General features: G+C 33.1%; 2 protein-coding genes across 2 annotated transcripts; both read right to left on the bottom strand.

Annotated features, from left to right (window-relative positions):
* Window positions 1–926: 926 nt before the first annotated feature.
* LOC134717944 (fibropellin-1-like) lies at window positions 927–17651 on the bottom strand. The gene is made up of 13 exons (XM_063580444.1): window positions 17477–17651; window positions 14867–14974; window positions 13898–14005; window positions 13149–13256; window positions 12768–12881; window positions 10530–10637; window positions 9890–10003; window positions 8996–9112; window positions 6813–6908; window positions 4720–4821; window positions 4406–4507; window positions 1394–1506; window positions 927–932 (listed from the first exon to the last, which is right to left on the bottom strand). The coding sequence occupies exons 1-13, from the start codon at window positions 17649–17651 to the stop codon at window positions 927–929; spliced, it is 1371 nt and encodes a 456-aa protein (XP_063436514.1).
* Window positions 17652–19198: 1547 nt separating this feature from the next.
* On the bottom strand, window positions 19199–33992 carry LOC134717945 (delta and Notch-like epidermal growth factor-related receptor). Its single transcript, XM_063580446.1, has 10 exons — window positions 33932–33992; window positions 31566–31694; window positions 30793–30873; window positions 26754–26870; window positions 25782–25895; window positions 23100–23207; window positions 21842–21949; window positions 20675–20782; window positions 19585–19692; window positions 19199–19338 (listed from the first exon to the last, which is right to left on the bottom strand). Exons 1-10 carry the CDS (start codon window positions 33990–33992, stop codon window positions 19199–19201), a joined length of 1074 nt encoding a protein of 357 aa, XP_063436516.1.
* Window positions 33993–72089: the final 38097 nt, after the last annotated feature.

The raw sequence follows: 72089 nt of genomic DNA on the forward strand, positions 1-72089 counted from the left end.
CTTTCGTTCCATACACAGAAATACAAGTATTGAGATGCTCAAAATGACTAGTTTTGCAATCTCTGTGTCAGTATCTATCTTCACATATTTTCAGTGACATACGAACTTCAATTCTACTTAAAAAAACACAAACATTTTTTGGGAGTGATTTTATTTTAAAAGTAGATCCATGGTTGCTATGGTTACCGAATGGTTCATTAATTTAACTCAAATTCACTTATCAATAAATTTAGTTTACTTCAGTTACATTTTGATAATTTAAAGACTGAAAAAGAAAAAAAACCCCACACACAACGATATGTCAATTTGAAAGGAGAACTAAATTAGATAAACCTCAGAAATATTGCAAAATGGTACTATTTTAAAAAAAAAAGTGCATCTCACAAAAATTACCATAATTCTTTTAATCTTGATAATTCGACCAAAAAAACTCTTTCTAGTTGTTTTGTATCTATGTGTACTTCATAAAAATGCAAAAAACTCATTTTGGTTCTAATACCTCCATAAGCCTGAAAATCTCATGGCTGGTCACATATTTGTAACTCCTTTTTGCGTTGATGTTTTGTACATACCTGGCTTTCAACCTGTTTGGTCTAAGGCGTTCTTGATGACGGTAAATCAAGAAAAGCGCTTCAAAAGCACACCATAAATAATGTGTTATTCTTCAGCAGTTTTTGAGGAATTGTTATCGCTATAAACAATCAAACATCAGAAGTAATTACCACGTGATGTTGTTGTAAAGTATTAATATTTCATTGAAAAAATATATCATTAAAAGAGAAACTTTCAATTTACGTTGGCTATTTTGAAATAAAAGTAATTATATTTGATATTTGAAATCTTTATTTGTTATATACATTGTACTGTATACTATTGTCAACTCTTCTGATATCACTCCAGAATGTAACTTTTTCACATACGTGTCTTTAACCCTAAAAAGGAAACAAATCAATAATTTATTAACAATGCATCTAAACATTTCAACCAACAATATTTCCCCGTTCACTTCGTCTGATTTTGTTTGAGCTTTGATACTATATAATGAATGATTAAACATCGATTTCCGATACAGTTGTATTTTTCTGATGAGTGTTTTGTGGACAAAAACTCGCGTTTAGACAACAAAATTGTAATTCTTCTATCTTTCATAAGTTTATTTCTTATAAATATGGCTTTAAGTCGTAGTGTAGTATATCTTTTTATATTAACAGGTCTTTTAGTTAAGTGTACATGCATTTCGGTTACATTATTGATAAATTAGATACATCGATTATTGGAATTTCTGGTTGATGTAAAAATCTGAAGAAAATCCTTATAATTCAGATAATAGTTTTCGTTGCATGTGCATCGGGTAATATATGTAATTTTATATATTGCAGATCATTTTACTTACGGTATTTACGCAATTTACTCCACCAGTCGCAGGAGGACATTGACACATCCAACCCCCTCCAAAACTCTGGCAGGTACCACCATTCATACATGGCATTGAAGCACAAGGAGTCGCTAAAACAACATGAATACAAATGATACATGTTCTGACGGTAAATTAATTGTAAACTATTATGATTCTGAAATAAAAGATCCTCAACGTAACACATGACTTAAGATTGTGTTCATTTATATGGTTCTTGTTTTAGGATAAAACAACGTTTCGTCTTCAGAGATAAACAATTGCATTTAGAAGACATAATTTAAATTGTAAACTGACACATGATACAAAATGGTTGATTTTATATCTATTGCAACTTGTAAGTGGACTAATTCAATGTAAATATTGAATGTTGTTATCATGAGCAAAATTGCCTTGACAAACACGATATAAAAATAATAATACATACGAGAGTACAAGTAGATAGTAAATAATAAAAAAAAAGAAACAATGTTCATGCAATCAAATGTAAACTAATGTGTTTTTCTGTATACCTTTGTCCAACTTAAAATAAAATGATATATAGCAACTCGTTAAAGGATATCGAGATATTTTTAAAAAAATGTTCAAGAAAAGGATAGTTTGTGCACATATTGACCCTATTGTAACTTTTAAACACAATGACGTAACAGTTATAGCCTGTGAACAATACTAATTAAAAGCTGTTTTTCCAACAGCCTTAATTTCTAATTAATTATTTGTGTAATTAACAAGAAGAACAAAAAGGATATGATTTAGGTTTATAAAAAGGAAATTTAAAACAATATGATATGAACATACAGAAACAAACACTTGATTGAAACAATTTATGAACATATATCTGGTTGGTATAAATAAACGAAGAATCGAAAGAAAAAAGAACAATCACAAAAATACTTAACTCTGAGGGAAATCAAGTGATAAAATACATCAAACGAATGAACAACAACTGTCATATTTCTGACTTTGAACAGATATTTTCAAAGGTATAAAATGGCGGATAAAATATGGTTTTATTGCGCTGAACCTCTCACTTGTACGACAGTCGCATCAAAATCCAGTATACTGACAACGATGTGTGAAAAAACAAGTAAAAATGTCACAAACAGAGGAACGACAACAACACGAACCCTACCAAAACTGTGGGTTAATTTCAGGTTCTCCGGAAAGGTAATAAAATAAACATACTTTGCTACTCTTTAATGTAAGGAAAAGCATTGAGTGCTTCTCATTTTGTACTGTAGAAATAAAACAAGTTTTTTTCGGTATTGATCCCTCCTTTGTATATCATTGCTTTTGTTATATTTTTCTCAAACCAGCCTGCACTAGCAGAAAGTGTATGTATTACCGATTCCTATATTTAGACTGTAGTAGATAACTTTATACAGAATACACAAGACACATGAGTGTCTAGTAGTTTAATTTTGAGAAACTAAGTACTGATTTAAAAGCATGGTGTTATTATAATGATTATAAATAATTATTTGATGAAGCCAACCAAGGTGGTCGAGTGGTCTAGCGCGTCGGATACAGTGCAGGCGATATATATAAACGAGTCTAAATTGAAAACTACGTTCAAATCTATGATTGCGTTTGATAAAACCGCAATTTTTATACGTGTGCATGTAAAACAAATTTCGTTGTAATATATATAGATATACTGTTTTTACGAAATGATTTCAAACTTTTGATTCGAAGAAAAAGGTGTAAGGTTTTTGTGACGCACCAACTCTTAAAATAGTATTAACCACAGCTCTATCCCATTTGCGCATGTGACAAAATTCGATGATCTTAGATTCGGAACATACTATTTTATTCATGACGGTGACAATATTTGCTTTGTATCAGGAAACAATCTTACACCAAATTCAAGTATAATCATTGTTCTCAATTAGTTTGCAATATGTTTAACCTGCAATGCATGAAATCGTTAAAAACTTCTAAATTTGGAGGGATGTTTCAATTTTATGGAAAGTCCAAGACGATTATTTTTTAAAATTCCTCATTCTAAACCTAAATAAAAATAGTTTGTTTTGTTAAGAACATTCTGTTTCGTAATTTAATAAAAGCGGACGTTAACATGTCTCAAATGTCACTTAGATTACGTTTTCTGTTCGACAACATGTAGATGTATTCTTCCGATTCCGTCTAAATAACGAAACATGGCAAAACGCGCTTACAGGTAATTTTACAAACCTTATGTAAATTGAATGTGTTTTATTGATTCAGTTGAAATATAGTTTTGAATTCATATTTTTGTTAAAATTGAATGTATGTCACAAATCAATATTTTAAGGTAGATTTCATGTAAGAAATAATTCAGTTGATACAGACACATGTATTTTATCAATCGATGTTTTTAGGTAATTTATATATACAAGTATGAATAGTTGAGACAGTTGTGCTATATTTTCTCAACATAACACGGACTTTCAAGTTTTTCATTGAAATTATATGTAAAATAGGCCCTGATTACATAAACACCGTTTGACATGCTCGAGACTACAAACACTCGATGGAAAACGCATGCAAATATTTAAGAGAAGAGCGATTACCTAATGAAATATCATGCTGTCATTCTACTCCCGTTTATTATTTATAGAGATCTGTATTGCATAAAATTATCCTTTTTTTTTATATGTATTACAAAAAATCTGTTAATTTATTTGATGTGTATGAAATTAGTCTTAATAGTGTTTTGATAATCAGAATATATGCTTAAAAATTGGAGAATGGAAATGGGTAATGTGCCAAATAAACTCATCATAGATACCAGGACTAAATTTAGTATATACGCCAGACGCGCGTTTCGTCTACAAAAGACTCATCAGTGACGCTCGAAGGCCAAATAAAGTTCTGAGTTGAAGAGCATTGAGGACCAAAATTCCTAAAAGTTTTGCCAAAAACAGCTAAGGTAATCTATGCCTGAGGTAGAAAAGAGACAACAACCCGACCATAGAGCAGACAACAGCCGAAGGCTTTATGTATACCTACTTTCACACAAAGTTCCTGTAAAACCATCAGCACAGTTACATGATCCCATGATACATGTTCCTTCATTTTGACAAGTTACACCAGTACACAAATCAACTGGATCTGTATGCAAAATTTATGTATATCATATGGATTGAATAGTAACAGTTATGTCATACATTTTTGTCATAGTAATCTGGGAATAAAAGTTGCTAAGAAATATGATAATTTTAAAAAGTATCTGATCGTAGCATTTTATATCAATTCCTAATATTTTTTGTATTTTATTTCAAATTAAAGGCGTTTAATTACTATATATGCTTATGTATACCTACTTTCGCACATTTCTCCAGTAAAACCATCTAAACAGACACACATCCCTTCGACACATGTCCCGTTTGCACAAGTTACAGTTTCACACGGGTCAATAACATGATCTGTATGCAAAATATATCTATATATATTGATACTCATAATACTTGAGGAATACTGGTTTGTCATTGTAATAAAAGAACAAATTGCTACCATATAATATAATTAAAAAATGTATTTACTGTGCATCAGGTAGAACAATCTATGACAAAACCAGACAAATTGAATCAACTTTATATTAATGTACATAATCGTTCAATAGAAAGAACATATTATTTTAATATTTTACTTAATCTAATTCAAAGTTATTTCCATTTTGTTGTTATTTTAGTGTGGTCTTGTGTTTATATTAAGATTAGATACTTATTAAATGTTAAGTGGAGTTATCATAAAATAAGAAACTGATACTCAAAATCAGTACTCAGTAATTCGAGCCAGGATGGAAACTATGATTTCCAATTGGTACGATACAGCCAGACATTGTTTGAATAGAAATTTACAAATATGGTGTATATGCAATATAACCACAAAGACTATATAAGTTTGATTAACTTGTGTCTCATCCCTTTTGCACATTTACGCAAATATAATATGTTTAAACTAAACTATAACCACAAACGATAGCTAAATCCATCTAAGTTCAAACTTGCCAAAGGGAGATACAAGCTTAGTTTCTAACAGTTTCAAAATTTATCAAAACAGACCAGTTTTAGAAAGGTATGCTATGAATAAGGTCAGTACCAAAGTACTTATTACTGTGATGATTATACCCTCGGCTACTGATAGTCCACCAGCTGATGTATTGAATCGGTGATGTAAAAAGGAAAACAACACATTAATAATTGAAAACATTGAAATGATTTTCTAGATTTACCAACAACAAATGGAAGTTTTTCATGACCTTGACTGGCTAAACAGTCCTTTGATGATCGGCTGGATTTATACCTTCATTAGCCTGCATGTAAAATACTACATTAATCGCAAAGAAGAGTTGAGCACAAGGAAAATCCATAGCGCATGTCGTATCATTCCGATATACTAATATCAGCCTGAGGGATGATATTGGTCGAGGGCGACGTCACATGCTATACAATGACGTCATTTATCGGTCATTCAATAAACGATTTCACGCCACAATGACATTTTAATTTGCGACTCATTGAACAAAAATACTTCATTAATATATCGTCGAGATTTTATTTTAATTATATACAGAAAACATGGACATCCAAGTAAGGGTATGATAAAAGTTAGACGTGTGATACAGGGATGTGGTAAAGAGACGTGATAAGGATCTGCGTCAAACTTGAGTGATTCGGATTAAACAGCAATCTTTTATCAAGTATTCAAAACTATTGTGTTTACTTCTAAATATATGATACCTCGTTATAAGTACAGTGTAACGTGCTTAATCCGACACCTGACCATTCCAACGTCATTCTGTAACCGACACATTTACATGGTCCCAATGTGTGTCTATCCTTGCAGAAAAAAAAACTTGAGTATTCCGACACACTGATTACATTACTTTCTGGTGTGTCGGATAACACAGGTTACACTGTATATATATGTACAAGTTGTAATGTTGTACACATTATAATTTGTACATATTTTTTGTACAAGTTATCAGTGTTTTATGACCTGCTAAACAAATATGGACGATGCAAGCACACAGTCTTTTGCGTCGCATATTTCTGTCATAATTTCACAACTTCATGATTCAGTCTAATTCTGTGCATTGATACAAAAACATCATAAGACCACACAAAGATTTTGTATGGATATGAATATGGTATAAGGACAATAATAAAATTAGAATTTTAACCATTCAGGTATCCTCGTTTCCAGATTGAAGACAAGGAGAATAGCACTAAATGTTAGGTTGAAGTATATTTTTTTTAATTTAAAACATTACACTGGTACTTTTTATAAGATACACCTGTATCACCTGTTGCAAGAAGGTAGGTGTCAAACAACTTATTACTTGTACAAAAACCCTGTACAAATTATAATTTGTAAAAACTTACATCTTGTAAACAACATATATACTACTTACCCTCACACGTAGATCCGGTAACATTTGGTGGACATACACACGTTCCGTTTTCACATGTTCCATTCATACAATCAATGAGATTGCATGGATCCTCAACTATTGAAATATAATAAAACAAGATGTTCATATGTGTATATACAGAGGTGTATTACATTTGTATTGTACCAGGTGTACATCGTGTACTATATCACATAGGTAATGATATAAAAGAATAAGACAAACGTATCATGACTATCTCAGTTTACTTTTTTTTCAAAACATTTATGTTTTATGTATAAAATTGAGAGTGGCAATGGGGAATGTGTCAAAGAGACAACAACCCGACCACAGAAAAAAAACAACCCTAGGTGTCCTTCAGCTGGCCCCTAAACAAATATATACTAGTTTAGTGATAATGAACGCCATACTAATCATCATGTATATAAAAACTGATATAGCAAAAAGATATTTTAAAGGCATTTCCGGCATTTTTAGATAAACAACGTAAACGTGACACTGCATATGCATGATGTTCAAAATGACTATCGTTACCATTATCACACCAAATGCACTGTTTACAATTACTTCCATGTAATGCACACCTAGACAATGAAATTGTTAGCATCAGAAAACAACATGATCACGTTATGGGCAGGTTTCTTTCGTAGCAATAATTAAGATATCTCTGTTATATCAATTAGGGCGAAAAGTACCAAACTCATAGATCGAAAGTAAACTGATAAACAAGAGTACACAACACATAACATAGAAAGCTATCAATGGTATCAATTAGGCGTAGACCAGTACATATTATTTTTTATTTTCTATTTCTTTTTCTTTTTTTGTTGGTGTTGACGGTAAGGGGTATGTACTATGGCTAAATTTAATTATGAACAGAGACAAATATAAATGTGATCCAGAAGGTAAATCAAATATTTTATTTCTTGAAAGTAGTTCCGAATTTTATCGAACTAAAAATGTGTTTATAATGTAATTAGAGACAATGATTTTTACAACTATCATGAATGGATCTCCATGAATTGATTTGGGGAAGTTTGATAGTTCTTAAAAGATGTCATAATTACGTTTGCTAAAAAAAAACTGTAGCCTTTGGCAAATGATTGTTTGATTGGTTTTTTGTTGATAAATAGTCAGCTGCAATTAAACTCATATTATTAAGAAAGTACACATTCACAATTAAGTAAAATTGGTGGGTCCTATAATTAATGCCGTGTAATATGAAGAAGTATATGGCTAAATATTTGACCATCCAGCACATCCAAACTGTCGGCTTCTTTGGCAAGGGTTTAAAAGACGATCGGACGAATACTTGATTAGATTATATCTATCTAATCTTATCGTGGAGTGATTTCGGAAATGAATAGTCTAGACAGGTACCAACTGTAAACATATTGTCTATGACATGATTGTAGAGAGCCGTGGTGTAGTGGTAAGTGCATCGGTCTTATAACACAAAGGTTCCTGGTTCGATTCCCGTTTGGGATGAAAATTTCAGGAACTCAATTTTCGGCTCTCCCTTGACACCATTTGCGAGTATGGTCTTGAGGAAACGATGATAGTCCGTCGGACGGGCACGATAAATGGCTGGCCCGTGTTAAGAGAGAGCCATATCTCTTGCACTTTAAAGACACCCTTGTATATTTCGAAAAAGAGTAGGCTAATGCCGCTACAAGGCAGCACTCGCACCCGCAAAGTGGAAAGGGATTAATATAAGTTGTAAAACTTGTTTCCAAATCCACTATAAATAAATATGTTTAAACTATGACATGATGAAATCAATACCTGTTTTCAACTACATTTAAACATTTGATTTTTATCAATGGGATCACAGGTGATTTAAGCTTAGAGTACACTACACCATATCGAGTTTATCTCAAGTGAACACGACATTCAAATACTAAAAAAACAACTACTGGATTTTTTTTAGGAATAGTCGATCATAAGAAGTTAAGACAGCAGTATTAGTTAGTCTACAATTGTAATCTACTATCATAATATGTGGGTTTTGAATTACATGATCGGGATTTTATATTTTGTGATACTTGTGGTCATTACACGTCAGTTTAATCAGCAGAATACAAGTATTGCCATTTCTACACTGAATTATGTTTCGCTTTATATTAACCTGTTTCGGAACATTTATTTGATATACTGTTTGCGTGAAACGTCTTAAGATAACTTACTTTGGCATTCATTCCCAGTGAAATTGTCAGGGCACCAGCAAACTTTGTTCCACTTTCCATCATGAAAACATGTTCCATTGTTAAGACATGGATTTGGATCACATGGATTCAACAAGACTAATTATAGAATATTACATATATATCAAGCCTATATATAAAAAGTCTTATGCCAACATGCATATTCGTTTTTCAAGATAAAGCGTCAAATTACTTCCTTGTAAATTTGACAGTTTGATCAACAACCAACTCTCGCAAACATGTTTAACCTCGTCAAATTATAAAGATGCATGCCAAAAAAAGACAGCAAGTAACATTTGTATGGTTGCTGTATATAATATATATTTATCGTTTATTGTTTTGTACATACATCTAGCGGTTAGTTTCTTGTTTTAATTATTATACAGTTGTCTTGGTCGTCTTTCATAGATTGTTTTGTGGTGTACTAGGTCATTGATGAAGGCCATTTATATACATACATCGTTTGTTCTGTTGAATACACCAGATAGGTAGATTTCTGTATAATTAGCTATGTAGTATATATTCGGTCGAAGGATTCTATATATCTTGATATAACATTACACAACTTTAGTTTTAGTTTTTACCAACTACATGCCTGTATATCTATGTCTCCGTCAAAGATTAAGACTACATTTTTAATTTTCAATTATGATTTGTTTTGTTTGTTTATGTGTTTGTCCAGAATTAAGGCTAAAAACTTGACCTCCTTTCATTTGTATTGTTTATATCCGTAACGTAAAACAAAAACAAAACAATATTCTATCGTAAATATTCTACAAAAGAACGAACATATACTCAATAAAAAACATATCAATATTGTAGGAAACTGTAATATGAGTAGAACAAGGCCTTCCTGTTGAACAGTTTAAAACTTACTTTCACAGAATTCACCTGCATACGGATGAACACAGACGCACTTTATTTCCCATAGGTTACGGTAACAGGCTCCTCCATTTTGACAAGGGTTTGAATCACAGGGGTCGATAGCCGCTAAAAATATCATTGTGTAATTAATAAAAACAGAAACGTATACACAATCGTCATTTCCATGTTGAAATGATAATATGTGTTTCTGCTATCCTGTATATAAATGCTTAGGACAATAAAAACTTTTACTAACTACAGTTCAAACCTAAAAGGGACAAGAGGCACTGATACATCTGGCGCATCGGGAAAAGATGTTTAAAGAAATATAACGAGTCTCGTTTCTTCAGAAGCTTTCAATAAAAACACACGTTCTTCAAAGCAATGATAATTAAAAGATTACAAAAAATAAAGAAAACAACTGTGATTACCTACGAAACAACAATCTGATAAAAGAGAAAAATGGAATTAAAAACATTTACTTTATAATCTTAACGTTGAGTGTAGAATACACAAGTAGGTAAACCATTTTTTAGATGATATATTCAGTGTTTGAGAATCTCTTGTTATTTTATTATAATTCGTACTATTTTTTAATATAATACGCCTTATGTTTTTCTCTTATGCTCTAATAACATTAAAAGGAACTTACTTTGACATCTTGGACCAGCGTAGCCTTTTGGACATTGACATTGAGCTTTTTCCCATAAGTCGAGTGTACATGTGCCGCCATTTTCGCATGGATTAGGATCACATCCGTCTAAAAAAAAATAACAGTGATCAAATTATTGGAAAATACTGAACTAAAAGTATCTAGCAATATTGTTTTGTATATTCCTGAAAAAAACAAAATTAAATGTTTCGAGTTTCTGTCGATTTTATCAAAATATATGTAATGTTCTGCTAAATATATAGGATAGAGATTAAGAAAACATTAATAGGCGTCTCATTTGTGGTTTCTGATCTCGGATCCCGCTTACTGTTTTGTCTGAAACCCGTGTACCGAGTACACTATGTACGTTAATAATTCTCATGTTTTGGTAATTTGCTGTGTCCCGCTAGATTTCACGTTTTGACGGCGCAATCATTTGACTTTCACATGTCAGGCTTACAAAAAAGTGGCAATCCCGCGTCGCGGTTAGACCCCAATGTGACCCCCATTGATGACTGCGATTGTTGTGTAATACTCTTCTTTGTCCTCAGGTTAATAATACGATGTACGTGTAGTTCAAAATGACCAATACGTCCATAGTAAAGTTCGCTTTAACTTCCTATCATATTGAAACAAATGACATACAACGTTCAACCCGTTACGCGTATCTGTAATTTAATTTCAAAACCCATAAACAAATTAAATGATAGTACTACTGACTGTTGCTCCGTATATTCGCAATACAACATACAACATTTGTATGTGAAATGCTTACGATACTGTTATGCTTGGTGGGACAATTGTGATGTACTATTACAACTGTATTGATCAGTTTCAGTGGTATGTGTTACAATTCATTTAATGAATGGCTATTATCTATTTTGAATTTATTGAACCATAAAACTAATTTTTGACTCTTCACATTGAATAATCCGCGAAGCGGATTATGTAAAATGTGAAGAGTCAAAAATTAGTTTTATGGTTCAATAAAATCAAAAAAAATTATTGCCTTTCATTATAAATAAATTTCTATCAAAAATAAGGCTCAAAGAACTTTTTATATTATTTATATTAACAATAACAACGTACACACATGTTGGCGTATGAATACACAATGTCAGAGTGGGCGTGTCGCCATCAAAATTGACAACATTGAAAATAAAACTAATAATTTTAACCAATCAGAAGACAGTAAAAACACCAAATTTATTTATATCTGCATATAATTTCGACACCATTTAGTTTGCTACATAGATACTAACCCTCACTAATGACCTGTTGTTTTGGTTTATTGCCAAATTGTAGTTTTATTTTTTTTTTTCTTACATGTTAAATATCTCTAATTTGCATTTTAATCGAACAAGACAAAACTCAAGCTTACTTGAAGAATTATTATTTACACGTTGATTTTCGACCTATTGACTACGAAATTAATTAGCCTGTTAACCTGTGTAGATCTTTCGTGTGCAAAGTGTATTAACAAGTTTCGTTTCGACATAATGATATAAAACTGGATTGACAAATGTTTCCTTGAAGGGGAAATGATATATATTTTTTTAAATCATTATATATCAACGTTAGTCAATAACGATCATACAATATTGTAATATTCACTATTGAATATTTCTACTTTTATTTCCAATCAAACGGTGTGTGCTTATTTCAAATTTACATATTGAGGTTTAGTTTTGATTAATTACTGCACTAACTATTTTGCTTGAACCTGTCATATTCTGTAAATTTTAAAACCGCCTCGGTGGTCTCGTGATGCGTGTTTGCCTCGAGTGCGAGAGGTCGTGGGTTTGAACCTCGGCCAGGTCCAACTAAAGACTTTAAAATTGGTAATTGCTGTTTCTCCGCCAAGTTGCATCATTAGGGAGTAAGAGCAAAGCCAGGTTGGCTCTACGCCAGAATACTGTGTTTGGATAAGGTGACATTTCTTCCTGGAGACTTGTGAGCTAGCACGTATAATATCCGACTCAAAGTGTCGGTCTAGTACAAAGCATGGTAAATTTTGATAACATTAAGATGCTTATTCGCAAACATTTTTTTTTAAACGTATGATCTACATGTATTACTCGTCTGTTGAAAAGTAGGTGAGACCGTCCTTTAATCTATAAATTTATTCTCACAATTTATACAACACAAATCAGATTAGTTTACCACTGAAATACTGTATAAAATACGTACTGTTCTAACAAAACATTATATTTGATAATAAGTCATATTTGTACTTACTATCACAGTTGGGTCCTCCATAGTTCCATGGACACGAACACGTGTAACCAGTTGTTGTTGGTGTACATGTTCCACCATGTTTACAAGGTTGGGAATCGCAGGGATTCGTCTGGTCTGTTCATAAATCAGAAAATAATGAAATGCAAAAAATAATAGGTATTTACTAACATGTATGTACGTTTGCTTTTAATTAAAGTAAGGACTTAAACATGTGTCGTATTTGTAGGGTCGGAAACAGAAAAAAATATTTAGATCTCATATTGTTTTTATTGATTAAATAACAATATTCCAAGGTTCTAAACTTGTATTGGGAATATGTGGTAAACCTCCGAAATTTGAATTCCAAGGTTGATAATGACTTGAAAATACAGTACTACTTACCGCAGTTATATCCCGAATAACCTGGTTGGCATGAACAAGTATAGCTCCCAGCACTGGTGGGATGACACGTTCCATGTGCACAAGGAGTAATACTGCATTGGTCTTGATCTAAAAAAATACGTTATGTGTTCCATCAATGAAAAATAGGATGGTTTCGGAAAAAAATGTGTAAATCCGGTACAAAAGGTATAATAGGTAATTGTGGAGAACTAATTTCTAAATTACAAATATTCACTGAGTGCATATTTCTGCAAATTGCAAGTGATTTTGCCAAATTCTGCAAACATGTAAATTAATGAACAATTCGTGCCCTTTTCCGGTACAGATAAAACAACGAAAGTTGATATAAACATACACGAAAAAGAATATACAGTTCTACTACGTGTTCTTACCGCAGTTATGTCCTAAATAATAAAATTGATATGAACAAGTGTAGCTGCTAGTTCTGCTTGTGTACCATAACCACACGGATGGTGGCTGCATAGGTCTTGGTATAAAAGATTCAGTATATGGTCAATTACTTCTAATAGGGAAATCAATACATTTAGAAAACCGTATAAACCAGGCACAATTTCTAAAATATCTCAGTATGGAAAAACACTATCTTAAATAATAAATTTCATGGTTTCATTAAAACTTGCAAATTTCAGTTTCGTGGTTTTGCCTTGATGTGCACATACTCTACATAATCAACGAAATTTGATACCTTCGAACAGAAATGAATAAAGAATACTATTTCATGAACTTACCGCAGTTATGTCCTGAATAACCTGTTTGGCATGAACAAGTGTAGCTACCATCATTAGTGGGATAACAAGTTCCATGATCACATGGATGCTGACTGCATGGGTCTTGATCTAGAAAATACTCTATGTGTCACCTTCTTATCTTTCATTTTTACTGTTTTATGTCTGTATGTATGTTTGTGTTTTTAATACATTTTACGTTGCTCTGTACTTGTACATCCTGTGATTGTTTTATGATAATTGTTGTATTTGTGTTTTTCATGTTTGCTTATGTGTTTTGTCTATATAGATAGATGAAGATGTGGTATGAGTGCCAATGAGACAACTCTCTATCCAAAACACAATTTAGAAAAAAAGTAAAGCATTATAAGTCAAAGTACATCCTTCACAGAGCATTGGCTCACACCGAACAGAAAGCTATAAAGGGCATTGTTGTGTTTCTTTGTTACATATGTCTTGGCTCTGTACTTATTCATCCCTTCATTCGTTACTGGTGCTAAATGTTTGTACTATTGTATTTCAATTTGGCTAATGCGCTTAATTTATATACCTGTTGGTACGACTTTGTTATATATTTGTTTGTTTGTATACGGTTTACCACTGTATTTTTTTACCATTTTTACCTATAATGTCTGTAAGGTCTGTTCACAAATCGTTTTCAATAAAATCGAATTCGATGCGACTGTCATTCAAGTGAGAGGTTAAGCTAGCTATAAAATCGTGGCCAATCAAAATGAACATAAAGAATGGTTTGACAAATCAATACATTCAGAGAACTGGAAAATCAAAAGTGAAAATAACATCTTTCATAAAGTTCGTAAAGCTTACCATATCGTAATTTTGTCGTGAGCAGCTTATATAAAACCTGTTGAACATTTAGATTCTTAGTGATATTGACAAAACAAAATGCAGGACATTTGTTATCCTATAAACATACGAAAATGAATATACAGTACTACTTTAGATACTTACCACAGTTATTTCCCGAATAACCTCTTTGACAGGAACAAGTGTAGCTACCAGTCCTGGTTGGATAACAAGTGCCATGCCCACACGGAGTATTGCTACATGGGTCTTGATCTGAAACATAAATAATGTGTTCCATGATTAAAACATGTTGAAAAAGAGAATGGTTTAGGATACACACTGAAAACCACTGTATAAATCATAAACAATCTGTTAAATAGGTGTATAAAGCAGAGATTCCGTCGTTTGAAAGAAAAGTGAAATAACAAAATACCGAACTCAAAACGTAGAGTTCGTACGTAAATAGCAAAATCAAAATTTTAAACACATCAAGGGAATGGCTAGAAAATTGTCATATTCCGGACTTAAAGCGACAATAATTAACTGATGTTCTAATTTGGTGTACATTTAGTACCGTTCATAAATTTGGAGGAACTCAGACAGGGGAACACCTTACCAACTAGTACTACAATACAGTTATCAAATATATGATAAGGGACAGGTGATAGTTTATTATGGTTCGAATCGTAAGTATCAATCGTAACGCAGTGATCATGTTAGTTTCTGTTCACACACAAAAAGAAAAGAGAGGCGACAGATACCAGAAGGATATCCAAACTCATAGATAAAAATTATACACTAAAAACGCCATGATTTCAAAGGAAACCACAAACAGAAACAAAAAGTACACAAAATAATAACGGAAAAGAAATACTAAGTAACACGAACCCCATTAAAAACTAAGAGTGATCTCAGGGGCTCCGGAAGGGTAAGCAGATCCTGCTCACATGTGGTCCATCAAATAATTATATCGCACTCCATCATCTATTATTGTTAGACGTATTTTTAACGTTTTTGTTAATATAAAAGTGTAAATTCAATATTTATGATTCTCATTAAAAGAAACGCAAGTATAGCATACCAAATATATAGCCGACAATCGTTTATGTAGTTTATCTGATTTCCAATATATGCTGATGCAACCAACATCTCAAAACATCAAATATAGGCAACTGCCAGATGATTTACATAGGCAGTTGTTTCACCAGTCTCTAATTATGATTTATATTTTTTCATTTTTGATTGGCAATATAAGACATTTTACACAATGTCTACACCTAATTCAATATTTAATCGATATCTACGAGGATTCTTTTTCTTTAATGAATTGTATTGAATATTAAGCGCGATATTTTTTGGTTTCTCATAGCCACTCTTCAAAGTGTTCGTATTAACTGCTCATTTCATTAATTAGTTCATTCGGATTATTTCAAAATCGATGAAAAAAGGACCGAATTTCTATAATAATAAATTATCATATATGAGATAAAATAAAGATATACAATATCAAAATTGGTGAAAAGGAAACCTCAACCATATCGGGCTCGAAGGAAATCCCAGGCCGAAAGTTTTTCATCAAACGGCAAATTCAAAACCTCAAACTCACCAAACGAATGAGAAATGACTGTCATATTCCTTACTTGGTACTGACATTTCCTTTTTTTTTTATAATTGTGGATTAAACATTGATCGACAAATTACCACAGTGTGATCCAAAATAACCAGTTTGACAAGAACAGGTAAAATCGCCATTACTATTATTGTAGCAAGTTCCATGTACACATGGATTTACGCTGCATGGGTTTTTATCTGACAATGTATTCTATCTATAAAGCATTGGTACTTGTTTTGTAAAATAATATTACCGGCGATATTTAATATAATTATGTTTGCTATGCATCTTTCTAACGTGTTATAAAAAAGACACACACCACCTCGTTTTTACAGAAATGTTTTAAATAAAACAATTCATATCGCACGTTCAATTGAATTCTTGTATGAACAATTTGTTTTATAAATGAGTCTATTTGTGTTCTGATTCGAAAATTATGCACACTTCTATATGTTTTGTTAATATAAATTGATATGCAATGTCAATTAAACCGAAGCAATAGATATATGGGAGTCATTAATGAGAGGCGCAAGATACCAGAGGGACATTCAAATTCATTATAAGTCAAAAGACATTAAACCACCGAAAAAACAACAGTTCATAAAACACGACAAAGAAAACTTAGGAATGGGCAACAAGAACCACAACAAAAACAGGATAAGCAGATTGAAAAAAAAATGACATCACCATGGTAAAAACGACAATTCACCAACACTACAGAGAAAACTACACAGATTGAAAAAACTATCTCCGAAGATAGTTATCATGTAGAGTACTCAGGAACGGTAAACTGTTCCTGCTTTTCACGTTGCAGACTTCATACTGCTAGTTGTAATTAGACACTTGATTATAAGGCTCATTAATGACCTGGTATCTCAAATTTGAGTAAAGAAGATAACAATTTAACTTATGACAGCTAACATATAACTTGAAACAGAAAAAAATCAATACCTTCTACCAGTTCAGTATCCCGAGTGTACCGTCTAAACACATTTTGTCCAGCTTTTCCCCCTTTTATCAATTAATCGTTTTAAACTAGACTCAGACGTTAGAATGGATATGTCTCCATATACCTGTATGGCTCAAATAGATCCAACATTGAATAATCAGAACTTGTTTACACTTATTAAAATTCTCATCAAAAACAAATTAGGACAACTTACCACAATGTGTTCCCGAATAACCAGTATGACATTTACATGTGTAACCGCCATTAGTACTAGTGGTGCACGTCCCGTGTTCGCATGGATTGACACTGCATGGGTTTGTATCTAACAAAGGATAATGTATTTCTTTTACAAAGTATTGGTATTTGTAATGTGAAATTATTGCGACCATTAATATCTTGCACAATCATGTTTTTTATGATTCTTTTTTAGAAGTAAAACAAAATGCACACAACACATTTGGCACGTTTACCATTACAATGATTAGATGAAAAAGAACATATGATTTCCAATCATAAACACTTAAAATGTCAGCTACAAGCAACTCTTAAGACCAACTTATCACAATTTGCTCCATAATAACCAGTATGGCATGTACATGTATAACCGCCATTACCACTGGTGGTGCATGTCCCGTGTTGACATGGATTTACGCTGCATGGGTTTGTATTTAACAAAGTATAGTGCATTATATTTACAAAACTTGATTGTGTAATTATTGCAACCATCAATTTCTAAATCGTTTTTGCTATGCACATTTTTACGAAATATTAAAGACACAAAACACATTAGTTTTTTACTGAGCTGTTGCATATATTACATTTTATCTGACACTCTTACCACCAACAATATTCGATGAAATGTATATATGAGTTCCAACCATACAAACATGAAATATCAAATATAAACAACGCTTAAGATCACCTTACCACAATCTGTTCCATAGTAACCAGTATGACATGTACAAGTGTATCCGCCATTTCCACTTGGTACACAAGTGCCGTGTACGCATGGATTTACACTACATGGGTTTGTATCTAAAAATATATAATGTTTTCTATTTACATAGCATTGATATTTGTTTTGTGCAATTATTACGACCATCGATATCTTATACAATCAAGTTTGCTATGAATCTTTTTCACACTTAATACTTAAAACACACACATAATAGCTTTTTTTACTGAGCTGTTGCTTATATAACATTTTATCTGGCACTCATACCACCAACAAGATTCGATGAAAACGTATATATTAGTTTCAACCATAAAACTAAAAATATCAACAATAAACAACGCTTAAGATCACCTTACCACAATCTGGTCCAAAGTAACCAGTATGACATGTACAAGTGAATCCGCCATTAACACTTGGTACACAAGTGCCGTGTACGCATGGATTTACACTACATGAGTTTGTATCTTAAAAAAGATATAGTGTGATCTTTTTACAAATCATTTGTTCTTGTTTTGTATAATTATTTCGACCATCTATATATAATACAATCATGTTTGCAATGCATTTTTCTAACACGTAATACACAAAGCAATCACAAAAAATATGTTTCCTGAGCTGTTGCATATATAACCTCTTCCTCTGACACGCGTTACACCAACACAAATTAGATGACAACATGTCCAAAGTCAGGAGCCTCTGGTCTTTGTTAGTCTTGTTTGATTTTTTATTGTAGTTTCTTGTGTATAATTCAGAGTTAAGTATGACGTCCATTATCACTGTACTGGTACACATATTTTAAGGGGCCAGCTGAAGGACACGTACGGGTGCGGGAGTTTCTCGCTACATTGAAGACCAATTGGGGGTCTTCGGCATTTGTTTGCTCTATGGTCGGGTTGTTGTCTCTTTGACACATTTCAAATTTCCTTTTTCGATTTTATATATATATATATATATGATTTTCAATAATCAAAACTTAAGATATTAACCACACAAAATGCTTAAGATCAACTTACCACAATCTGCTCCATAGTAACCGGTATGACATTTACAAGTGTATCCACCATCACTACTGGATACACACGTGCCGTGAACGCATGGATTGACACTGCATGGGTTGGTATCTAACAAATAATAATGTATTCTTTTTACAAATCATTGGTTCTTGTTTTGTGTAATTATTGCGACCATTGATATCTTAAATATACATGTTTGCTATATATCTTTCTATCTCGTAGTACAAACTACAACCATCAAGTATAACATTAATATCAGGCATGCAAAACACCAAACCTGTTAAGGAAACGAAATATATATGATCATCAAACCTTAAAATATCAACCAAAAGAGAAATGCTTCAATTTACTTACCACAATTTGTTCCATAATAACCACTGTTACAAGTACAGGTGTATCCCCCGTTGCCATCGGGTGAGCAGGTTCCTTGCACACACGGATTCACGCTGCATGGGTTTTCATCTGAAGATGTAGTAATTAGGAAAATAACTCCTTATTTGTAATTCAGTTTAGCCTGTATACGCGGATATCTTACATAACTATATTTATCTTAAGGAAGTTCGGTACTCAGTTTCAAAATAAACAGCTTTTCATAAAACTATTATATATTGAAAGTGGATTTATTAACGAATCCAAAATGCAAAAAAATATATGGAGGTCAATGTGGTTGTTTTCGAGATATAATTCATTGAAATTATGGCGGGAAAATGTTCTCTCTTTAATTTTCTTAACTCTATCTTTGACACGTATAAGGTCTCAAAAACTATTAAAAACATAACAAGGGCTTATGAGACATTCACATATGACTTATAATTATACATGTAAAAGATTTACAAAAAGAAAAATGGGGGTCTATGGAAAAATTGTTCAAAGCATCAAATGGACAAAACTAGAGGATTCCAAAAATCTGATTTTTTCCCCCTAAAACATGACAAACGAACATCCTCAATAACACAATTATGTTTGAATTGAAACATACAATATTACTAGCTATATAACTTTTGAATTCTACTATTTTCTAAATATGGAAATACATCTACAAAGTTAGAAATTTGTTAATATATTCCATTTGCATAGACCTGTATGCATATTTTTTTTTCAAAATTGTACAACTCCCATCTCAATTTATATTCTTAAAAAATCACAAAAATAAGTGCATGGCATTATTGTTTATCTGGAATTATCATTTTGGTTCCATTTGAATAAGATAATTTGCATCGCTTTATGTGTGTAGTCAATAACTCAAATTTAACATTAAAAAATTGTAAAAACGGCAAGTTAGCATTGATCGGTGCATTAAGTTGAAAAGATTATGATCTAGAGCATCGTTACAAGTTAACTTTAACTAGCAAGGTTGGGAGTTTTCATTTAATAAAATAAAGTGTATTATAAACTTCATATTTAAAAATGAGGTTACCTATCCAGCGATTCAGAAGTAACTTACCACAGTTTGTCCCTAAATATCCGGTGTAGCACGAACAAGTATAACCATCTGCAGTATTTTGACAAGATCCATGTTGGCAAGGACTGGATTTGCAATAGTCATAGTTATCTGTAATGACAAAAAATGCATATGTTTAACAATACCAAAGATAATTACGTGACTTGGGTAATTTATAGAAATATTAGGGTTTTTTTTTCAAATTAAATCCAGAAATGAATCAGCGGAGGGCTGCACCGAAAAAAAAATGAATGTTTCTCTTATGATACATCACAGCCAACACGTCCATGACTATATTGTGTTATAGTGTCTTATACTATGTACCAGGAAACTTTAAACACAAATATCAGAATCGGTGTTGTAACCGGTTTGGTTGGTTACAATTGTTAATAAATCTATGAGTATCTCTCAACGTAAAGAACATACGTTGCTTTTCTTGAAATAAATGCAAAAGAATAATGAAGTATCTTTATTTATAACTTTATAATATCATTTTGAAAGGTGAATCCTAAATTGAGTATCAACATGAACTATTAACTACTAACTGTAATCCATGATCGGCTATTTTACATTTTTTTTATCTTTCCTATTCATAGACCTAAGTCGATGCGATGAAAGTGTCAATGAGAGAATCCTCCAACCAAGTTTCAAGTTTATACAAGTCACAATTAGTAAAACTAACCATTATATTATAGATAAAAAAAGCCACGGAGCATTGGGTTATAACGAACAACAAGCTAAAAAGGGCTAAATGTTTACTAGTTAGTATAAAATCACCAAACACAAAAAACAACGGTCTAATCTATATACAAAACAAGGAACGAGAAACACTTATAAACCACACCAACAGACGACAACAACTAAACATCAGGTATCTGACTTAGAACTGTCGACGTATGGCTCTTTATTTCTTTCATTATAATTTACATAATATTACTGTTATGCTGTTTGTTCATTACTGCATTCTCATGCATCAATAAATCATTGTATCTTAAATAATCAATACTGGTGCTTCAGTGACCCAACACATTACATGTATAAGGAAATGATGTAATGAGTTTTCGTTCAATTCAAAAATGTTCATAATATATATTGAAATTTAGTTTGATTAATATTTTTCTACATGTATTATGAGCTTGTTATTATGTAATTCATTTCTCCAAAACTCACCACAAGATGATCCCAAATATCCGGGGTAGCACACACACTCATAACCACTACCAGTGTTTTGACAGGTTCCATAGACACAAGGATTTGGTGTGCAGTAGTCATATGTATCTGAAAAGAATGTAGTGCAAATATTTTAGTTACATGCTCATTAGAAATTCATCATTCTGTTTGGTATTAGTTGACTCCCAATATTTGCAAAACAATTACTGTAATTTTTTTTATAATTGCGAAAAATACGACAGGGTTATAATCGCAATACTTAAAAATCGCATTTGGATTTTTTTTTATATTAAATACACAGGGTTTTCCTCCATATCCAGATGGATGGCTATGAAATATTTGTGTCACAGATGCCGTCGGTTATGTTTCAATTATTGTAATCCCGATAACGTGCTCTTTTCATGGAATGAGAGCTACTGAAAGTAAAATTACAAAAATACCGATCTCCGAGGAGATTTGAAAATGTCCCAACTCAAATGACAAATTTAAAACTCAAAACAAATGAATAATAACTGTCATATTCCTGACTAAGTAACAGAATTTTGTAATGCAGAAAATTGTGAATAACACCTGGTTTTATAACCATTTAACCTGCTTAGATTAAGAATGACGAGGTTTGATTTTTCATGAGCATACTGCCGGGTGCGACACGGGACCAAAAGTGTACTTACAATATTGTGTCCGCACGGCCGATGATATGGTGGATTATCTGATTTCGTACTATAATATAAGGTATTTTGTAAACATATCTTTTAGTTTGGTCTTTTAATCTTTGTTGTTCTGGCAATGACTTTTGTAGTTTATTTTCCACTTGTGAGTATGCATGTTTCTTTGGTATCTATCGCTATTTTGTACTCAGTAAACAGATTGAAGGGGATTTTGGTTAACACATACAGTTAAGGTGGTACCCAACACTTTCACTAAAATTAGTTTGGCGCGTTTATTTTTTTATAAAATTTGTTAAAGTACTTACTTTGATAACTTAAAAAAACCAGTTCTTCAGAAAAATTACTGTGGTTATATAGCAGTTTGACAAATACCAATTTTGATCATTGTGAAGCTTGATATTCCCTTCACAACACAACGTAATTAAAACGTTCAGATGACTTTAAAGAGTTATCTCCATGTAGTGTTAGGTACCACCTTAATATAATTTTTAAGAATTGTAATGGTTTAAAACAAATGATTAGATATTTTTCATTTGTTTCAATATTGATATACATTTGTACTCTATAATTTTGAATACAGCTATACTCACCACAGGATTTCCCTGAATATCCAGAGTAGCAAGAACACTCATATCCATTGTCAGTGTTTGAACATGTTCCATATACACAAGGATTTGGATTACAGTAGTCATATGTATCTGATATGAAAAAGTGGTACAATTGTATTTAGTTTAATGGTTAAGTAAAATTATGTTATATTAATAAGAACGTATACGTCTCAGACTCATTATACATTTTTATTTTACATGTCCGTTAAAAAAATATCCAATTAAGCCATTCTTAACTAAAAATTCATTGTCCTGTTGTTTCAAATCAAACGTTTAGAAAACATTAATGTGTTTAATCGCAAAGGCTCCTTTGAATTGAGGTGTCTGTATTATTGAGCAGGGTATATAAATATGAAGCGTCCTTCAATCTGTTTTTAGTCATTGAGTTAGGTGCCTGGCGAAAAATGATTTACACTCGCCTCACAATAGCTGTTGTAAATCAGCTTACTTATTTTCCTCTTTTTTTCCTTTTTCTTTCTGTGCTTAGACATAAGATGGTGCATAATTTACTTATATATTAAATATTCGTGAGATACATGTACGTGATGAATCATCAGTTAATTTATCTAATTTTATGAACAAATTTATCCCTTTCCGAACCCATGCATAAAAAAATGTAATCAACGTGTGGTTGCCGGTGATTTCAAAATATTATTGGATGATTTTAAGGGTCGTAACCTCTTTAGCTTACTGGATGAATCAACATATGCAAACAGGTATTAATGAAATTGACAACTTCGTGGAATGCAAAAGGCACTCGAAGGGGATTTTCGTTAAAAAAAAAAAAGATTCTTTTTTTTTAATCATTAGAGACACAGATTTACATAGTTACTCGTGGATTATCGGATTTATTCAATCTCGATAGTTAAATTATCAATGTTAAAGTCCTCCCAGAGAAGAATATATATATATGTATTACAATAATGTACGATTATGATGTAATGACCCAAAATAGCGAGAAAATTTATAACGATTGGTCATTGAATGCATGAATATTCACATTAAAACAATGCAAATGTTAATGTTTATTTATGATGACTGATGTACCCATATTTTGACTATTTTATTGGTTGTGACTGTTTATTTAACGCATCATGTAAATATAACGGAATTTGATGAGACTGTTATTAAAGAGAGAGGGTTAGCGCTATAGAACCAGGTTCAATCCACCATTTTCTACATTTGAAAATGCCTGTACCAAGTCACTAAATGCATTATGATTTTAATTCATTTCTCATATTCTCACCACAAGATGACCCTGTATATCGGGAGTGACAGGAACACACTGGACCATTGACAGTGTTTTGACAAGTTCCATGTAGACAAGGATTTGGAGTGCAGTAGTCATATGTATCTAAAAAAAATAGTTGAACTATAAATTTTAGTTTCATGTTTATGTACGCATACATTGTATATATAAATGACTACGTCTTAGACTAATTATAAATTTCCATTTTGTATTAATTGATTCTAAATGTTTGCAAAACAATAATTGTTGTTCGCTCAATTTTGGTGAAAAATATGCGGTTGTCGTGACTTTTTCGATTTGAATGAGTTGCTTTATCGCTACTCTTACAACAAGCGAAAGTAAAACTATAATTAGTCACACGATAATATTTTTGTTATAAAACTGTCATTTTAATATGAACAGCGCCTGAAAGACTGACGATTAAATTATTGTCTTCATTTACAGCCGTTGACGCAGTAATATTCCGAAAATGTTCTCGCATTTAACTCAGGTATGAGTATTGTATTGATTAGAAGTGAAATTGTATACCAAGTCCTTAATTTACTGCAACAGATAAGTCTATTAATTGATTTTTTGGCTAAATAAAGGCAACAGTAGTATACCGCTGTTCAAAACTCATAAATCCATGGACAAAATCAAAATCGGGGTAACAAACTAAAACCGAGGGAACGCATTAAATATAAGAGGAGAACAACGACACAACACCGAAAAAGACAAAATATTGATTTGGTTATAGTATTCAATTGATGTCACGATCCATATGATCTAAATGTCATCTACTATTGGTCGATTGTAGTCTTTGGTGGATCAACTCAAATACTTAATCGATAAAAGAGTGTGATTCTGTTTCTCCGCCGTCTTTGTACAATTTCGATTAGATTTTATCAACGTATACATTTTCATATATTGTTTATGTGAACATATAAACTTGTCCGATATTCTTTGAAAAAGAAATGACACCTATAACTGTACTCAGATCTCAGATCTGACGGTCATATCGTGTTTGTAGCTTTAACTATCGGTGAAACTTTCGGCTGTAAAAAAATTACTTAGCTTTTTGTTTTACAACATTCTTTATTGACCTATTTTATGACTCACATAAAACAGAAAGCTACAAGGCGTCCAAAAAAAATACTAGTGTAAAACAATTCAAACAGGAATATATGCCTTTATACAGTTGACAACAATATTCAATTCAAGTTTTTAAAAATAAATCCTCAGAATTGTGAAATGGTACAACATTGAAATGAAAATCAATCTTTAATTATAAAAAAAAGAAGATGTGACATGATTGCCAATGAGACAACTCTCTATAAGTGATCAACATGACACAGCAATTAACAACTATAGATCACCATACGGCCTTCAACAATGAAATGAGCAATTTATTAAAAAAAAAGTTTTCACATACTTACCACAGTCTGTTCCCACATATCCAGAGTAACAATAACAACTGTGACCACTGCCAGAGCTTGAACAATATCCGTTCTTGCAAGGATCTGGTGTACAATAGTCATATGCATATGTATCTGAGAGAGCAAAAAAAGATGAAAACTATTTATTATTATGTAACAGATCCAACTTGTTCAGGCTCTGAATGAACCTTTACGAGTAAAACTTATTACCGGATGTGAACTAACATGAAGTGCTAGACGGATGCCACATATAAAAGCGGGATGTGCTTCACCTTATATCAATGTAATTGCGGTAAACGATTATCTTTTGCCGTGTTGTTTCACTTCAATAGTACTTTTTTGCACTACTAACAAAAATATCAGTCAGTTTATTCCAACTTGAGACAAAATGACACATAGAAAGCAGCAATTGAAACGTCTCATAGTAATTGTTATTCCATAAATGAATGTTTTACTCTTGTTAAGCTTGCAAAAGAGAGGTGAAAGATAACAAGGTGTATTTCAACTCAGAAGTCGAGCAGAAATTAAAATATCATCGTAAAAAACGTAAAAGACATAATGACACGTATGTACGTTTGGTATTCTTAATTTTAGAACATTTTTTTTTCTTGCATGGGTTACAGTATCTTATTCATCACAAACATTTAACTGAACATTTATGTTTTCTTAGATATACTCCAATCATAGAAACAGACATGAATTTGTTTCTATGTCCAATTCTATCTAGTATTCATAATAATTTAACAGTTAGTCCCTCTGCCACTTACAATTTAATAATATTTACATTTGTGGTACACACGTAGTTAAATCTACGTCTGTCTCAGAACTGACCAATCAGGCTGACAATCACAGTATCAAATAGAGGGGAAAATAGACTACCACTGTTAAATAGTCATAAATATTAAAACGTCACATAACATATCAAAATGTATAGTTTCAATTGTCGTAAATATTATGTTAAGTTTCACTTACTACACATGGTGCCAGAGTAACCGGATACACAATTGCAGACGTACATGCTTCCATCATATGTACAATATCCGTTTACGCAGTTCGTAGTGCAGTAATCATAATCGCCGTTAACTGAAACTAATATAGGATAATTGGTATAATGACAAAACACGTACATGTACCAAAAATTCTTATATGTTTTTTATTGGTCAGAAGCAATTATTGGAATGATTACCTATAAAAGACTATACTCAGTGTGTTTATTTAAAAAAAAATGTATTGTTGTGAATAGATATACGAAGATGTGGTGTAGGTGCCAATAAGACAACTCTCCACCAAAACAACAATTTATTAAAGTAAACCATTATAGGTAAATGTAAGGCTTTCAACACGTAACCTTGGCACACACCGAACAACAAGCTATAAAATGCCTTAAATTTACTAGTGTAAAACCATTCAAACGGGAAAACCAACGGTCTAGTCTATATAAAAAACGAGAGACGAGAAACACGTATAAATTACATAAACCAATGACAACTACTGTGCATCAGATTCCTGACTTAGGACAGGTGCAACCATTTGCAGCGGGAGTAAACGTTTTAATGGTATATTCAATCACAAAACGTTAATTAGCACACTGTGAACGAATAAATTTGACTGCGATAACTGAATGCAAATGCACCGTTAATAAAATGTTAGGGACAAACATTCAAGGCCAAAAATCAAACAAACAAGTCCAAACAAAGCCATTGTAAGACACCTACGCGAAATATTTAACCCTTCGAAAATGATAACTTTTGAAAAAAAACACGGTTAAACCTTAGTATGTGTTTCTAAATGAAACATGTTGCAATATCTAGAAAGCGTCTAAAAAAAAAAAACCCACTGTCAGTAAATTAAAATAAAAACACACTGATCGATCTAGTATAAGTAGGTATAACATTTGAAGCGTTCGTACGTGTGTGAAATTCACCAATGATATTCATGATAGTGCTAGTAGGTATGATCTTCACAAAAGGGAAGCACACTAATTTTTTACAATTATATATTCTTATAAGTAACAAAGGGATAACTATCTGAGCTGGTAAACTTGCAATCATATTGTATCGATAGTGGTCCTTGGCTGTGGGGCTTAACAATTACATGCCTACGAACTTTTGGTTTTGAATTTTTAAAGGAGTTCGGTATTTTTGAACATCATTCAACAAAGAGTAATCCAACTGTTGGCTTTTATTCACATAGGTAATGAAAGACGTAATTAGCACAATCATTGTTAACTGTCGAAAAACTATTATTCCCAGTGTAGATAAAAAAAAGGTATCAAACTATCAGACAGAAAAGAGGGACAAAAGATACCAAAGGGACAGTCAAACTCGTAAATCTAAAACAAACTGACAACGCCATGGCTAAAAATGAAAAAGACAAACAGAAACACAATAGTACACATGACACAACATAGAAAACTAAAGAATAAACAACACGAACCCCACCAAAAACTAGGGGTGATCTCAGGTGCTTCGGAAGGGTAAGCAGATCCTGCTCCACATGCGGCACCCGTCGTGTTGCTTATGTGATTACAAATCCGGTAAATAGTCTAATTCGGTAAGTCAAAACCAGAACATATATATACACAAACTGAGTATATGTGTAATATATATTCAAATCAATGATGAAAGACATAACAAACTGTGTTATTTATCATACATTCCGCAAGTTCTCAAAAAGCACCAATCTGTTTCAAGTAATAAAATCAACGGTACCAATTTTGTTGCACCAGATGCGCATTTCGACAAAACATGTCTCTTCAGTGATGCTCGTGGCCAAAATATTTGAAATCCAAAGCTTATATAAAAGATGAAGAGCTATAATCCTAAAGGTACAAAAAGTATAGTCAAATTCGTGAAAGGAATCAGAGCTTTGCCTGAGGGAGATATATTCCTTAATTTATAATAATTTATAATATTTTGTAATTGTCACTTTCATTTGTGTTATACAGTTCATTTCAAATGAGTATCATTTCAAAAAGTATAAAAAAATGTTGGATACATTATTTAGAATGTATAACTGGATAAAGTTTAGGTGTTGGGTTTGCTTGTGTAGTTAACTTAAATTCGTATTACTTTTAATCATCTCTTTCATTGGAGCGGAACATATCTATTCTCTTGAACATACTTCAAAATCGTATTTTATTAGTTTGTTAGATTTAACAAATAGTATTACTTGATATATTTCAAGTAAAGAATAGGAGAGAATGTGTGGCCAACATTTGTCAAATTGATATTAACATAATATAATTGATATTTTATTTGGTTGAAGTACACACAAGTATCTCAATTCAACTGGTATTAATTCAAAATTGTATTAACCCTGTTTTATGCATTTTACTAATAGTACTACTTGATATGGTTCAAGAGAATGGGCGGGGCTATGTAAAAGTACTACTTGATATGGTTCAAGAGAATGGGCGGGGCTATGTGATTACATGCTATTTATATATAACTGGTCGATAAGTCAATTCAGCAAAGCACCCTTCAACATTTCTTTACATTCAGTGGATAAACTTACAAATGTTATTAATCGATTTCTTTCTCGAGAGGTTGGGCGGGGATAAATCTGTATGCTATTAAGTGATCAAATTATCTTTATACTTCCACGTGTTTTTTTCGTTTTCATTTGTCGGCTTGAAATATGTAATCACCTCAACAAAATAAAGAAAGGAAACAATAAGACTAAATTCATGATTTTGTGATAAGAATAAAAATATTTAACGCTGCGAAAAAGAAACAGAACACATTTAGTTATGATGACACAACGACAGTTGTAAAATCTATCTAGAAGCGGTAAGATATACACGTAAGATAAAACAATTGCTTTGAAAGGTTGTATAATGATCTAAAAATAGGCTTTCCATCTCTTATTTTATGTATTTGTCATACATAATTATTTTTCACTTAGTTTTGATATATAGCTATCTGATTATTAAAGTAGTATTCAACAGAATAGTAAAATACCAGAATAACCTGTAGCCATTTTTTGGAAATTGTAAATCATTTCATTCGTCCCATATACTACGTTTTAAAGTAATGTTGTTTATTTATTGATCACTTGTTGGTGTTTATTTTAATTTTATTTTCAGCACTATTAACTGGTAATAATTGTTGGGATCATATTTTATTGGTGGATACAAGTTCCGTAAAAACCAACAAATTTCAAAAAAAGGCCGGTAATCGTATTTAATTTAATTGAGATAGAACGCATTAACCACGAACTTGTGTTACCACCTCAGTTTGACAGACTAGTGATACAGTAGATACACTTTTAAGATAATGATGCCACCAAGGTACCTCTGGTAAATAACACTGGTAAGTTATTAATCAATAATCATTATAATATCTTTGTTTCGCGTTGACTTCTTTTGTAAATTAATGTAAGCTCCAACCGATCATATCGCTTTTATAAAGTACCAACAGGGGATAACATTTTTTTTAAATTACTATTTCTGAACTGTCCCTTTAGTATTATATAGATATAGGAAGATGTGGTGTGAGTGCCAATGAGACAACTCTCCATCCAAATAACAATTTAAAAATTAAACCATTATAGGTTAAAGTACGGCCTTCAACACGGAGCCTTGGCTCACACCGAACAACAAGCTATAAAGGGCCCCAAAATTACTAGTGTAAAACCATTCAAACGGGAAAACCAACGGTCTAATCTATATAAACAAAACGAGAAACGAGAAACACGTATATATTACATAAACAAACGACAACTTCTGTACATCAGATTCCTGACTTAGGACAGGTGCAAACATTTGCAGCGGGATTAAACGTTTTAATGGGCCCAAACCTTCTCCCTTTTTCTGAAACAATAGCATAACATCACAACATATAAAAACATACGATAAAATATCAATTAGCAGACTTAACTCAATCAAAAAACGTATGATTACACAAAGAACGAATAAATTTGATCTGCGATATCTGAATACAAATGCTGTTTTCTTCCGTTAAAAAGAAATACTAATAGATGAAAAAACGAAATTGAAAAATAATATTACCGCTGATGTCACTAGAGCCACTAGACCCGCTAGAGCCTCCAAGGTAATTAATGCCACTTCCACCACTTGATCCATCAGGAACTGTTTAGAAAGATAAAAAACATTAGGAAAACAAAAAAATATAAAATCGTGTCAGACGGAGACTAACATTTGGCGGAGCCAAGTTCATTTATTTCATACACTCCTTGGTAAGATAAGAAAAAAAATCAGAATGAAAATGGATATTTTGCCAAACAAAAATTATAAAATTAATGTATGCAAAAGTAAATAATACCATGTAAGCGCGTACAACAATATAAGAGATAGCAATTGATGTCAACGGATACTTTTTGTAAGAACAAAATATATTGGTGAAGGCCGTACGGTGACCGATAGTTGTTAATCATTGTTAATGTATGTATCATTTTGGTCTCTTGTGGAGAATTGCTCATTTGCAATCGTACCAGTTTTTATATACTGACTACTGAATTGAACTGGTTATATTGCTATATGTGTAATGGCTAGTTCAACAAAGTCACGTGATAAAAATTGTTTACAAAAGAATACTTTTCTATCTCAAATACTGTGCATTTAATATACAGCTCCTGACGTATAGATATTTCTATCATAAGATAAAAGTCGCAAACTAAATGTTATCGTCTCCTAAACTAAATTGTACATTTGAAGGTAAATGAATTGCTTATAACGGCATTATTGTATCTAAAGTCAAGACCGACGTTAATTTAAAATAAAGGATTTTTTTACATGAACATAATGAAGAAATCAATACTTACAAAAAGAGGTACATTTACTGTTTGAATTATCACAGCATTGGAGTCCGTTGGAGGGATGTCCATCGGATTGAAACAGGAGGTAGCATGTATATCCGGTCCCGCAGGGGTTACCAGAACACAAGCTTGTCGCTAGAATAAAATATTATCAATAGGTAAATTTTTAACTGATTTGATACGTTCAAGCATAGTCAAATTTTGATAGAAAACGGTTGATAGCAACAAGATATTTTTAAAATATTTTCAGTCCAAATACTTATCCATGTATCGGCCTCATACAGAGATTCGAATATAATATCAATTGATAAAGGGTTCATAAATCATGCTGTGGATAAAAATGTGTACAGCTGACCAGTTTACATGGTGTTATTTTACCACAAAATTTTCTGCAAATGATTCGATCTCGTGAAAACAATACGTTCGCTATTTGGCTAGACACAATAGATATCAAAACAATTAATGCATAGCTTCCCAAAGAGAACAGATATAATCAACATGTAATGCATGGCGGCTAAAAGTGAACAGTTATAATCAAACATTCATCGTCTTACAGAATAAATATATAGTAAACAGGTACACGATTACAACGAGTGTTACAGCATATGACTATACTGGAATTAGTCGATAATTAATTGAACATAATTAACACGATTAACAGTCAGGACAGTTGAAAATATTTCGGCCCAATAATGTTTGTTTACGATCTCAAGAAAACACTGTTTTTGTTCAAGTAAAGATCATCGTCAGTTATATTGATAACAAGTATGCAGTCAATTAAAGCGCATAAGTTAAGAATGTTATTGGTGGACAAATCGGGAAGTATATGACAAATATTAAGCGTGTTAAAAAATCAACTGAATTCACTGTTTGTTTTTAGATAACTCGGACATATTGGTAAATACTCAGAATTTACTTGAAAAGAAGAAAAAAAAACCACTGGGACATGAATAAGAAAATTAATAAATCATATATTCAGATTTAAAAATTAAAATCAAGAAAAGATATCGTATTCAACAATCATTTTAAAATTTGCTGTTACAAAATATTAAAAATTATTATAAATTAAGGAATGTATCTCCCTCGTGCAAAGCTCTGATTCCTTTCACGAATTTGGCTATACTTTTTGGACCTTTTGGATTATAGCTCTTCACCTTTTATATAAGCTTTGGATTTCAAATATTTTGGCCACGATCATCACTGAAGAGACATGTATTGTCGAAATGCGCATCTGGTGCAACAAAATTGGTACCGTTGATTTTATTAATACAGAGAGGTGTTACATTTAACATTGAGTTGAGTTGGTCTGTTTTTCTGCATTTGCTAGTGTGTGACAGCATTGGCACCATATGTATACTCGGTTCATTAAATCTATATTATATTTCCATCTACACACAACTGGTATGATCAAGATATAAATGAGGCAAAAAGAGGCAGATATACCTCTTCGTTAAGATAAAAAAAAAAATGTATTTGAATAACGATCTACTTTGATCAAATTACAACAAAACAACCAACATGTGAATTTAGCATATCATCGTAAAATTATTTTTAAAGAAACACTTTTTTAAATTAGTTTATTGGTGTGTATCACACATGTATATTTCTAATCCGTGGTTGTAAAAACTATTGTTTAAGAATTGTTTTACCTCAAGTCTTTATTTTCATTTTTATTTTTATGTATATTATTTTTTTATAACTTCTTTTTAACATTTGTATTTGCATTGTTCTATGACAATAAACTATCTTACCTTTTAATAAGATAAACTAAAGTAAAACTATAGAACGTTTATCAATTTTTTAAATGCAGGACATTTTGCACTACGTATTACAGTTACTATTCGTTCGTAGAAGAATTTTTTTTACGAATATCTGTATGTGAGGGTGAACAATTACCTAAATTGAAAACGTTTTGACAACTCAAAAATATGTTAACTATTAACAAAACAAAATAGTATCATGGTTTTTAGGAGAAACGATGACACCAAATAAAGTCACACGACTAAATCTGAAGTCTGAGAAAAAATATGATTTTATGTCTGTATCCAACTGTTAATTAAAATAAAAAAGTTTCTACGTTCATAAATGGTAAATACAAAAAAAAAGCAGTAAACCAAAAATTAAGTGAGAAACATTAACTCAAGAGAAGCGAGAACAAATCAAGAAAATGTAGTAAAACAATAAATAAAAAAAATATCATAACAACTATCTTTTCGTTTGAGGATCCATTTGTAAGCGTTGTTGCAAGTTCCGTTAACAATTTAGATAGTTTTCCCATCACTTTTGTATTTCAGTATGGAAAATTTACATTAAAAAGTTTATCAAACGGTCACAAAAATTTCACAAGTCTATATACTATTGTATGTACTTACAGAAACCCTCAACACCAACAAAGGCAACAACAGCAAGTATCAGAAGTTGTAACATAGCCATCCTTCCCAAAAACTGTCTCAGAAGCAGGCGTGCCCTTGCTTTTAATATGACCAGCATAGGGGCATTTTAGGGATAGCTTGATGACAATTTTCTTTTAAAATGTTTAATGTTTACGTGTTACATATGTATTTTATCATTTAATTTAAATTACGACCGAAAAAGGATCTGTACAATTCTTCAAATTTGTTTTTTTTTTAAATAAAAAAAGTTCGTATCCTTCTGACAGCCTCTAGTTAATTCCAATGTTTACGCTACAAAATACTTTTTAATTATAAACCATTTCTTTCCTTGTTGAGTGAAAATAATAGATCGCTTTTATTTAATATGAATTAACATCAAAGACAATTATATATCTTAGGGCGTTATGTCCTTATAATTTCAATGTCCACGTGTTACATCTTTTAAGTGATATTTTGCATCTTTTAAATATAATTCAATAATTTATTTTTGAAATTTATATATCAAGTGATTGCTTTTTGATAGCTAACAAGATGGGCTTTGAATGACCAATTGATGTTTTTGGTATGACAATTTGTTTTTAGAAAGAAACGAAAATATTCAAATGCAATAATAAAACAACAAAACTAGAATAGTTTTGAGGTTTAATTGATTTGTCGTCAATCATAAAGAAATATCAATTACAATAGCAAACCATAAGGAGATTTTAACACATTTCACATATATCCTGGTGAATTTGTTTACCCGATCGACCATTTTGAAAAATAATGCTTGACCACTTTTCTTAATAAAGTCCAGTCAGGCTCACTTGTTAATTCAATAAATAATCAAATAGATATTTGGAAAAAAAATATCAACGAAAGTTTAGCTTTTCGTCTTCAAACATAGTTTGTCGAATTCTGCTAAATTTTGAGAATTGTCATTTATATACAGGTCAAACACTGTGACATTGCATCTTTGGTTAATTTGGGTTTATATATTTGATAAAAACGTGGACACAGAATTTTCGTGTCCTACACAGGTCAATATTTTAACATTGGGATAAAATAACGTGATCTTTATTTTTTTTCGACATTTGATTCATAGCTTCAATAGTATAACAATATACATCATTTCCATATGCTTATACATGTAAAACATCATACGTCATTGACCGTTTCTGATAAACAAAGTTCAATGACACAAAATAGTTATATGACTGATAAAAATAGAATATCAATTGTATAATGAAATAAAAACATATCGGTCAATATGAATTGTAAAGCTACACAACAATAACAAGAATAAAGTATAATATTATTTTGTCAAAACTTAGACTTGTGACCGGTCGACACTTGGCTAACCGAGAGATAGGTCGGTTAATCTATATTGAGTATGCGCCTATATCGGCGATGGGTCTGTTAATCGGGTTGGCTAAAGTCTGTTAATCAGGTGTTAATCGGTTTTAGTTTGTTACCCCGATTTAGTTTTTTGTCCATGGATTTATGAGTTTTGAACAGCGGTATACTACTGTTTCCTTTATTTATCATGAAAATCAGTGCAAGGTCACTATGTTTAATTGTATAACTTTTTAATTATATTTAAATCATAAAAACTATTCATGTCTGACAAAATGATTTGGAGTACTGAATCCAGTGGTGTAATTATATTTTTTCTAGCTTCAATAAACGATCTATAACATGAAAAGGCGAGTTACTCATCAGTATATATACACATTATACACTCACAAGTTTTACACAAAAATGTCAAGTTGGTTGAGTTTACATGCATGCAATCTTTTGAACATCGAAAAAAGACAGGCATTATGTTTGTTTACCATATTAACATCAATATGTGAAAAATCTACACGAAAAACTGTATTTTGGTGACATAAATAAATTTTTGACAAAAATATGGTCTGTTAATGGGTCGGATGTATAAAACCCGGTCTGTTAATTGGTCTGTTAAGAGTTATGAATAACATTACAGGTGTAATTTAATTGCTATATAGGGTGTTATCTGAATAAAGGGATAGGCTCAAGAGTAGTGGCTAGAATACATTGAAACAACACATGAACAAAGGAACATAAGTTTATATGTTGCTTTTGATGCATCTGATGTTACATGCACTGTATCTTCACATTAAGTTTCCAAACGTTTTTTTTTTACAGTATTGATACATCGATTGGTAGTTACTTTGTAGTGATCGTACATCGCGGAAAACTTAAATTAAACGTTTAATATTATAAGACCATGTGTAATATATGCATAATTTAGTTTTCACTTCTTTTTTTTTATCAAATGAACTGAAATATGTTTATTATGCAAAGAAACACCACCTTGGAGGTCACTCGATAGAAAAACAAGCACGTTTGCGGACTGCGAGTCGGCTTAATGACTTACGATATCATAGGACTACATCATTACTCGAACAATAAAATTAATATTATGCATTTATTGTGATTTACAGGAATATAAAATTGTCTTTTTGTTACACATTAAATCAGCACCTAACACAAATATAAACAAACCCTTCCTAATGTCAATTTCTTGTTTAGAACCACGGTTTAAAACTTGGTACAGACATTTCCTTATGCAGCAAAAAATGAGAATTATGACTCGGTACAAAGGAAAAAACATATCGGAAATAAACTCCTCATAGATACCAGGATTGAAATTTGATATTTACGCCTTATATTTACGACAGACACGCGTTTCGTCTTCGAAAAACTCATCAGTGACGCTCGAAAAAAATTTTAAACGGCCAAAAACCAAGTTGAAAAGCATTGAGGAAATACAACTAATACCAGCGTCACACATCAGCATATAGCTCCGTCGTGTTAAAATCATTTACGCTGCCAATATGCTAGTAATTTTGGATGCATTTAACCTGTCAATCATATTTGTAACGTGTGCAAAACGAGATTTAAGCGTGTATTGGGCGTAATGGAAGGCTAGCATACCTAAGGCTAAGCGTGTATCCGGCGTTCAAGAAACGTATGTTGGCGTATGTTGTATGTTTTGTATGCTGCATACCAATTTCCTCGGGTTGTAGCGTTCATCAATCGTATTAACTTTCCTTAAGTGGCTAGAGGTATAAGGGGGGAGGGGTTGATATCTCATAAACATGTTTATCTCCTTCGCAATTTTGAGCCTGTCCCAAGTCAGGAGCCTGTGACCTTTGTTAGTCTGATATGATTTTTAATTTTAGTTTCTTGTGTATAATTCGGAGTTTATTATGACGCCCATTATTACTGTACTAGTATACATATTTTGTAAGGGGTCAGCTGAAGGACGCCTACGGATGCGGAAGTTTCTCTCTACATTGAAGACCCATTGTTGGCCTGTGTCTGTTGCCTGCTATATGGTCGGGTTGCTGTCGCTTTGACACATTCCCTCTTTCCTTTCTCAATGTTACCTTTGTATTTCGACGTACTTCAAACTTATGCAACGCGCTTTGAATGATTGCTAAGCGTTCATATGGCGTGCAACTAACGTATACCGACTTTGTCAATTTTCTCTGAACGTTTGGTGCACGCCGGTCTATACGCCAATGTGTGACGATGGCATAAGGTAATATATACCTGAGGTAGAAAAACCTTAGTATTTCAAAGAAAACGCATTGAATTTAACCAGCTGCATTGCAACACATGACAGATAAATAGATGTTACAGACTTTGAACAAACCAAAAAATACGGTTGATCGACAACTTGGCGTAAATAATAAATTCATGCGAATTCGAGCGGCCAATCAGTCCATATAACGCTATATTGAAGTGACACACCCTTTTAATGAAATGCAAAGAAAACAAAATTAAATAAAAGTGCTCTTTCTATAAGGCAACTGTTGCACCGTATTGTAATTTTTTCGTCACAAGTACATCTCATTTTTTTGTCAATGGAAAAATATAAACTCAAGATAGTAAGACTATTGTCGTGGCTAAATAACTCTTAACTGACACGATTTAAATTGTCCAACCCATTAACAGACTGTATCCCCCTAATATTCATTAAAATGTGGTATAACTCAACTTATATAACAATTATGAAATATTTATCAATGACAATTAATTTTTTAGAACCAAAGTACTATTTTGTGTCCTTTAAATCATATCTAAACATGTTTTTTTTAGCCTTTTATCCAAAATATTGCTATGCGTACAAGCATAAAAAACACATACTTGCGCGACGCCTTTTCGTTTTACTTAAAATTGCGCAGGCTATGCATTTTTTTTACTGGTGGAAAATGATCTATGATAGATATCATTTTGTCAGACACTTTTCTTTTTTTGATGTGATTCTCATAATATGCTAAAAATCTGTATATTTAACAGAGTTTAACATTACATTGTGAGTTTTACTCTTAACAGACGTATAACCAACCCGATTAACAGACCCACCGCCGATATAGCCGCAAACTCAATATAGATTAACCGACCTATCTCTCGGTTAGCCGAGTGTCAGCCGTGTAAATATATAGTAAGAAAATCCAATCAGAGCAAAATAAAAACTATTTGGGTAATAATACCGACTGAAAACAATTATAGAGAGCTTTATGTAAACATGGTAAAAATCACATCGTAACATTTATATTGGATTTTTTGTCTTTCATGTGATTTTTTTTTATTCAAAAGTCAAATTCGATCGGATTTATTCAACAGAACGAAAATCTTAAAATATGTGTATTGCAGTCATTTAAGATCCCTCCCCATTTCATTTCAAATAAACCTTCAATTCTAACCTGAAAGATACACCGTTGTGTAGCTTCAGCATTTAAGTACAACAGACAGTCATTATGTACATGTATAGCAATAAATCCATTTTTAATTTTTGTCTATCTGATGAGTTAAGCCTTTTTCAACTGATTTCTATAGTTCGTTCTTATGTTGTACATTTATACTACTGTCCCAGGTTAGGGGAGGGTTGGGATCCCGCTAACATGTTTAACCCCGCCACATTATTTATGTATGTGCCTGTCCCAAGTCAGGAGCCTGTAATTCAGTGGTTGCCGTTTGTTTATGTGTTACATATTTGTTTTTCGTTCATTTTTTAAATAAATAAGGCCGTTCGTTTTCTCTTTTAAATTATTTTACATTGTATTATCGAGGCCTTTTATAGCTGACTATGCGGTATTGGCCTTGCTCATTGTTGAAGGCCGTACGGTGACCATATAGTTGTTAATGTGTGTGTCAATTTGGTCTTTTGTAGATAGTTGTCTCATTGACAATCATACCACATCTTCTTTTTTATATGTGTTCAAAGTATGACTGTCTAGAAAATAGTGATGTTCGTTTAAAGTAACAAATCCAGCTTTCAACATTAACATCTTAATGTATGGTCCAATGACACTCTGCAATATTATAAATTTGCCACATATAGCTTAAACTTGACATTTTTAATTTGCCCCATACGCGCATTTCTTCCATGGAAGACTTATCAGTAACGCTTATATCAAACAATGTAAACAAACAAAATAAAGAACGAAGTTGAAGGGCATTGGGGACTTCAATACCCTAAAGGTTTTGCCCAATACAGCTAAGGTAATCTATTACTGAGGTAGAAAAACCTTTGTTTAAAAAAAAGAAGTTTTGTTTACGTAAAATTTTTATTTATAATAATGATAATTCGTGTCAACACAAAAGTGCTGACCACAGGGTTGGTGATACCCTCGTTTACTAGCAGATATTAATGGAATGTGTTTTGCAGCTGGTGGTTAAATTGAAATACATATTGTTATAACATAACAAGTTACAAATAGATACAGAAACATAAATGTACATGATTATTGATATGATTACTGAGATGAAAATTGTTTACTGTTCACGCTTAATACCAAGATGACATGTGTTTACCTTAATTATTATTTGTAAACAATTATTTGATATTGGCCACCATACATTGAAACATATAAGAATAGACGATTGGTATAACTGATTGAAACAGCAACTTATTGACATATGTCTTTGCGGTATCACAAAATAGTCTATATATCAATCGAAAAGGATGTCATGCACTTCGTTCAGCCTTTAAAGGAAAAATAAATAATGTTCGTTCGCTCGAATAACTTTTCATCGGATGTTTATTACGTAGAACCGTAAACATTAGTTATAGAAGAGACTAAACGAATTAACCAAATTAATATAAAGTCGGAAATTACCATCAATATCTCTCAGATAAGGGATACTTTTAAGTTTAGTAGTTATCATAATTGCAAACATTTGAGATCAATTCCTATTTGATTATCCATATGTGTGCTTGACATTAGAGCGTCGTAGTAAAATATATCAGATAAAGATTAATCCGCCAATTGTTTTCTTCCATTGTTTTGTACAATGAATTGTGTATATTTTAGTACAAATATTGGTTATGTACACATTTTGGATTGTTACATTAAATAGGTTTTAACAGAACATATCTGGGTTTGTCCATTGAACAAAATGCTTGACTTATTTTTTGGCATGATGATACTTGTTTTCATGTTATTTTCATTGGTGTAGTTTTCCGCCTTTAATATCCATTTAGCAGTACATTTAATTGACTGTCATTGGTATTGTAAAGTTCAAAGATCCACCATAATATTGTAACAGATCAAAACAGAATACCTATTGGACTTTTAACCGAAAAACTCGTTCAATTGTAATTATTGAAGTACAAATACATAAACTTTCAACTATTTAACCCTTTATATGAAACATTCATATCACTTCAACTATAATATCTTGTCAAAAATATTGGATTAATATTGAGAATAAGCTGACGTACGTATGTCCATTCAAAATATATTTAACAATTTTTATTAAAAGTACACGCACGTAACAAGTGCATAGATTGTTAGGAAGAACAGTTGATATAAATATAACAGCACACAATTCATATAAGGGAAAATTTGTTCAGATTGTTTTTCTATTGATTCATACACAAAGAAAAAAAAGTTAAGCACCCCCTGATATCTTGCATTATATTTTTTTTACCAATATGTTAATTTGAATATAAATATAGATTTTAACCAGATCAATCCTCCTTAAAAAAGATGTGACCAGACAGGTTGACCTGTTATTAAGATATTGGCGTATCATGCACGTGAACCATGCCTTCCATGCAAATAACAAAATGCAGTTTCTCCGCGCTTCAAATTTTAGTGGTCAAGTCCGGCGATTTGAAAACTTTATTCACACTCTGTGAAAATGATACGAAAACAAATATCGGAGTCTCAAATATGGCAGAATATTGGCATACGGTCATCAGGGTTATCTTATAAAGCTACTGGACGTCAGATGGGCTATCATTGTACTGTAGTAAGCAGGCATGTGCTGAAACACATCCAAACCAATAACGTTAAAGACTTGCCAAGATCCGATAGACCATTGGTAACATCGCAGCGTGAAGACAGGGCACTGCAACGCTTTGTGAGATGAATGTCGTTGGCAACACGTCCTGCACTTAAAAGAGAATGGTGACATCATAGACAACTGTCAACCAGCTAAATATTGAGGAACTGGTTGAAATCAGCCGTACTGAAATCAAGAAGGGTAATAAGATGTCACATGTTAACTGACCGACATTAACAACTGCGTTTGGCATGTTGCTTAGCTCGCCGTGTTTAGTTAAGAGACATACAAATATTGTATATACCCCAAGGAACATCAAAGCAACTGTCTTTTACGGTGGAGGCTCTGTGATGGTATGACTGCATATTGGACTTTGTAACTATACGAGGAAACCTTAATGGTTATCAATACATCAGAGACGTTCTTCGGCAAGGAGTTGTACCCAATTTTGATAACCATTAATTAGTTGCAAGACCCGTGTTTATGGATGACAACGCTATGCAGCATTGTTTAAGGGCGGTTACCGCATTTATGCAAAGCGAAGCACTTACTGCTGTTCCATGGCCTGCCATGAGCCTGGACTTAGATCCGATATAGTATATTTTGGACACGTAAGGCCGTCGGATGCAAGCAACGGAACCATCTGTACAAAATTTACGTTCGTTGGAAACAGCGTTGCACCGGGAAAGGTGGCAAATACCACAGCAGGAAATCCGACTAATTGGAGGGATGAGACGGAGGTTTGAGTCCTGCATCCAATCACATGGATGTTTTACCCGATATTAAATACTGAACTATGGATAACGTTAACAGACTTAAATGGACATTGTCTAAGTGAAATGACATTAGCATCATGCATAACGAACTCAAAAGTTCCATACTTAACAGGTTTTAGTGTTTGAACTAGACTTGTGGTTTTGTGACAATCTGTTAATTAAATTATCATTTTTGTTGCAATTTCTTGTGTATTTCTTAAAACTTATGTTACTTCCTTACAGTCTGCATAACTGATTATGGTACAAATTTTCTTATGATCACATGTCTCTTATCATCAAATATCTTATTTGTCAATTCGAAAACACGTGGGGTGCTTAATTTTTGTGTGTGTATAGATCAAGCAGCAAGGCTAAAAAATTCAACCATAATTAACTCTTCAGATATGCATATGTTTATGAACCAAGTCTTTTCTCACTATACAAAATGTGGTTGACCGTTATGGAAAGACCGTTATACAGATGATATTTCCGTATGTCGTAACTACAATTTCCTTCCCTTTTCACATATGTGAACTACTGAAATAAAACGAGACTGTAAAAAAGGGGAATGATTCAAAGAGACAACAACCCGACAATAGAGCAGACAACCTTCGGAGGCCACCAATGGGTCTTTAAAAATGCAGCAAGGAACTCCCGCACATGGATGGGTCCTTCATATGACACGTTAACAAATATGTATACTATATTGTAGATCAGTGAAAATGAACGTAATACTAAACTTTATACACAAGAAACTATAATTAAAAATCATACAAGACTAAGAAAAGACAGCAGCTTTTGACTTGGGACAGGTGCACAAATGCGTCGGGGTTAAATATGTTTCCCCAAATGTCTAGCCAATGTAGAAAAAAATAAACACACACCAACACGCACATACAAACTCAGTTTAAGAGACGTCTCAGTCCGATATCAGAATATAGGTAACAAATAATACATCAATTAACAAAGGACTACTAGCAGTTACTGACATGCCAGCTCCAGGATTAAATTAAACCGGTTTCAAATATTATGTCATCATCGTATGAATATCATAAGTTGACTTTAGATATCTAGAATTATTTGATAACAGGAGTACAATATTAAGTATTATCGGACCACAGATGAATTATCACGTTGTGATTGGTTAAACGCCGTCATGTGATGACCCCCTATGAGACGGTGTGGGGTTAGTAAGTTTCATATGGGGTTCATGACGCGTTAATGGCGACGTCATCTATTAATGTTGTTGTGTTTCATTGTTTATTTTTTCAACAAAACGCCGCAAAAATTCCAGTGTCCGATAAGTTCGTTATACGGTTAACTACTAACCCCTTACGGATCCATAGAGGGTGAATAAAATTCATAGGGGACTCGGCCTCCGGCCTCACCCCCTATGGATTTTACTAACCTTCTATGGATCCGTAAGGGGTTAGTAGTTAACCATATAACTTATAGTATTGTGTTTAAAATATTAGTGTAATGTTAACAAAATTGTCCTGTAGATATAACTCTATAGGTTTTAAACCATAGACGAAAAGATGGTAAAACAATGGCAAACAGATAGGAAATGTAAAGACGAACTAGTCAACAAAACATTATATGAAAAGAACCTGCGAAAATGAGCAAAATGAGAACCATGAACTACAGGTGATTGCATTCACCCAGGAAGAGTAACAATTGCATTGCCACATGCCATTAAATCATCTCGGGAACAATTACATATGAATTGCATGGTATCTGTTCACAATCACGAAACAGAAGATGGCTCACGCACATAGAGCTTATCGAGCTGGTCAGCGACCCTAGGGGGTATAACACTTTGTAATCTCGTGCATTTTAAATGATTTTCTGGATTTACCTTCATCAGCTAACCATAATGGCGATCCTTTATGTGTAGACGAAGGGTGTATAAAATCGAAACAGTGATATATTAAACAGATCCGTGAAAATTAACTTTGCGTGAAGAAATTGAAACCGTAATATCTTTTTGATGTAATGTATATAATTAATTGTTATACTAAAGTATCCTTTGGTTTAAAGACCGAGCTTAAATCGTTTATCAATAAAATTGAGAATGGAAATGGGGAATGTGTCAAAGAGACAACAACCCGACCAAATAAAAAACAACAGCAGAAGGTCACCAACAGATCTTCAATGTAGCGAGAAATTCCCGCACCCGGAGGCGTCCTTCAGCTGGCCCCTAAACAAATATGTACTAGTTCAGTGATAATGAACGCCATACTAATTTCCAAATTGTACACAAGAAACTAATATAAAAATAATACAAGACTAACAAAGGCCAGAGGCTCCTGACTTGGGACAGGCGCAAAAATGCGGCGGGGTTAAACATGTTTGTGAGATCTCAACCCTCCCCCTATACCTCTAACCAATGTAGAAAAATAAACGCATAACAATACGCACATTAAAATTCAGTTCAAGAGAAGTCCGAGTTTGATGTCAGAAGATGTAACCAAAGAAAATAAACAAAATGACAATAATACATAAATAACAACAGACTACTAGCAGTTAACTGACATGCCAGCTCCAGACTTCAATTAAACTGACTGAAAGATTATGATTTCATCATATGAACATCAGGCACAATCCTTCCCGTTAGGGGTTTAGTATCATACCATCATAACATATCTGAGAAGAACATAACCCGTGTCATGCCAACAACTGTTTTTAGAATAAATGTCTTTGGTTCCGACGCAAAGACCTTATCAGTGACTCAATATTAACGCCAAAATATGCAATATTTAATGACTTGACAACAGTATCGTCATTATATCCCTTCTTAATCAGTCTATTTAAAGGTTTTGCAAGTTTCTGAGGTGAATACTGACACCTTTGTGCTTTATAAAGAATATTTCCATAAAAAATTGGATGTGAAATACCTGAACGTATAAAAAGTCTGCATGTTGAGCTATATTTACGAATGATGTCTTTATACCGATGATAAAATTTAGTAAAAGTTTTGACTAGTTTGTGATATCGAAAACCCTGGTGTAATATATTTCAGTAATACATAAATTTCAATCGTTAAAATCTAAAACATTGTTACAAACACGAGCGAATCGTACAAGTTGAGATATATAAACACCGTAAGATGGTGACAAGGGAACGTCACCATCTAAAAACGGATAATTAACGATAGGAAATGAAAAATCATCCCTTTTATCATAAATTTTAGTATTCAGCTTTCCGTTAGTGATATAGATATCAAGATCGAGGAAAGGGCAGTGGTCATTATTAGTAGTAGCTTTATTTAAAGTAAGTTCAGCAGGATAAATTTCACTAATATACATACTTAAGTCGTCATTATTGAGAGCCAAAATATCATCCAAATATCTAAAAGTATTATTAAATTTGTTTATCAGATGTTGTTTTGATGGGTCTTTGCTTATTTTTGTCATAAATTGTAACTCATAACAATACAAAAAGAGGTCCGCAATAAGTGGTGCACAGTAAGTCCCCATTGGAATTCCGATAATCTGACGATATACGGAATCCCCAAAGCGAACAAAAATGTTATCTAGTAAAAATGCAAAGGCATATATAGTATCAAAGCATGTCCAATTAACATAGTTTTTTTGTTTATTGCTACTAAAAAATGACCTAAAAGAGTTTGAACATATATATTCACATTCTGATTTTTTGAATGCCCATTTAATTAATAGGTGTGTGAATTTTTTCTTAATGAGAATGTGAGGCAATGTGGTATACAGGGTAGAAAAATCAAAACTTTGAACAGATTCAAAATCACCAATATATGCATGCAATTTATCAAGTACTTCCAACGAGTTCTTGACACTCCAAAAGTAATTTATTCCACTATTTTCGAAGACCTTATTTGAACAATTTATTATAAGGTTTTTAATTGTACCAAGTGTGCTGGTAAGAAGAATAGACAATTTAGTAGTTGAACAATGGCTTGAAGACGAAATAAATCTATATTTGTAAGGGGTTTTGTGTAGCTTTGGAAGCCAATACATAGTTGGGACTTTCATTGTATTTGGCTCTGCTTGTAAAGCGGTGGCTAAAAGTTTATGTTTGTTACAGATTTCGTTTTCTGAAAATGGAGTCAGTTGGAATGTTGGTGAATTGATGATTTCCTTTTTCAGAACCTCAATGTAAAATTTACGTCAAACAATAATAATATTATTAGCAGCTTTATCGGCCGGGACAAACACAAATTCCTTGGCTAGTTCTTTTAGTTTATGTTTGATACGAGAAATAGGTTTATTGTGGTTATTGTTAATAGTAAAATGTTCTTTAAAATGTTGAATACGTATATCAACTATTTTCATTACTGAATTAAAAAAAGAGTCCAAAGATTTTTTGTCAGCTTTTTACCGTTTTATCCATTTTATACAGTAAGTATGGAGTGAGTCGTGGATGATATTACGACACTCATTCCAATTAATAATTGACGGGGGACGATATTTAGGTCCTTTACTGAGGAATGATTTTAACTCTCGGTCTTGAACGATGTTAAGATCTCCTGTTATAACATGGGAAATGGGTCCATAAATATATGCGGAATTACTGCAATTACATGAAGTAGGTGTATTTTCACTGATATTAACATCTTTACACAATTGACTATAATTAAACACAAATTTCCGTGTAGATTTCTTGTAAATATAACAAATAAGAGGTAGCTCAGTATTGTCTAAATAACCAGGAGTTTGTTCTTTAACAGAATGGTCTTTAAATATACCGGCAATCTTTACAAAATCAAAGCCTTTATTGACATACTTAATTTTAATAAAATGTTTTTTATGATCTTCAGGGCGATCAATTTTGGGAAATAATTTAGAATAACAATATGCCATAATAATTTGAACAATTTCATACTTAGGACTGCTATATGAAATTGTGTTGCAATCCTCCAAAATTTTATTTAACTTATTAACCGGTAACGAACAGAGTTTTGTTAACAGATAATGTCTGCCGTTGTTTTTTGAAATAGAAATTAGGTTCGAAATATTGGTATGATTGGCCCGAAATTTTCTTTGATTGCGATTTGTTCTACGACCGTGAGAACGGTTTTTACGAATAGTTTTAGAAACTATATCCAAAATGTTAACGGAATTGGTTCTAGATATATTACCAATTCCCATGATATTATCATTTAGACCGAGAGGGTAAACTGTCTGTAATTTTTTAATCCAATTTAATTCAATTATTTTCCGTGATCGTACAAACTTTGAATCCGATTCACCAGGCTACTTATTTACTACTTCTAAAGGTTGAACTGCTAAATATTTAAACGGATGGTTGTGCTTCTTAAGGTGTTGGTAAATAATACTTTTGAATTTATTTGGTCTTTTAAAACGATACAGATGTTCTTGAGTGCGTTTAGATAAATATCGTCCAGTTTCCCCTACGTACTGAATACCACACCCCGGTTTGTTTCATGTGAGTAAATAAATAATACTGTTTGTTTTTCAAGTTATATCAGTTTCAAAATTTATAGAAAATGTGCGACCATTAAACGTGGACCTTACCGTATTGTTGGTGGAAAGACGGGGACATGTAAGTCATTTTTTGGCATGACACTTATCGATAGAAGGGTAACCACGATTTTTATTGTTAAAAATGTTAGCGATGGTAGTATTTTTAGATAACCGATTTTGAAGATTGAGACGTGTAGATACCCTTTGAACAAATTTAGTTTTTAGTATTTTTCCGTTTCTAAGCTTCATAATTGTTTTGTTAGTGAATTACATAATAAAGGAGCAAATATTGGCGTCCAGAATATGAACCAGCATACAATAATTAAAAGTTATGTAAAATTGAAAATGTTTTTGTACGGCTGAAAATGTCAAACGCTATCAGTATAAATTACCCGAAAAAGATAGTGTATATCAGGGTAGGACTGATGGCTGACTAAATAGTAGAATGGGGCTGAATATTGAAATACTACTTTTTGATAAATATTTCTAAAGTAATGGACTAGAGCAGTTCTCGCTCGGACACACACTCCATAATCTAGTATATTATAAGAGCATAAACCTGAAGCACGAACATCTTCATACTAAACGCAAAGTTTAGAACATCATACCACATGGGAGATGTTTAATTCACACTCCTTGCATCTTGTTACGTAAAATGTAAAACGGTTCGTCTCTTTGTTTAATATATATTAAGTGTGTGTATTTTGAAGTTGGTTTGACCTTATTAAACAGATACATGTATTTAAGTTTTCTTCTTCCTTTATTTCACTGGGTATGCTTTTGTGGTCAAGTTAGTTGATTGAAAAGAAACAATAATCAACATGCATACTACTCTCAGAAGCGTTCTGTCAACGTAAGATTTAGATTAATTCCGTAATGAAACAGACTAACCCTTTGGAAAAAAAGTCAGCGACAAAAAAACTACTGACGACAAGATGTGACAATACCGTACAATAAACATCGAACCTGTATAATTTTAAAGAGGACAGTTGAATTGGAAGACAGTTGAAAAGGAAGACACATGAATTAGAAGACAGTTGAAATGGAAGACAGTTTAATTGGAAGACAGTTGAAATGAAAGACAGTTGAATTGGAAGACAGTTGAATTGGAGGACAGTTGAATCGGAAGACAGTTGAATTGGAAGACAGTTGAATTGGAGGACAGTTGAATTGGAAGACAGTTGAATCGAAAGACAGTTGAATTGGAAGACGGTTGAATAGAAAGACACATGAATTGGTAGACAGTTGAATTTGAAGACAGTTGAATTAAAAGACAGTTTAATTGGAAGACAGTTGAATTGGAAGACATTTGAATCGAAAGACAGTTGAATTGGAAGACAGTTGAATTGGAAGACAGCTGAATTGAAAGATAGTTGAATATGAAGACAGTTGAAATGAAAGACAGTTGAATTGGAAGGCAGTTGAATTGGAAGATAGTTGAATTGAAAGACAGTTGAATTGAAAGACAGTTGAATTGGAAGACAGTTGAATTGAAAGACAGTTGAATTTGAAGATGGTTGAATTGGAGGACAGTTGAATTGAAAGACAGTTGAATTGAAAGAACGTTGAATTGAAAGACAGTTGAATTGAAAGGTAGTTGAATTGGAAGACAGTTGAATTGAAAGACAGTTGAATTAGAATACAGTTGAAGTGGAAGACAGTTGAATTGAAAAACAGTTGAATTGAAAGACAGTTGAATTGAAAGACAGTTGAATTGAAAGACAGTTGAATGGACAGACAGTTGAATTGAAAGACAGTTGAATTGAAATAAGTTATCAAAGGTACCAGGATTATAATTTAGTACGCCAGACGCGCGTTTCGTCTACATAAGACTCATCAGTGATGCTCATATCAAAATATTTATAAAGACAAATAAGTACAAAGTTGAAGAGCATTGAGGATCCAAAATTCCAAAAAGTTGTGCCAAATACGGCTTAAGTGATCTATGCCTGGTATGAGAAAATCCTTAGTTTATCGAAAAATTTAAAGTTTTGTAAACAGGAAATTTATAAAAATGACCACATTATTGATATTCATGTCAACATCGAAATGTTGACTACTGGGCTGAAGGTATTCGGGACGAAAGACAGTTGGAAGACAGTTGAATTGAAAGACAGTTGAGCTGGAAGACAGTAATATGTAATGCAACATTAATATGTACTGTTTCTTATTCATACATGAAACCTAAGAGTTTGTAATAGCTGACGATATGCTTCTTATTCATGATACGATGTGGAGGGCGTTTGCAGATATGTATCACAACGCTTGGTAAAAATATCCCTTAGGAAAAATTGGACGTTGCAGTCCTAACAATGGTAAGCTTAATGTATGACTAACTATTCTGAAAATATTCCAATATTTCTAAATGCATGTTGAAAATAGATGAAAACAATGCATACAATAAATTCTAAAATTTGATTGAATATACACACATGATTTTTGTATTGTGTTACATTTTCATATTCTTATGAATTTCTTCTTGTCGCAAAAATGACAAAATAATAATAGCTTTTCATGGAGAAACACTTCCTTAGATTTTCCACGTTTAGTTTGAAAGATAATTTTGCTTTCATTTATTTTTTCAAGTTCCTTGTCATGTATTTATAAGCTTATTATTATGTAGACAGTAGACAGTATACTAAAAAACAAATCAAACAGTGAAAAACCCGTTTCAAATGATAAATATACATGTTAAACTATTATATAGATCAAGATCTGCTTTCCCTTCCGGAGCACATGAGATCACCCCTAAATTTTCGTTAGCTGTAGGTTTAATAATATTAAATGTTTACATTTTTTAATCTGCTATATAACATAATTGTCCAACTAAATTAAAGCATTAAAATTAAACATACGATGAGGTTTGACGTGGGTCGTCATTTGATAAAAGAATATGCAGATTTTACGGGTTTCAACTAATAGTTTTAATATTTCAACAGTAATTCTTTTAGTATCAGTGGATTGTATATGGAACGCAAAAAAAAAAAATTAAAAAAAAATGCACTGTAACATAACGAAAAACGTATAAAATAGTGTCAATAAAATGTCCAGATGTTCGACATTAGATATATGAAGATGTGGTGTGAGTGCCAATGAGACAACTCTCCATCCACATTAGTTTACTTTAACGTGTTGTTCCAATTACACATTTTTTATTTTAGATATATTTAGTTATTCTGTTTAACATGTTAAACGGGAGATAATCTTATTTGAATAATAAACATCGTCCTTTCAAAAATGTAAGCCTTGATCGTAACAAACGTAATCAAAGTTGCAACCATTTATCAACAAATGTTTACAGGTTGCTATAATAGTGTATTGTAACATCAATGTCCAAGACTAGTAATTTTTGTTAACATGGTAAACTAAAAAAACTCGAAATTGTAGTTTGGTTGTTGTAGTTGATTGATATCAGTAATTTTCTCGTTTGATGATTATTATTGTTGATTTTTTGTTTTAGTTTCATTGTTTAAATGTTAAGTGTTAAATGCACTTGAGCGTGACCATCTTACACTAGAGTCCTACATATATACATCTGTTGTAGGGTTGTCACTGACTCAGACGTACTTATGAATATAATTATTTTCTGTGACTGTATCTTATATTAATTTGTAGGATCCTTTACTATAGATAATTTAGCTGATCTGTAACAATAACATCTTCATGCCTTATATATCATGTACTGTAGTACGCCGCTAGATTAAAACTGACGTGGAAAGGTAACATATGGCCACCGAGAGCTCTTTTTTTGAGAGCCCAGGTGGTCGTGTGGTCTAGCGGGACGGCTGCAGTGCAGGCGATTTGGTGTCACGATATCACAGTAGCATGGGTTCGAATCCCGGCGAGGGAAGAACCAAAAATTTGCGAAAGTAAATTTACAGATCTAACATTGTTGGGTTGATGTTTAGACGAGTTGTATATACATTATGTACACAGCCATGTATCACCATCATTGATGGCGATCCGATGGATACATCTGTTGTAGGGTTGTCACTGACTCAGACGTACTTATGAATATAATTATTTTCTGTGACTGTATCTTACATTAATTTGTAGGATCCTTTACTATAGATAATTTAGCTGATCTGTAACAATAACATCTTCATGCCTTATATATCATGTACTGTAGTACGCCGCTAGATTAAAACTGACGTGGAAAGGTAACATATGGCCACCGAAAGCTCTTTTTTTGAGAGCCCAGGTGGTCGTGTGGTCTAGCGGGACGGCTGCAGTGCAGGCGATTTGGTGTCACGATATCACAGTAGCATGGGTTCGAATCCCGGCGAGGGAAGAACCAAAAATTTGCGAAAGTAAATTTACAGATCTAACATTGTTGGGTTGATGTTTAGACGAGTTATATATATATATATATATATACACAGTCCGCCAAAAGTTAAGCACAACCGAGATAAAACTGGCAATATGTGTTTAACTAGCGCGAAAAATATTTATGTTTGGTGTTATGAATCGCCTTTAACATACACTAAGAAAATTTATTACGAACAAAAAGATTGCACTCGATAAATCAGATAAGAAACTTTTTTATTAAAGGGCATCTGCGCGTTTACAAATACCTTGTTTCTCCAGGTGGTCGTGTTAGTATGCGAACATTGGTCCTCGCCTTTATAGAGGCAACCGAAGAGCATTTAGTATTGTCAAAAGTCATGCCCTAACAGACAGACACTGTACAAACAGGTTTCAATAAGAAAATGACTATGTATGCTAGAACATGAGAAGCTGACAAAACACTGATTGGTAAGGTGAGAGTTGGTTTCTGTTTCCACCGGTAGACGCCATAATACGAATTGCGCGCGAAAATAATACGGCCTATGACCAAAACAACATTTGCCCAATAATTTCATTCGGTCCTGGTGGTGTTACAGTACGTGGTTGCTTATACCGTTATAATCCTGGAATGCATATCCTGCAGGGTCACATAAACAGACAGAAATACAGAGATTTAGTGCCATAAAACATTGTAGTCCTTTAATTTGATAATCCCCAAATTGCGCCAACATAGTCATGATGGTCACGACCCTTGTACATTGACAACAACGCTAGACCCTACAGGGCAAGGATTGTAACAGAGTCCAAAGAGCAAAAAGCTATTAACACTATGTTTTGGCCTTCCATGTTCCCATACATAAACCCTATCGAACAAGTATGGGTAGTCATTGGTAGAAATCTCAATCGCAAACACCAACCGTCACAAAATTATGTCGATTTAAAAGTGGCAATTGTTGATGAATGGCTTATATTTCCTCAACTAAAGTTTTGAATGCATGTAAGGAGTCTCAAACGTCGTGTTGTGGATCTGTACCGAAAAAAAAAAATGTTGTTACACATGCTATTGATTCAAATATTGACATTAAATTTGGTGAACATACCAAAGATTATTTCTAGAAAAATTTAATGATATTAGGTGATTTATTGTTAACAAAATAAAATCACAGTGACATTTCAATTTCGTTTCTGATTTGAGTTATTTACACCATTTCTATTAACGTTAAACCTAAATTCATAGAATTTTCATAAGTGACCAAAAATAAATCTGTGGGTTGTTTATGGAATATGTTAGCGAAATTGCTATATGAACTTTTTCCTTTTTTCGAGGAATAATTGATTTTTAAAATTGGATGCATTAACAATATGTGGTGTTTAACTTTTGGCGGACTGTATATATGAGATTTACAATGTTCATTAAGGACAAAATCAATAATCGACTTCTTAAAAGATTTAAAGTCCCGAAACAAAAGAAATTGTTTTGTACTTTTTTAACACAGTTGTAGAAAATAGAACAGAAGGGATCACCAATGTAAGATCAAGTAATAAGTTGAATACACAATATTTCATAGTCATATAAATCAGCGTTCAATATGTATCGCTTTGACAAGTCTGATCCGCTATTGTTATGAAACAAACAAGTTATTTTTCTTTCTATGAGAGCAAGATACAATGGAAATTAATAAATGTCTTTTCCAACACTTTAAAAACACAATCAATAAACTAGAAATAGGACTTTGGGAAAAAGACTGTCCTACATCACATACTCGACGCACTCCTTTTCAAGTTTCATTACTGAGCTCTACTAGAGGGTGTTGATAGGGTTTACAGAATTGAAAACAATGGACTGAACATTTACGGAATAAGGCAAGAAAATAAGGAATGAAGAACAATGAGGTGCTTAACTATAATGAATAGAGAAAAATACAGCATATAGCAATAATGATAAAAACGTTGTTAAGAATAGAAAGAAATGACGTAGAAATGTATGGAATACAGGAAAGAAGGATTCCACAAACAGACCCTCATACTAGTACTGAATTCCAATACTCATTACTGTAACAGTACATTTTCAAATTAAAATTGACTATATGCATGCCCTTGTAATTTACAATTATTATCTGCTGTGATCTGATTAATCTCGTTTTTAATTTGAAATAAAGTGCAATTAAACTAGAGTCAAACACATATTACAGATGGTATCTTTAAATTAGTGCTTAATAATGTATGTGTTTTATGAACTGAATTCCCAAGTTAAGTTGGCCAAATATAGGTGAAATTGAAATGTCATTATATTTGTTACTTAAATAGAATCACATCTTGTTTATATGCATTTGAAGTATTCATGAATAGATATTTTATAATTGTGTGTACATATCTAATGAGTTGTAAATCATGTAATGCATGACTATGCCTTTTTTATAAAAAAAAAAACTTTTCCCTTCGGTATAACTGTTATAGCTTTTATTTGTATAAACAGTGTCTCATAAATCTTTATAGGCTGGGTATTGATCCTTTTGTATTATGTTATTTTGTATTTTAAAGTATATCTATATTTGACACTTTAATCTGATCTATGCAAAGAGATTCATGCAAGCACATACTAGGGGTTATCTAAAACTTACAGTAATATGAGAGTTTGTTTTCTCCGTGTTGAAGGCCGCAATATGACTATAAGATGGAAAAAAGCAATATAAGCGCGGTTTCTTTGTTTGTAGGTTTGTTTTACAGATTTTGTGTTCAGGGATGGTACCTCATTTCATTTAATTTTCAATTCGAAATAGGAAGTATATTTATTGAAATTTTATAATAACCGGCGACTGTATTTTGAAATTGCAAAACATTATATCATATTGGTATTACTTATGATAAAAAAAAAAGAAAACAACCTAGTAAAACAATTGACTTCAGCCCAGGTCATGAAACAAATAAAAAAGGTTGACATATTCTTATTGTTCAGCCTCTTGTTAGCCTCAAGAAACCTGTTCTCTTTTTTTTTATCCCTCCCCACTCCAAATTATTTCATATGCTCTATAACTACATCCTGTATCATGGTGATCCGTTCACATTAACATTTTTGGATGGGATCCCGCTGACATGTTAAACCTCGCCACATTCTGTATGCATGTGCTTGTCCCAAGTCAGGAACGTGTAATTTAGTGGTTGTCGTTTTTTGGTGTGTTACATATTTGATTTTCGTTCATTTATTTGTACATAAATTAGGTTGTTAGTTTTGTTCGTTTGAATTGCTTTACATTTGTGAGTTATTTATCATTTCGGGGTCTGGTTATAGCTGACTATGTGGTATGGGCTTTGTTTATTTTAATAGCCATACGCTGATCTATTGTTAATTTATGTATGATTAAGACTATTGGGGATAGTTTTCTCATTGGCGATCATACCACGTCTTCTTTTTTATATGAAATATTTGTCACTGGTCATTAAGCAACGAACAATCGACATTTTCTCTATGATTGTGCAATTCATAATATATCTGCAGAAAACGTAAAAAACAAAAATTAATAGCCCTACAAGATCCACAACAACTTCCGTATAACTAAATTAATATAGTATTATGCATTACATTTGTACCTTTGAAAATGTCCATTCCGTTTTTTTGTAACTAAGAATTTATCTAGCAAATTTGTTCTATTAAAAAGATTCATGATATTTATATCATTAAACATTTAGTTTTAAGATACATTTGGGATGATTTTCAATTAATATCAGAACTATCGTTTAAAAAGATAAATACAGTTTCATTTGAAATCAAATCAATAGGTTAGGTTTTAATAATGACTGCAAATATAGGAATCGGTCATTACAATACGAATAATTGTAACACTTAACACAAAACAGTTTTTTTTTGGTATGTTGGATTGTTAAAGTGTGATGCAATGTTTTCAAAGCGGATAAGAGAAGCGTTTGAAAATTTTGCACAATATACAACATTACATGGAATTAACAGAATTGTATCGAGCAAGCACGTCGTAGGGAAACTGCTCTGGACTTGTATTGTGCTGACTTGTATAGCAGTATGCTTCATGCAAATATATAAACTTGGTGTGCAGTATGGAAGGTAAGTATTGTTAGCATAAAACTGTAGCCAATTAAATACATTGTTTTTTTTTCTATTTACCTTTGTTTTCTTAAAAACAAAACATAAATATAAAACAAGTTACTTTTGTCTTCGGATTCACACATTTGTTCAACAGGTTACCTTTTCTGTTGCAAGATATCGTGATACTCGATCAAGTAAGAGCGACTCAAACATTTTCTGTTAACCGATGATGTTAAGAAAATATAATGCAGATAATTTTCCTATTAATTGTGTCAATTAAAAGCTGAATTTTACCTTTTTACGTTGCTCTTACTTGATTAAGTACTAGGACCACATAGAAGATAATCTGTCGAAAAGTATAACCTCCATATTCAATAAACCGGTAACATTAAGTTATATGAAAAAGATGTATTATCAATCTAATTAAAATTAAATGTCCGCACTTGCTCGTTGTTTATATGTCGCGCGTAAGTGCGGAGATTTGATTTAAATTATAATGGTGTATTATAGACGCACTTTCTGATCCTGAATATTTAGTGCTAATTCGCATTTGTGATATGGAATTAATTCGAACGTGTAAATACAATTCTAACATGACGTCCTTCAAACGCTTTGAGTACACACCCGTGTTAAAATGTGAATATATTGCTAGGGCTGTTCCTATTGTACTCCCACGTCATATGTATTTTAATGAATGAGCTACCCGACGTCATAGAAAAACGACGTCTGAATATAAGCATTTTACGGGAATATACACGCTTGTGAAACCGAAAATCATCACAACAAGAAAACGTAAACAAACGATGCTTAAATGTGATATAAGCAAATTTGTTTTTAAACATTTAAGACATTTGAGTAAATTAGTCATTAAATTCATCCAGAACTATCTAAATATATTATTGTAAACAGTTTAAGTATGTTACTTATTCAGTTTGTTCCATTCTTTTACGCGAATTGAATGGTGCGTTTATTTATGGGAATGGCAAATATCAGCCTCCACTTAGAGCGCATTGGCAATCATACTACATCTTCTTTTTTATATGTAAAACTTGTGAGATGTTGCAGACCAACGACTAAAAGATAACACATTTTTTGTTTAAAGATTGACACAGTAAAGTTTGTCGTTATGTGCATATAGTTAAGCATTTGTTTTTTTTTTAACATATACCGTAAAGTGAAGTAAAGTGAATGATAATGTACGTTTCTTACCGTTTGTCCTTAGCAACTTTCTATTAGTTAGTCTAATATGAATTAGTCGACAACAATATTGGTCCCATGGGAGTGTCAAATGTTTGTTAAAAACACGTCCGTTACAGCTTTTCAATAAAGCATGCAAAACAAAATTTTGACCGACTTGCTTGCTATGTTAGCTTGGATGTTTGCGAACGATGGGTATGCGGAGTTTCAGACTGTTTAACATATACTAGGATTTGATTGGACAATACAAACGGACATAAACGGTGGAACTTGACCTTCAAATGAAGCTTATCTCTATTGTCCAATCAAAGTCCAATATATACTTTAGTAGTAATCAAACTGATACAGACTAATTGATGGCATGATACGGGTCTTTATGTTCTTCTCATATATTCAATGATGGTATAATACTAAACCCCTAACGGAAGGGATTGTACTTGATATTCATATGATGAAGACATAATCTTTCAATCAGTTCAATTTAGGTTTGGAGCTGGCCTGTCAGTATCTGCTAGTAGTTTTTTGTTAATTTATATATCATTGTCAATTTGTTTAGTTTCTTTTTATACCTTCTATGACAGCGGACTATTTTTCTTTTGAACTGAGTTTTACTGTACGTTTTGTTGTGTGTTTGTATTTGTACATTGGCTAGGGATATAGGGATAGAGTTGAGGTCTAAAAAAAACCATGTTTAACCCCGCCGAAATTTTGAGCTTTTCCAACGTCTTCAAGCCTTTGTTAGTCTTGTATTATTTTAATTAAAATTTCTTGTGTATATTTCAGAGTTAAGTATGACTAAACCAGTATACATTTTTGTTTAGGGGCCCGTTGAAGCACGCATCCGGGTGAGGATGTAGCGAATTCTAGTCGCATTAAAGATCCATTGGTCGCCGTCGGTTGTTGTCTGCTCTTTCGTCGGGTTGTTGTCTCTTTGCCATATGCCCCATTTCTATTCTCAATTTAACCTACCTGTTGTTTACAAACATCAAGACAAACATACAGTTGCATATTTTATTAGAAAAGCTATAAACGTTGCAAACGTAACAAATGTTCTGTATGTTGTCAACAAGAAATCAAACATCTTGATTATGTCAGTACCAGCGATATTATTTTAATGTTTAATGTTTGACAGAAAACATTTCATGAATCTTGTGCCGCCTAAACGTTTGAAATCCGAAAATGTGTGGCTAAATAAATACAGATAAATGCAGCTCTTAACTTGATAAAAAGTTGTAGTATTCGTAGGGTTAGTGCTAGGTCATCAGACAGACCATCGAGAGATGTCAGAAGAACTACCCAGAAAGCATCCTCTTCCGGTTGATTTAATGGCTTAATTCAGACGTATAAATCATACAGGAAGAGCAATCGGTCGTTCCTGACTGCAGGAACGACCATCCAAGGTATATATCGATCTTGACATATACTCGGGATCACAACATTGGCGCTGCGAGCATTTAGCGGGCAGTCTAATTGCTTTCAGGGATATTTTTTTATGTTTTTGCCGTGCCGGTTGTGGACGGAAACAATAGTAAGGCAGAAGGGGAATGGTGATTTGGTTTATTCCAGCGCGGGAATAAGTCATTTCAGGCACTCGTGGACTATTTGGAATACTTCACGGTTGTTTAGGAGAAAGGGTTGTGCAAGTAGACGTCAGGTTACCTTGCTGACCCTGAAAGGACAGCTGGATACCAGTCACAGGTAACTGCAGACCAGAAGGACGGGTTACCAGTCGTATTGTTATTGTATTGTTTTGTTTACTTCTGATAACTGCAGACCGGAAGGACGGGTTACCAGTCGTATTGTTATTGTTTTGTTCACTTCGATAACCGCAGACCAGAAGGATGGGTTACCCGAAGCAGAAGTATTTGTGTTAGTAAATATATAAATTGTGGTTTAAGTGTGTTGTTTGTTGTTGTTTATTCTTTAAATAAATAAACTTTGTTACAAATTGTTGTTCAGTTAATTACCGTTACAAATGTCGGTTGTAAACCTAACCACTTGTAGCTTACAAGCGTTACTCCAGCTCCCAGATATAGGCATAAAAACTGGGGAGCAAATAATGGACATTAGGGATAGCAAGGGCTTTGTGACCAAGTCAGACATGGCCACTATCTCCCACCTACGAGTAACAAGGGCCTCTTATTCAAGCTTGACTTCAGCCTGAATGGAGATGGCCAAAATATTGGGCCACCACCTCAGGCCCAAGGCAGACATGGTGAGATGTTCAACAGGGGACACATTGCCCCACAGGGCACACCATCCCAAGTACAAGGCCAATCTGCATTTAGGCAAGAAGCACGGCATCCGGGGCAAAGTCCCAGGCCCTTGGAAGGGCCCAACCAGATGGACTCTGCCTTCCTTAAATATACTGTGGATTCATTTATTTTCGTGGGTACCAATTTTCGTGGTTTGAGGAAAACTTACAAATTCGTGGATATTTAATTTCTTGGTTTTGCCAAAGTCTACACTCATTCCTTTACAAAATTTGTATTTCGTTGAACATTTGAATTCGTGGTTCTCCTGTACCCACGAAATCCACGAAAATTGGTATCCAACGAATATCAATGAATCCACAGTAGTCCATATCCCTGGGATGCTAATGCTAGACCTGAACCCACAGGGAATTGGAATGGGGGCTACAGAGAACAGTTACAGAAAAAAAAGTGGAGTCACCATGATATTGGTGACCAAACCAAGATAGTCCCCCTCACCACATGTACAGGGGTAGTATTGGGAACAAGCCGTATTGGCCATGTAAAGTCAGGGTGTGGGACAAACTTACCCCAAACTATTGGGGCACACCTTCACATCCCATGGGTCGTGCATGCAACTATGCAGGTCAGGGGTCAGAACCCTGTACCCAACCAGCTTACACTGGTTGGGGACAGTATGAGATGGCCTACAGTAAGTATGGCAAGAGGCAAGACAATAGGGTGTGGACACAAGGCAAACCCCATCTCATGACTATTGGGATAGGCCACCCAAGAACCAGTATAATCAAGGGTATACAGCGGTGCCTCCACAAGGGGTCACCGCAGGGGTAAGCTATGGACAGCAGGCCTACCCAGAAATATATAATGAGGATAGGCCTTTGGAAAACCCAAGGGGACCTAACAACAGAGATGGGTCACAAGGAACTTTAGGTGGCGTCTGTAAAGTTACCAATGCCCCAAAAAGTATTAGGTATGACGAAAAGGGCAACTGGCAGGCCTTTTTCACAAAATTTGCAAGGTATGCTGAGGTTTGTGAATGGGGTCCCCAGGAATGCAAAGACCAACTTTGCTGGTGCCTTGAGGGAAAGGCCAGCGAATATTATGCCCTCATAACAGAAAGAGACAGGGAGGTGAATTATAGGGAGCTTATGGAGAAGCTTCACAAGCGGTTTGGTTTCAAGGCACTCCCTGAGACGGCCCAGGTCCAGTTTAACAATGCCCATCAAGCCCCTGATGAGTCTCTCGAGGACTGGGCTGATCGGGTGTTGTCCTTGGCCACCAGGGCATTTAGAAACCTCCCTGACGACTATATGTATGATCAATCGGTAATGCGGCTGTGCCAGGGTATTGAAAACAAACAGTTGGGAGTGCAATTCTCTAACCTTCAGCTTCAAAGTATTGAGGAGGCCGTAGATAAAATACGGCTGTTCCAACACAACACACAGGCAATATATGGCAAGCCAAACAGGCGTGAGGTTAGGCAAGTAACTGATGGGCAGTATGAAGCCCACTATGAGGCCTTCCGTGAGTATCAGGGGCCCCATGTAAGGGATACAATGGCCCTCGAGGGGGCCCAGTCAGTACATGGAAAGTGGAGTTAGAAAAGTCTAATAAGAAGTTTGAAAACAAACTTGGTCAAGTCAACGAAAAATTAGACGACATGATGAAGCAACTCCTTACAAGCCACTTTCCAGGAAGTTGCTCACCTGGCAGACAAACAGGGACAGGAAAATGTTCACCTGGCAGACAGTCAGGGACGGAAAGTTGCCACAACTGTGGGGAGAGGGGCAATTCCAAACTGGAATGCCCAAACTTAAAAGGTAAGTCCGTCTCAGGGAGTCCCTCCACTGATAGAGGGCCTCCATTGGAGGGAGTGTACTACCACTGTTTAAAGCCTGGGCATATTAGGAAGGACTGTCTTGATTAACAGGGGAGGGATAAAACTGTTTCCTTCATAAATCAGTCAAGCAGAACTGCAACAGAACCATTAAACTTAAGCGGGACTCCTCAGGAGGCCAGAGTGAGTCCCCGCAAATGAAGTTAGGCCTCTCATTAGTTGAGTCTGTACATGTACCCAAAGGCAGAGTAGTTGAGGTAGCTATAGGGAGCCCAGGGGTATGTGCAAGGGACAGGGAGGGAAACAGAGAACCCAGTGTGTCGGTACAGGTCAAAGCAGAGATTGAGTCAGAGTAGTGCTCAGATTCTGACAAAGAGGCAACTCATGCAGGCGGATTGGACTGCTACTTATTAAGATGTCTCACGAACATATTGAGGCATGGTGCACTAGAGTTGAACCACAGCTTTCTTCCAGGTGGGTATTTGTTGGTTGAGGAAATCCTTAACAGGGACCCAGGCTTTGCAGGGTACTCCTTACTTGATATTCATCAACTGATCAAGTGACTGTTGAAAAATAAGGGTCAACCAGGGGTTTTCCTTGATGGTGGATACCCAAGCTACACCATCAGTAGAGAAATACAAGGTACCCAAGGCAATTTAGTTGCTACAGCATTGCTCACATCGGACCAGGATGGCACAGTGGCTAATATAATGAGAAAACCCATAGGAGCTGCTATTTTGGCCATTGAGAATAATAGTGACATTCAAAAGGTTGCTGCCCAAACAGAGACAACTTTGGTAAGTGATGCGGAGGCCCAAGAAAGTTGGGACTCCACCTCAGACGGTGAGGCTCCTACCACTTTGGTAAAAGGGACAAGTGATGAGAAGATAGTCACAGTTTTCCCTACTCCTGTTGTTGACAGAGGAATGACTGACAATACTGAAAACAGTCATAGATTCCTTACTTTTGAGGACCCTTCTTCAACGGGAGAAGCTGACAGCAAATCCGCAACAGAAAGTAACAGTCCCCCCAACAATGAAAAAGTTATAACTTTCACATCTTCTGTCAACCAGGAATCTGTACACGTTAATCCAGCAAGCCCCGATTTGGGATTGGGGCTATTTTGCAAAACAGATAATGTTGGCACTAGGTATTTCAATCAGCAGAAGCCGCCACCAGTAGACAGTGGGACGTCAGTCTTTTGTGTGAGCACAGTTAGATCGGGTCCCAACAGGAGACAGTGGGACCCTGGAATTCCCTACCTAAACAAAGGTTCTAGTTTGTATAAAGACAGGGAAGAGTTGGTATACGATCCAGACGAGTTCAGAGTTGTCTGGGTTCCCAATTGGTTGGAAACTCATTGTACTAGCTTTTAGATAATCACTAGACCCATGAATACAAAGGGTCCGTTTTGGGGGGATAGGTTTTATACTTTTTTAAAAATTGTAAGGGGGATAGGGTATATACTTTTTTTAAATTGATGCTTATTTTCTCAAAACTTGGTATTATATCCGTATTTTATTGATTTTGGGCGAAAACACACAGGGCCCCCATCAATAGAGGGGGCCTTATTAATAAAACTGACTGCAGGAACGACCATCCAAGGTATATATCGATCTTGACATATACTCGGGATCACAACATGAATTGGTCAATGTCAACCTTGGACAGGATTTTAAATTGCTTTAACCAGTACTAGGACCACAATCTAATTAAATTGAAAAGCCGACTTTGTCCTAGGACTGTTTTGATGTCTGTCAAAAATTTAACTTGGAAACAGGTCCGCAACTAATATAAGTTGCTCCGAACCAGTCCTGGCATAAGTTTACAAAGTTAACTTTAATTTTGATAACTCCGATTGAACCAGACGTGCTTACAAGTTAACTTTGACTGGTCTGATTAACACTTAGTTAATTTTTAACCAGGACATTTTTATTCTGTATTGTTAATCAACTTAGCATAGATATCAGGCTTAACAATTTGAACGCAAGACGAGCGTTTAGAAAATAAATAAAGTACGCAGTTGCAAAGCAGTTGTACAATTTAATTCCAATACAAACATTCTATGAAGTCTGGAGCTGGCATTTCAGTTAACTGCTAGTAGTCTGTTATTATTTATGTATTATTGTCATTTTGCTTATTTTCTTTGGTTACATCTTCTGACATCAGGCTCGGACTTCTCTTGAACTGAATTTTAATGTGCGTATTGTTATGCGTTTACTTTTCTACATAGGTTAGAGGTATAGGGGGAGGGTTGATATCTCACAAACATGTTTAACCCCGCCGCATTTTTGCGCCTGACCCAAGTCAGGAGCCTCTGGCCTTTGTTAGTCTTGTATTATTTGAATTTTAGTTTCTTGTGTACGATTTGGAAATTAGTATGGCGTTCATTATCACTGAGGTAGTATATATTTGTTTAGGGGCCAGCTGAAGGACGCCTCCGGGTGCGGGAATTTCTCGCTACATTGAAGACCTGTTGGTGATTTTCTGCTGTTGTTTTTTTATTTGGTCGGGTTGTTGTCTCTTTGACACATCCCCCATTTCCATTCTCAATTTTATTGTTGATGAATATTGCGGATATTATTTAAAGAACAACTGTAATATTTTTTCTGTCTATGAAGATATAACAACAAAATGTGGTGCGCACTGAAAAACGCTCGTAACGGGTTATTTAACAGTGTGCACCACATTTATTATGTTATTTCGAAAAGACAGAACAAATATTACAGTCATTTCTTATAATTTATTGTAAATTCCATTTTAAACCGTAGAAAACCATGAAAAAAGGTTGATGACGTAACGGTCACATGACTTAATTATGTTATGGGCTGATAACAAAATAATGTCTGCCAATCAGAAGACGCGTTCCATCCAAAATTAAATTATATTGTTATATTACGATTATATTATATTAATAGAAAAATTATCAATACAAAAGAAAATCAAGATGTACATGTATGCACACCGTTTCGAGTAGTTTGACAATAAAACAATGTTCAAAATCTGCTCAAACGAACATTACTGATGCCGAAAAAGTAACAAGATGGCAATATGTATAAGCAATGAATATAAGATCAGTCGATTACCATCAGTTTGATTGAGTATTATGCATTATCATTACCGTTGTGCTACGATCTCATGGTCGATTGGTGTAGGTTCAGTGTGAAATGTTACAGAAAGAATCTGATATCGAAGGTTTCCTACTGATTTTTTTTACAGTGAATGCGTCAACACTTATTTCTTTGATATGCTAAAAAAGGCAAAATAACGAAAAATACCAAACTCAAAAGTAACATGCTAAACGGAAAGTCCCTAAGCATACAGAAAAATCAAATGTTCAAACACATCAAACGAATGGATAGCAACTATCTTCTTTCTGACTTAGTACAGACATGTTCTTATTTGTAAACAAATAGATACACCTGGTTTAACAGTTAATTTATAATTATGAACATATAAATGATAATTCAAGTCAATACAGCAGTGCTGACTACTGGGCTGGTGATACTTTGGTTAACGTAATTTCCACCGGCAGTGGCATCGATCCAGTGGTGGCATATAATCTTATCATAGATACCCTGATCAACCTTTTATATTTACACCATACGCGCGTTTCGTCTAAAATATTCTCATCAGTGACGCCCGAATAAAAAAATGTTTCAAATACGGACATTTCTCGCTATATTGAAGACCTGTTGGTGACCTTCTGCTGTTGTTTTTGTATTTGGTCGGGTTGTTGTCTCTTTGACACATTCCCCATTTCCATTCTCAATTTTATAATACAAAGTTGAAGAGCATTGAGGCCTGTTGTACTGTTATTCCACTGTCACAGGTTAGAAGGAGGGTTTGGATCCCAATAACATGATTAACCCCGCCACAGAATTTATGTTTGTGTCTTTTTCATGTCAGGAGCCTGTAATTCATGCCGTTAGTTTTCTCGTTTGAATTGTTTTGCACTCAGTAAATGTATGTTTTCTTTTACAATTAACACGAAAACATTGAAGTAAACATCCATTACTAGAAAGTTAACTTTATTTTACAGTAAACAAGTGAACATTACAGTGTACATACATTGCCTAAAATATAACTTTTTTTTACAGTAAACAAGTGAATACTAAAGTCTCTATCCGGTACCAGAAAGTTTACTTTCCTGCAGTGTCATTTTGTAATTTGAATCCAGTGAGTTTTTCAAAGATGAAACAAAAGGCAGATGACAACGACGATTTGGCTGGTCATCTGGTAGAGATATATAAAAAAATACTTAAAAATGTCAGCGAACAATTTGAGAAAGCATCAAGAAGCAAAGGAAATGATTTTAAGGTTGTATATAAAAAAATATTTTCGTTAATAAACAAGTTAGCTGTATTTGTTTTCATATATTTATAAGTAAACTAAATATTTAAGGTAACACAATACCAAAGCAAGAAAGTTTATCAAAATTTGATTTTTAACAGTTTTTTTTACAACAACACACTATTTGTTTTACAAATGAGTTTTGATGAAATTAAGTTTAATAACCAAATGTACGTGTCTGATTGATACAAATTACGAACATGTAGACAGTACTTTGTGCTTAATCAATATAACCATGTGATTGCTTTATGACCACCGACCAGCAATTAAAATAAGAGTTATAAAAAAGAGGTGAATTAGGGATTGATGGATAATACAGATATTGTATTTCATTTAAAAATCCATTCCTACATAACAGTTTTCAGGAGAAAAAATATCAAATATTTGGAGATATAGAGGGAATCAAAATATAAATGTAGATATATTAAACAAATATAAATGGACAACAATTATTAATGTTTTTGATGTGTTTTATACTAGAATTTCTGAAGAAGAATGTTTAATTATGATTTTTTTTAAAAGAAAAACAAATTAAATATATTTCATTATTACATTGGTTGCAATGCATTACATTGATTTTCCAGTTAAATAAAAACCGGTAATTTCACATGTGAAATAGACGTGGTTATTTCACTCTCTGACGTCATACAACAAAAGGTGTTGTCAAGACGTCAATAACGTCGGATCAAAACAAATTGTCAATGCATAGGAAAAATAAATAGTTCCTTATATTTTCTTCATTAATTTCATAAAAAAAAGCCATTTGCCGATGTAATAAAAAGAATAACTAATCGCCGTATTTCAATATCATAAATAAGACAACTTGTGACCGAACGCCTTTATGAATTAAACTCGTTCTGCGCACTTGTTTAATCAATGCGTCGTTCGGTCACGCGTTGTCTTATTTTTGATATTCAAATACGGCGATTAGTTATTCTTTTTACTACAAAAATGAAAAAAAAATCTTCTAGCAGAAAAACGTCATAGTGTCATTGTATACAATTATATTTCTACAAATCTCACAAAACGATTCTCTAAATTGACCAACTGATCATTGATGCATAACTTCCTTTTATGTAAAATGCACAAAATAAAAAAATAAAAATATTATAGGTACTAAAAGAATAACATCCATATCGAAAATAAAATGCATTGTGTAATTAAACTTCTGAGATCTTTATTAGTACAATTTCATAATAGTTGGACGAGTTTTGACCATATCAGTATTAATGGAGTAACAGCCCGTATCAATTGATATAACATCTCCAGTTTGTTTCTGCATATATTTAGAATTGCTGAACTGGAATGCGTTCTTACTTGTCAAAACCCTAATTGATTTACGATTACAGGCAACACCTGAAGTATGCCCATGGTACATGTGTGAATTATATTGAATGCAATGGGTCACAAGTAGGAACATTCTTAATTATTCAATTGTGACACATACCTTTTTGTCATTAAAAGGTATTTTTTAATGAAATAAGCTCATATAGGGGGCCCTATATGCCTGATTTACACATATTTTGTTCCTTGACCAGTTATTTTCAAACCTGTGACTCCGAGTTTCAAAAAACATCAAAAGCCATCAGAACAAATTTCATGCCCAATTAAATTAAGTGGTATAATATGAATCGAGGGTGCACACTTCCTCGAAGGTTTGTGAGATAATTATTAGTTATCAAATGTACCGGGATTATAATTTAGTACGCCAGACGCGCGTTTCGTCTACATAAGACTCATCAGTGACGCTCATATCAAAATATTTATAAAGCCAAACAAGTACAAAGTTGAAGAGCATTGAGGACTCAAAATTCCAAAAAGTGTCAAATACGGCTTAAACATAAAAGTTACAATAGGAAAAATCTGAGACACGGCTTTGGACTTTGAACTATGTTGTACAAGAATCTGTAAATTATACTGGGATGCTATGAAAAACGAAAAATCTAAATAAATTTGAGTGTGGACATTATTAATTATGTAATAAGTATACCATCATAAAAGTATCACCATTCAAAGGTTTACGATTTCTTCTTTCTTTTTGTATGGTGCTACCTTGAGCAAAACATGCTATAGATATGACTTACCAGATCATCCATTAACAAAGCAAGAATACAATAAACCTGTAACTGAAGACAATATTTGATTGCATATGAAATTGTATTTTAATTATTAAAGTTGTCTTTGTTATTTTGTTCCCTTTCCGTATAAAGTGAAAGCATGATAGTGCCTTATTTACTGTTATATTTACCTCATAACATGATAGTATGCTACTTTATCCAGTTGAACGTTATAATTTTCAGAAAAGACAATAATTGCTTGTACATTTTTTTTATCTAGCGGTCCATGCCGGGAGCTCCCACAAACAATCAAGGTAAATATTCAATTCAAAACAATAAAATTATTCACTCCAAAAGAACAAATATATTCTATTCAGAACAACAAGTTTGTGCAATACAGAACGACGAATCCAATGAATCAAGATGTAAACGAAGCAAATAATACAAGGAATAAAAATATTTAAAAACAAAGGAAGCAAATATATTCAATTTGTAAACTGTTATCATTTGGATATTATAGGCGATAATATACTGAATTTAAAAGTAAACAATGTCTTAAACTGTCCCTTTGTAGCCACACTGTATAGTAAAAAACGACGTGTGTATGAACCTTATTAGCTGCTATACGAATCAGATGATCTTGTTAATATTTCGACCATTTCAGAATTTCTAAAAAATGTCTCTATCAGGATTATTTTGTCATTTTTGTAGTTATTGTCATGCTTTTTTTCAAAAATATAATACAAAGTATAAGTCACCTGATTATTTGCACGGTACAGGTAGTGCAAATGTTTAAAAATTGTTGACTTTAGATTATGCATGATAAATCTAATGTTGTGTGGTAAAAAGAAAACTAAACCACATTATTTAAAGAAAAGATCCTATAAAATGCTTCCACATACGAAAAACAAACCTTATTTTTCTTTTTGTTGATATAGTTTAACGTATAAGAAAGAATAACATGCATACCATAATGATAGTCATGTCAATTTTTAACACATATTTCTTGAATCAAACAAAAACAGAGAAAATCCCTACTGAAACAAGCTATGTGATACGATTAACACTTGTTAATACAATGGAACTACTTTTACATTCAGTGGCCTTAGACATTGATCCAATATTGAGTGCGAGTGAGGAATTCAGGCTTGCGATGAGCTGGTATGATTTTGATGATGTTGACTATATCAAATATACTGAAAGAGCTATCAGAGAAATGTCTGCTGACTTTTCAGATTTTTTGTTACACTGCAACTTCGAAGGGCGGCCATGTAATGAAAGGTATTGTTATTTTCGTAACAGTATTTTGCTTTTTGGTTGTGCTAATGAACACACATAAACTTTTGTTAACTGAACACAATTGAACTAAATTGAACAGCTACATTATGCAAAGTAATACAACTAAATACACATGAAAATGAAAGTATAAATGATAACAAACACATTTAACAACATACACAAACTACATTCGTACATCGTCCTAAATGGTGGTAAGTAAATATTTAATCTCATATCAGTCAATATCATATACTTTGTTACTCAAGGTCAAAATCTAAGACGACACTTTAACTCAAATAGGTATTACAATGTATTTAGAAGTCTGATTAAGTTTTTTTACGTGTCATCTTTGCAATTATTAACTTAAATCATTGTCAACCAATGTTTATCTCTTTTCCACAATGGGATCATAAAGGGTTTAGTTACAATATGATTAGAGAAGCCATTCACTTTTTGGTAACTCATCTTTGTTTGTTTTTTTTTCACCTCAGCGTATTTGTTCCCTTTTTCGACAACTACTATGGACAATGCTATAGATTCCCAACAGAAAAAATCATCACAAGACGTGCAGGCCCTCTGTTTGGTGAGTATTTATAGTACATTTTGTTGTTTAAATTCTTTTTTTGTAACTTAAATTTAAATAACCACAAGTAACAATTGCCTCTGTTCAAACCGCACTTTTCTTTTTTTGAAAGATTTCATTTAGTTCATATTAAGGGCATGTTTTTATCATTTGAGAACAAATGAAGTTTAAAGTCAGAATCAGCTCTTACCGTCAATTTAGAAAAAAATCAAATGTCTCAAAAAAATTTACTAGACCTATTAATCAGCTTATATTGTTAAACTAATGCTATTCTTACTCAAAGTATCGTTTTTTATCCATACATTTGTTGATTAATGTAACCGAACAACAGCCTTACGTTAAGAACAATATGTGCATATTTATAATGGAGGAATAACACTATGTCATAATAGAGATTTCAAATAAAATGACTTTACTCGACATAACCGACCTAACTCAACGTATTTCGTCCTACTGCATTGAAGCATGAGGGAGGGGAGCATACACTGCATGCATGTTTGGCTCTTTGAACACGCATTGTTGCTTGAATATGCCTTCAGTAAAAAACAACCAAAACTATTTTTTTTACTCTTTAAATATTTTGTCATTAAACTTTGAATGATTTTATTAACATAAATACTATAATGGAACAAGTGCATTACCAACTTGTAATCAAACACACCCATCATTTCTTGTCATTTCACTTGACCCATATCTTAGTTCTTCTCACATTATGAATTTTTAAAAATACCAAGACGACAATAGCATACAAATATTAAAATAACGAATTCTGAAGTGAGAAGATTGCCTTTTTGTTGTTTTAAAAAGATTTAACGTTTAAATTCCAACACACCCAAATGTAAAAGGTGTACTCGACTTGTAAAACAAAATAATATTTTTCTATAATTTAATTGAAGATAATTTGATGTGGGCAGAAATTCATATCAATGATATATTATTCAAAAGTTCTTTTTCGTCTTTAACTATACCAAATTATGGTGCGAGCTTTTTGTTTAAGTATACCTAAACTTGCATCCGAGGATACAGGGGTAGAGGGCGTACTCCCCCTTTTCGATCGACAAATAAGAAATTAAATATTATAAAACATTAAAAATAGAAAAGAAGAATCTATCTGATAACGACACACAAAATCAATACAAATATCAAATGATAAGTTCATTAAATTTTGCAATTATATCTGAAAATCAAAGTCATTGTCAAAACCATGAAAGACAACTCCAATGAATTGTATGATAGGTAAAGATACGTATATATACGTGGTTTTATGACAGTGAAGTTTAGGCGGGAATCTCAAGAATCACGTGATATATAAAAATCATGATTTCTTTCGTTTTTCATCATCTTAGAAATATTTGATATTATTGATTAAATTTATTATGAATGGGTTTCCTAGTCTGTGAATACTTAGTTAAAACTTGAGTAACGCATTTTACAAAATTAATTGGTTAGCAATAACCGGTCCCGTTACGTGCGTACGTCGAGTTAGGTACGTATGTCATTTTATTGGAAATCTCTATTACAAGTAACTAATACTACTTATATGACTATATTTTTTAATTTATTTTAAAGCATTGAAGATGTTAATCAACGTTAATCAAAGCGATTATGTCCCATACGTAGCATCTGAAGCTGGTATTAGACTGGTTGTTCATGAACATGGTTCGCAGCCTTATTTAGAAAACAGTGGGATTTCTGTTGCAACTGGGTTTCGAACTGATATTTCATTAATTCAGGTAAGGTCGTTGGAATTCTTAACATAATCATAACATATCATAAACTACTGGACATTTACAAGCTTGCAATATAGGTCGAAGTTGTTGTCCATTATTTCGCCGTTTTAGAATCTAATGCATCCTGGGTAATATTTTCAAAAGCGTATACCAAAGCGTTTTGATTGGTTCAAAACGTTATAAACAATGGAAATTCAACCAATGACGTAACGTTATTTTCACTTTGGGGTACGAACAATGAAATTACCCATGATGCTTTAGATTTTGAAACGGCGAATTGATAAACAAGCATCATTTTAATTTACAGTTGGTAACAATTTTTATACGGACTATTTTTTTAATGTTTTAAAAATTAACTTCGATTTTATTTGTCAAAAAACCCTAGAAATTCGGCACATTGATTTTTTCTTTTTGTTTAACTGGTTAGTTTTATGAGATGATGACAACAGTGCTGTCTAAAGTGTAACATCTGGTTTGATTATGTATCAGTAAATTATTGTCTAGTACGTTAAACGATGCCGGCTTTCTAAAGTTACAAACATGAATGACCCTTTAGACTTACTTCAAAGTTGAATGCATGTTAACAGATACACTAATTTGTACTTTTTAATATGTATTAACAATTTTACAATGTGTTCTCAAAAAAAAAATTAAATACATTTCCGTGTAATGTTATTCACAATTGTATACACATATATATTATTGTGCTATTAGCAAAATGATTAGGTTAACTATAATTGTTTTGGAATAGTTAAATAGTCAAAGGTACCAGGATTATAATTTAATATGCCAGGCGCGCGTTTCGCCTACATTAGATTCATCAGTGACGTTCAGATCAAATTAGTTATAAGCCAAACAAATACAAAGTTGAAGAGCATTAAGAACCCACATTTCCAAACGGTTGTGCCTTTAATAAATAAATAGTAACAAGGATCGAATTGAAAATGGCAAGTAAGCAACTGTTAAACAAATTATTTTTAACGTATGTATTTGTTTCACCTAACAGATGTTCCCTAATCAACT

This window comes from Mytilus trossulus, chromosome 5 (assembly GCF_036588685.1).
Source record: "Mytilus trossulus isolate FHL-02 chromosome 5, PNRI_Mtr1.1.1.hap1, whole genome shotgun sequence".
NCBI classification, from domain to species: Eukaryota; Metazoa; Mollusca; class Bivalvia; order Mytilida; family Mytilidae; genus Mytilus; species Mytilus trossulus.

Coding starts and splice junctions, on each gene's coding strand:
- LOC134717945 (XM_063580446.1), bottom strand. CDS start 33,992: ATGGCTATGTTACAACTTCTGATACTTGCTGTTGTTGCCTTTGTTGGT. Junction 23,208..25,781: donor ATATGTGGGAACAGACTGTG/GTAAGTATGTGA, acceptor TTTTCATATCAG/ATACATATGACTACTGTAAT. Junction 21,950..23,099: donor ATATTCAGGGAAATCCTGTG/GTGAGTATAGCT, acceptor CATTCTTTTCAG/ATACATATGACTACTGCACA.
- LOC134717944 (XM_063580444.1), bottom strand. CDS start 17,651: ATGGTCGCAATAATTTCACATTACAAATACCAATACTTTGTAAAAGAA. Junction 14,006..14,866: donor TTATTCGGGAAATAACTGTG/GTAAGTATCTAA, acceptor AGTATTTTCTAG/ATCAAGACCCATGCAGTCAG. Junction 10,004..10,529: donor CGCTGGTCCAAGATGTCAAA/GTAAGTTCCTTT, acceptor TGATATTTTTAG/CGGCTATCGACCCCTGTGAT.